Consider the following 70,176-nt stretch of genomic DNA (forward strand, 5'->3'; position numbering starts at 1 on the left):
CCACAGGAAGAGGAACCCCACACATCAGGGCAGACTGGGACCCTGCTGAGTGAGCAGTGCCCAGGAGGAGGAGGGCCTGGGCACCACGAGGGATGCCATACGAGCAGTGGTGCTGCTCCCCAGGAACCAGGCCAGCTTCCTACAGAGCTGCCTTACGAGGAGCATGGCCACCAAGAAGATCTGAGTTATCAGCCTCAGCTCAGATCTGGTGTGACACTGGACAGATAAGAGTCTACAGCCAGCAGGGAAAGAAGTACAGGTCTGGGAGTCCCTAGGACAGCCTGGTGTGGAGAGGAGCAAGGGCTGTGGCAAGGCTGAGAGGCCCAACAGGACCCAGGGCTTTGTGTCCATGGCTCTGGCTGTTGTCTCTGCCACTGAGGCCTAGGAGGAGACAGCTTATCGGTAAAGCACCAGGGCCTCATTGCCTCCTTGCCCCACCCATGAACCAGGCAGGGCTCGTACCATTCTCCTGCACTTGCCCATGCACATCCCCATCTCCTCCTGCCCAATGAAGAGCCCTGAGCAGTGTGAGAAGGGAAAGAATCTCCCTTCCCAGGGGCTGGGGGTCAAGGCCTGGCCCTTGTGCTTGGTGACACACATCCAGTTTTCCTACACATCAGGGTCACCTTCACAGTGCCTTTGTCTCCTTGTCCTCACTGCCTCCAATGCTCTGCTCTAACGAGCTCCAAGGGAGGCTGTGTCAGTGCTGGCCCTCAGGGGGACACTGCAGGAAACTTGCCTCTGACTTGGACTTGTTGAGAGATGTCTTCCATTGTCTCTCAGTGCCTGAGGTTCGTGGGCTCCTCAGCAGAGCCCCCCGAGGGGGGATTCCAATGCCTTGGGCTGGGCGTCTGGTGCTGAGCTGGGCCGGGCTCGTGGGACAGAGAGAGCTCGTGGCAAGAGGGCCCTGGTGCAGAGAGACAGCTGTGCCCAGGAGCAGCTCCTGTGCACAGCGCAGCAGGGCTGGGGGCTCTGACCGCAGCTGGCACGGGGCAGGAGAGAAGGAGAGAGGGCTTGGAGGCAGTTGGCAGTGGGAGGATGCTGAGAGCTGCCTGCAGGAGAAGTCTGCACAGCCCTTGACAAGGTACGTCTCTGACTGCAGGGCCATGCAGGTGGGGTTGCCAGAGGGGTCTTCTACAGCTGGCACATCCGATGCCTGACAGCTTCTGTCGGGATAGTTGTGTCTCTGTTTCTCCAGCAAAGTGTAGAAGATGCTGTAGAGAATGGCATTTACAAGAGGAAATTTCCAGAGGAAGAAAGAGGCTTGGTTTATCTGAAAGGGAAAGGCTTTTTCTTGAATTCTGTGCTTTCAGATTCCTGCAGTGGAGGGGAATCTGAGTGAATCTGAGCACACAGCGGGAGGGATGGGGTCTGTGAGCATGGACAGGGAGGAGACGTGGGGACAGAGAATCAGCCCCCAGCAGGGACACCGGCAGGCAGCAGGGACATGGGCAGGCGGTGAGAGGGAGCTGCTGCCAGAAATGCTGTGCGAGGGAGGGCTCAGGCACCTCCCTGCCAGCCCCTGCAGGGCGGGCGCCTTCCCTGGGACACCCCCTGCTCTCCTCTGCCACCAGCACAGCCTCTGCCCTCCAGCCCCCGCTGTCCCCAGCAGGAGCTGCCTCCTCTGCAGGCAGAGCTGCAGCACAGGAGGGTGTGCTGAGTGTCCGTCTGTCCCTGCCTGGCCTTGCCTCCCCTGGCAGCAGCACGCTGCCATTCCTCCTGGCTTCTCCACCTGGCCGTGCTGCTGCTGCTCTTGTTCCCAGGCTGCCTGGGGATGGGGGTTTCACCTGCCCATGGAGTGAGCCCTCGGGGTGCTTGGGGGAAGGGGAGTATGGGGACAGGATGAGGGGTCTGGAGATGGGCACGTGGAGCCTCGCTTCTTCTTCCCTCAACAGTTTCCAGGTTCTTCTCAGGACAGCCTCTGAAGGCGATTGTCCTGTATCTCAAAGAGATGCCAGCACAGCTCAGACCAGCACTGATGGACAGACTGGCTGTCAGCTCTGTGGGACGCTCTGCACTAAAGGGACAGTCTCTTTGCCTCTGAGGATCCACAAGGTTTTACTTGGAGTGCAGCAGAACGCCGAGGATTTGTGCCTTAGAATCACTCCTCAGGTGTCGTGGGGCAGCTAAAATGAAAAATAGAAAACAAATAATTAAATAACTAAATCTCCACACCTCTGCTCTGCAGTTGGGTGAACTAGGAGCAAAACTGGGGAAATCTCTTTGATATCAGTAGTAAAGTGAATCTGAGACTACCCCATGTTCCTACCTGTTCCTACCATATTCCTACCATGTTACTACCATGCTACTACCTCTGGCTACAGTGCAGGACTGATTCTTGCATTGCCCACAGATGAGTCCCCTGCTCCCAGAGACACTCCCAGGCAGAATCAATGAAAGAGACCTTCAAAATATCTGCCTAGAAATGGGCAATTTGGGGTGATTTTAAATGAGAAAATGGAAAGAGTTTTCCTCTTATATGCTTGTGGTACATTATCACTGCCTCTGTCCTCCTTGTACAGGACCTCATGACCAGAATTAGCAGATGTCCAACAGCAGCTCCATCACTGAGTTCCTCCTGCTGGCATTCGCAGACACGCGGGAGCTGCAGCTCCTGCACTTCGGGCTCTTCCTGGGCATCTACCTGGCTGCCCTCCTGGGCAACGGCCTCATCCTCACCGCCGTAGCCTGCGACCACCACCTCCACACCCCCATGTACTTCTTCCTCCTCAACCTCGCCCTCCTCGACGTGGGCTGCATCTCCACCACTCTCCCCAAAGCCATGGCCAATGCCCTCTGGGACACCAGGGCCATCTCCTATCAAGGGTGTGCTGCACAGGTCTTTCTATTTCTCTTCTTGATTACAGCAGAATTTTATGTTCTCACCATCATGGCCTACGACCGCTACGTTGCCATCTGCAAGCCCCTGCACTACGGGAGCCTCGTGGGCAGCAGAGCTTGTGCCCAGATGGCAGCAGCTGCCTGGGGCAGTGGCTTTCTCAATGCTCTCCTGCACATGGCCACTACATTTTCCCTGCCCCTCTGCCAAGGCAATGGTGTGGACCAGTTCTTCTGTGAAATCCCCCAGATCCTCAAGCTCTCCTGGTCAGATACCTACCTCAGGGAGGTTGGGCTTACTGCAATCGGCTTCTGTGTAGGTATTGGTTGCTTTGTTTTCGTTGTGCTGTCCTATGTGCAGATCTTCAGGGCAGTGTTGAGGATCCCCTCTGAGCAGGGCCTGCACAAAGCTTTTTCCACGTGCCTCCCCCACATGGCCGTGGTCTTCCTGTTTGTCAGCACTGTCCTGTTTGCCTACCTGAAGCCCCCCTCCATCTCCTCCCCATCCAGGGACCTGGTGTTGTCATTTCTGTACTCGGTGTTGCCTCCAGCAGTGAACCCCCTCATCTACAGCATGAGGAACCAGGAGCTCAATCATGCACTGAAGAAACTGTTTCAGTTGTCTTCCAGAAGCAATTAGCTGCTGCTCTGCTGCTGCAATGGGAAAAACTCATGAAAAAAACCACGGTGTGAGACACAGCCTTGCAGTGCCAGGTACCAGGTCCACCAATGCTGGCCCCAAACTGTGAGAAAAATTTAAAAATGTTACGTACAGAAGGAGAGAAGGTGGATCCTGATGATACAGGACTGCAGACACCTCTGGGCAGTACGGACACTGACCTGTGGTCTCAAGGCTCCCTGGGTGGGGAATTGAAGAAAGAGGCCAGTGCCTGTCCTGTGCCACCTCCCCGCCAGCCCTGCCCTCCCACAGGTGGAGTATTTCTCCCTTACTCGCGCACCAGCAGCGCTTTGCCTCCTCCTCCTCCACAGGGAGATGAGCCACAGGTCTGGTGTGTGTGAGGGAGAGCAGACCTGAGCAGAAAAAAAGCCATTTTCATGGCACTGGGGCATCTGAATTGTCCAGCCCCTGTGGCTGGGTCTGTTCTCTGCAGCAAAGGGCTGTCACCAAGCCCCAGGTCTGTGGTTGATGCTCAGGACCTAGGAGGGTCAGCCCGCCCATGGATCGCAGCAGGAGGTTGGTAGGATTCCATAGTACACAAGGACACGGACACCTCGTTGCTCTGTCTTCATGAACGTCTTTATTACAAATTGCTACAAATCCCTACCTGTAAAGCAACTACATGTTGCAAGAAACTTCTAAGTTACCACTAGGAAAGCAAATATGGGCTTGTGATGCTTTCCCTAAATCGGCACCAATAAATACTATTTGAGGTGCTACTGGTACGACACTCATGAATCCACTTGGTGGAGGGCACAAGGCAGGGCACCTTCCCCTTCTTTCTTTGGGGCCAGTCATGATAGCTCGTGAGTACCGTGAACATCATTGGGTAACCCTAACGACATGCCTCCAGACTGTGTTTCTGGCTTGTTCCAAGGGTAAACAACTAAGCAAAAGGGCACCAGAGGGCTGTTGGCATAACTGCCTTGAATAGAGAGAACGTCAAATAGTTGTCTACCTTGCCTGGTCTCGCACAGGACCCTTCTGTTGTGAGGTTGCTGAGAGCCGAAGCAGAGCAGGTGCCGATGGCTGCCTCAACGGTGCACCGGGAGCAATAGCGCACTGACCTCCAAGTCCTCCAAGCTCAAGAGCTGTGTATTCCTGTGAGCAAAAAGTCAGGCAAAGGGGGCAGCAGACCTGCTTGGATGATCAAGGAGATCCTGGGGTGACTGAAATGGAAGAAGGAAGCATACATAATGTGAAAAAGGGGACAAGCCACTTGGGAAGAATATAGGGACATTGTCCGAGGATGCAGGGAAGCGACAGGGAAGTCCAAGGCCCATTTGGAGTTAAATCTTGCAAGGGGTGTCAAGGACAACAAAAAGGGCTGTTTCCAACACATCAGTCACAGAAGGAAGAGGAAGGAAAATGTGGGCCCACTGCTTAATGAGGTGGGTGCCCTGGTGACAAAGGACAAAGGGAAGGCAGAATTACTGAATGCCTCCTTTGCTTCAGCCTTCACTGCTAAGACCAGCCCTCTGGAATCTCTGACCTTAGGGACAAGGGAGGAACTCTGGAGAAACGAGGACTTTCCCTTGGTTGAAGAGGATCAGCTCAGAGATCTCTTAGGCAAACTTGACACCCACAAGTCCATGGACCCCGATGGGACACATCCATGAGTGCTGAGGGAGCTGGCGGATGTTACTGCTGGCCCACTCTCCATCACCTTTGAAAGGTCATGGAGAACAGGAGAGGTGCCTGAAGACTGGAAGAAAGCTCATGTCATGCTGGTCTTCAAAAAGGGCAAGAAGGAGGCCCCAGGCAACTACAGGCCGGTCTGCCTCACCTCCATCCCTGGAAAGGCGATGGAACAGCTCATCCTGGAGGTCATCTCCAGCATGTGGAGGAGAAGAAGGTGATCAGGAGCAGTCAGCATGGGTTCACCAAGGGAAACCGTGCTTCACCAACTTGATAGCCTTCTATGATGGACTGACTAGGTGAGTGGGTGAGGGAGAGCAGTGGATGTTGTGTACCTTGACTTCAGCAAGGCTTTCAGCACTGTCTCCCATAACATCCTCACAGGCCAGCTCAGGAAGTGTGGGATGGATGAGTGGTCAGTGAGGTGGATTGTGAGCTGGCTGGATGGCAGAGTTCAGAGGGTTGTGCTTAGTGGAGCAGAGTCTAGTTGGAGGCCTGTAGCCAGCAGTGTCCCCCAGGGATCTACACTGAGTCCAGTCCTGCTCAACTTATTTGTCAATGACCTTGATGATGGAATAGAGTGAGTGCACCCTCAGCAGGTGTAAAGATGTGCTGTGTTTTGGGTCAAAGTGGTCTCCCTGCGTAGCATCACCGCCATGGCTGCCTGCCTGGAGCCTCCCTCCATCACCTCCCCATCCCTGGACCTGGCGGTTTCATTTCTGTACTCAGCGTTGCCTCCAGCAGTGAAACCCTCATCTACAGCACGAGGAACAAGGAGCTGAAGGAGGCACTGAGGATGTTATTCGAATATACAGCATTTCCCCATCAATGAGGTACCTGCACATCTTCCTCACATATACCCAGGCAAGGCAGAAACACCTTTGTTCATGTAGTTCAAAACTGCCTTTCATTCTTTGCAAAATTATTCCAATTAAAGTATTTTTCTTCATCTCACTTCTATCTCACTTCTTCTACCTTTTATTTATTTATTTTTAACCCAGAGACCTGATGTACAGGTGCTGATAAGCTCTTGGTATTTAACGAAATAAAGGAACCAGCAGGTAGTCATTTTCAGTGACTCTTCCTTCTCATGATTTCTCTTCAGGTACAGCAGAGGTTGTGGGATTGAAGAGCCCAGCTGCAATGTGGAGGAAAAGCAGAGATGTGGCTGAGGGACTCGAAGTTTTCTCTGCAGTAGTCTGTACCAAGAAGTTCTCTTAAGCCTCTGAATTCAGTTAAAAAGATCAAGCATGAGAAGAGCACGTACTGAGAGGAAGGCCATGAAAAGCCACCAGGACAAGGGCCAGTTTCTGCCCCTGCAGGGGACTGAGCCTGGGCAAGGCCCAGCTTGGGAAGCAGCCCTGTCGGACGTTCTTGGTGGGCAGTGAGCTGGGCAGGAGGCAGCTGTGCGCCCTGGTAGCACAGGAGGGAAGGCTGAGGGGCACCTCACCGCAGACTGCCAGGAGCTGCAGGGACGTCAGGAAGAGCCCAGGGCCAGGCTCTGCCCCGTGGTGCACAGGGAGCCCTCCTCCTGCCACGCCGCATGCGGTGGCTGCAGCAGAGGGGACCCCCAGCCAGCCCCTGCATGGGGCTCTGCCACCCGCCTCACCCCGGCCCTCTCCAGCGCCCTCCTCGCTGCTCTCTGATGCACGCCAGCACCTCCCCGTGCGTGCCGGCCAGCACATCTGCTGAGGGCCAGTGCGGCTGCTGCAGGGGCAGGGAGCTCAGCATGGCCCTTGCAGCCCCCTGCCCTGGGCCTGCCCCTCCCCTTGCCCTCGGCCCCGGCCTTGTCTCTGCTGGCAGGAGCGCTCTTGGCATGCGCTTCCTGGCCTCCCCTCGCCTGTGCACAGCTGCTGCCCACTCAGGCTGCTGGCACAAACGTGTCCTCACAAGCAGCACCACCCCTTGGGCTGCTTCTCCTGGCCTCCCGCAGCTCCTGCCTTGGATCCTTGTCTCTGCTGGGCCCCACCTTCCACACCCAAATGCGTCCCTTGGCTGTCAGCTCCCTCTCCCGTGCCCTGTGGGGTGACAGAGCCAGAGTCGGGCTTGTTACCTTTATTTGATATAGTTTTGTGTATTTGCATTGGTGATGGCACAAAAAGACAGCTCCTTCACCAGTGATGTACATCCTTCTTCATGTTAGGACACAACTCAACGTCCTTCACTCTGCTTTATCTCACGGATGAACTGGATTAGGTCTCCTTGATTACTCTGAGGCAAAATGCAGTGCTTTTTGCCTTCTGACACTCCAGCACAATGCCTATTACATTCCCTTACTCTGCGCATTGACCTGACGGGTCATTTCACATTTTTCACTTTCAAAACCTCAGTTGGACGGGAACTATTTCGAAAGTGGGGAAAGCTGATGGGTTCCTTCTCAGCCATTTGAAGCGTGCTATACTTGAGTTTTTCATCCTGAGTTTGCTAAAGGTGACCCGAGAAGGTAAATGCATGTTCAAGTGTCTAGTAGGAATAAGGGAAAGTATCATGGGTTTCCAATGACCATTTCAAATCTAGGTCAGTCCCAGGAACCCACTGAACTAGGGTGTTGTCTTTGAAGGGGTTTCCTGTGCTGGGCTGGGCTGCAGTTACAGGGACAAAGACCACTGCTGGCAGTGGAGGTGCCCTGGGAACTCCACCTGGCTCCACCTGATTTTCCCAAAGGGCTCCGGTCTCCTGCAGGTCTTTTCTGACATCTGCTGGTGCAGGGAAGTGCCACAAACACAACGGGGCCACAGGAGGTTTTCCCTGGTTATGCTTATGGTCACACAGCAAAGCTCTGCCCCAATACCCAGTAATTTTTTTAGTACTTAACTAAAAAAGCAACTACTCATCAGCTCAAATGACTCAATCCCTTCCGTTAAATGTCTCACATGAAGTGTAATTTATATCATGAAGAAATGTGATTTTCTGTTTTCTATATTCATCGCAGGAGAAGAAATTCTGGTGTTCACCTGTACTTGCTTGGTCATCGCTTTGTCTATCATGGTGTGCTCCCTCACCTTCCAGGAAGAAAACCTGACTTGATTACACAGACCCTGCTGAATGCCGCCTTTCCAGCTGCCTGTCGGGACCTATGCACTTCCCATGGTTCTCCTGCTTTGCCCTCCCCTTACTCTTGGATCATTCAGACTGCTCTCACCAACCCAGTTGCTGCTTTTTCTTCTTTTTTAATGCAGAATGGTTTCCTGTTGTTTGTTTTTAAATTGGAAAAACCCTACTCTTCCTACCTCAGCAGGGCTTCAAAGGAGTAACCCTAGACCAATATCTATAGGAAAATGATGCTCTAAACTGAAATGCAACAAAATTCAGCCTTTAAAATGAGGAAGGATTTCTATTAGATGCTCTTTGAAATCTTCCTCCTTAACTACACCATGAAAGCTTTCCAATTAGCTCTACAAGTCTTGAAGACTTGAAGAAAATCATGGGAGAGATATGGCTGTTTACGACATTCTGCATTTTAATGATCTCAATGGTGTATTTTGGTGCTCGGTCTATGAAGCTCAGGTACTGAGAGGAGAATGACGCAACTGCTTGAGAAAGTAAAGTCAGGAGGAAAAGTTGAAGTGACTTGGAGTATTAATGGGCCCCACTGAGGGCTGTTCCTAACAAAGCCTCCCCAGGGACTTGTTAGAGCAGATAACTGGAGGCCATGATTGCAGACAGGCAAAGCGCTGTGCTGAGAAAAGTCTTGGTTGGTTTTGGTGAAGCAGAAGGGCCAAGGCCTGACCCCAGCCCCTGGGAGGGGAGATCCTGCACCCCCCCCGTCTGGCTCAGGGTTCTTCTTGGGGTCTGTATGATGTGGTGGGCAGTGTGATGCCACGACAAGAACTTCATCATGACACCTTCCCACCCCTGCACAGGGTATCAAGGAGGCAAAGAGGCCCCATTGCAATGACTATATCTCGTCTCCTCAGAAGCTCTAGCCAAAGGGACAAAAAGGTCAGGGCTGTTGGGGCCTTCCATTCTTACCAGCACCCTCTGCCTTCTCCTCTGCAGGCTTTCCTATGCTGTTCCACACTTTGCCTTATTTCCTTGAAGGCTGCAGACACCCATCTCTGTCCACCACCTTGCTCTCATCCCAACATTTCCATCATTTCACCTGTGTCTCATCAACCCTCACCAGCTGTTCCTTGAAACACAAAGCTAGAGTCTGATCATAGGTACTCACCAGCATCTTCCAAGGCCTGGGCCTGCTGCTGGCCTTGCAGCTTCTTGGCTAGACACAGCCAAGCCTTGGGCCTCCTGCTGTCCAGTCCTGGCCTCAAGCAGAAGGGACAGGACAAGCCCTCTGCGGGCCTTCTTTCTGTCTGGGTCCCCCTGGGGATGGAGGCAGAGGGGATCCCACAGGCAGCATGCCAAGCAGGGGCCTTCTGCTGGCCTAGCAGGGCCACTGGCAGATGTCGGCCCCAAAGTGCACATCCCAGGGAGAAGCCAAGGCTGACCTGCCACCTCCAGACACAAGGGACCTCACAGTCCCTTTGCGTGACACGTTCCTGCTGCTGCCCTATCAGCTGCAGAGACAGAAGTGACCTCCCAGTCACTGCCCCAGTCCCATTCCTCCTGCTGGGGCAGGACATCCTGAGGCAGAGCTGAGCTCAGCAGAGCATTCCCACCCATCTCCTCCTTGTGGCCCACAAGCTGATCAGATCCATGGCCCCTCACACTCATCTCTGAATGCCATGGGACTACACGGCAACCTCACGGTTCCTGCCCTGCTACAGGAGAGGGCACGGAGGTGAGGGGAGGAGACCCAGGGAGGATAGGGGTTGGAGGTGAAGATGTTAATGCACAGGAGGACAGGGTTTGGATGTTAGTTGTTCATGTATGGCATTAGGGACTACGGAGAACATTTCTGGGTGAGAGCTTAAGCAACTATTGAGTGGGAGGGTTTGGTGTTGGGCTTGGGGTGTCAGATCTGTGGTTAGGGTATGGGCAAGCTCTTTGGTTTAGCATTTTGTTTAGGTCTGCAAGAATACTAGATTTTATTAGAGCATTTAAATGCTAATGTTAAGGGCAGGGATCAGGGTGAGCAAGAGAGTAAAGGTAATGGAAATGGTGTTATGACTAATTTTGGCTTCAAGGGATATTGTGGTCAAAAATTAGAGCAGTGGATTCCTGTCAGGGTGTGGAGTGGCATTTCGATTAGGGTATTAATGTTACAGGTTAAAACAGGGCCTCACATGACTGCTTTAAGTCTGCGTTATTGTGGGATCGACATTACCTGAGCATTTTTACCTCTCCAAAATCATTAGCTTCTGCTGGCCAAGCTCTTCTTCCCTCCCCCAAATCTCACATCTCTCCTGGCCAGGCTTCTCCTGACTTCCCCATATCAGTCATCTTCTTAGGGGCAGCTTTCTGATGGCTTTCATGAACTCAGAGTATCTGTCTCACCTTGGTTGGCTACTCTGCTCCTGAGAAAGAAGCAGCTCCCAAGCCAGCATGGAGAAGGACACAAAGGCTGTAGGAGCACCCTGCACAATGTGCCCAGCAGCTCTGCACCACCACAAAAGCAGCCCTGAAGGATGAGTTCAGGGAAAAGCGGATACCTCTGACATGACAACCCCAATTCAAGACCTCTTCCTCTATGGGGCCTACCAGCTACTTAGGAAGAGAGGATCTCACAAACTGTGTGCAGAGCAGATGCATCTGGTGGCCTATCATGGAGACCAGCAGATGTGAGCCTAAAGGCACAGATCCCAGCCAGGAGTCCAAGGATGACCTGTCAGCTGCTTCAGAAAAAAGTCACCTCACCGGCCACTTAACAGCCATTAGCTTCCTACTGGACTTGGAGCTTCTGAGGCACCACTGCCCTCGTAATACCACACCTACAAAACACCCCCTTTTTGGGCCAGAATCTGCCCAGGTAGAAGTGATCTGGTTGTGATCCTTCCAGCCCATGGCACAGCTCCTGGGCTCCCAGCCTCTCTGACACACAGGAGCCAGTGCCGTGCCAGTTCTGGGAGGTGCTAGGGCAGGAGGGACCTTGCAGTCAAATCACTCGCCAGACTCCTTGGCTGGGGCTGCTGCGTGCCCTGGGGCTGCAGAGCTCTCCTCTGCCTGCTCACAGCAGATTGAGCCCTTGAGCTGTGGTCAGTCCACCTTGGAGGAGATTCCCCCTTAGGAGGGAAGTGCTGCAGCGCAGGCCGGCTGTGCCACTGCCGTGCCCACTGCCTGTCCCTGCCTGCAGTCCCAGCACAGCCCCACAGCAGCACTGGCACCAAGCTACAGGAGCAGCCGGGCCTGACCCCACCAGCAGGGCTCAGCACCAGAGGGGGGCAGTGGCAAGAGAGCAGCTCGGCATGCCCCAAGCGCTGGTGCTCCCTGCCCGTGCTGCTGGGATGGGACTCTTCTCCTCTGCAGCCCTACACGTGGCACTGCCCCTGCAGAGCCAGAGCAGCTCTCAGAGGAAGGACGTCACACAAGGAAGGCAGTGCAGGCTCCTTCACTTTGTTTATGTTCACAGAGAGACAGTTCTCCTCATGTACAGAATCTCTGAGCTATACTCGAAAGGTACACACTGTAAAAGAAATGAGATGAATCATATTAATTTAATGGGCAACTTTATCCTCATTAAAACAAAGTCCTGTAATGAAAACATTCATAAATACAGAAACACACAAAAATTAATTATATATATAATATTAGTTAATAATATTCTTGTAGTCATTGATATTATTAGTCATCTGCAGACGTAGAATGGAAATTTATTGCTTCCGAAACTCATCTAGTCATCAATTTCCAGAGCACATCCTTGAGCTCCTTGTTCCTCATGCTGTAGATGAGGGGGTTCACTGCTGGAGGCACCACCGAGTACAGAACTGCCACCAGCGGGTCCAGGGATGGGGAAGAGATGGAGGGGGGCTTTATGTAGGCAAACATGACGGTGCTGACAAACAGGGAGACCACAGCCAGGTGAGGGAGGCACGTGGAAAAGGCTTTGTGCCGGCCCTGCTCAGAGGGCATCCTCAGCACAGCCCTGAAGATCAGCACATAGGACAGCACAATGAAAACAAAGCAACCGAAAAATAAAGAAACACTACACACAAGTGCCCCAACTTCCCTGAGGTAGGCATCTGAGCAGGAGAGCTTGAGGATCTGGGGGATTTCACAGAAGAACTGGTCCACAGCATTGCCTTGGCAGAGGGGCAGGGAAAATGTAGTGGCCGTGTGCAGGACAGCATTGAGAAAGCCACTGCCCCAGGCAGCTGCTGCCATCTGGGCACAAGCTCTGTTGTCCACGAGGCTCCCGTAGTGCAGGGGCTTGCAGATGGCAACGTAGCGGTCGTAGGACATGATGGTGAGAAGGGAATATTCAGCTGACATCAAAAATACAAACAGAAAGACCTGAGCAGCACATCCCTGATAGGAGATGGCCCTGGTGTCCCAGAGGGCATTGGCCATGGCTTTGGGCAGAGTGGTGGAGATGCAGCCCATGTCAAGGAGGGCGAGGTTGAGGAGGAAGAAGTACATGGGGGTGTGGAGGCGGTGGTCGCAGGCTACGGCAGTGAGGATGAGGCCGTTGCCCAGGAGGGCAGCCAGGTAGATGCCCAGGAAGAGCCCGAAGTGCAGGAGCTGCAGCTCCCGTGTGTCTGCGAATGCCAGCAGGAGGAACTCGCTCACACAGCTGATGTTGGGCATTTGCAGACTTTGGACACTGTTGTCTGTTGAAAAGGAGAAGGCAGAAAAAAGTTAGAACAGACTTCTCTCAGGAAAACCTGTTGCAGTTCTTACAGCACTCTCATCCCAAGCCTCTCCTTTTGCAGGAGAACCTTTCTGCAGCTCTCCTGCTTGAGCTGTAGCTGGTGCTAGCTGAGAGTGGCACTGGGAGCAGGGGCTGCTGTGGGCTCCAGAGGAGTCCTTCCTGCTGTGCAGCAGGCTGGTAGCAGGAACATAGGGGAAACTCAAGTTCAATCCACTTATGAGATCTATAAACTTTGCAGTGTTGTTCCAAAGAACTCATGCAACCAATGTACAGCAAGGCAAATATTCCTGTGCTTAGGACAGTGATCACACTCTTGTGTTTCCCAATAAGTGGAGACTGCTTAAAGCAGAGAAGCCCCATTCCCAGTTCATCTGGACAGAATTCTCACCTTGTCTCTTGGTGCCTGAGCAGGATCTCAGCTCTTCCCTCCTAGACAGGGCTGCAGAGGCCTCACTCCAGCTGCCCACAGACAGTCATCCAGCAGCACGGACATGGCCTTAGCACGGAGGTGTCTCCTCCTCGGGGATCCTGGATAACACAAGGATGGCATGAGAGAGCTGCATCCTGCTGGAGAGCAGCCTCCAGCCCAGAAGAACACCCCACAGACAGATATGAATATCCGCAAGCTGGGGCGTCCCAATATACCATCTGCATCCCCTGCAGTGTCTGAAGGAGGCTTGGCCACCCACTCTTGGCTGACCAGGGGCAGCTGGATTATGACACTCCAAGGGGCTTCGGCCAGACTTCCTCACCTGGCAGTGCCATCCAGCAGGACTCCCAAAGCCTACCGCATTGCCCACTGCCCTCCCAGGAACAAGACCCAGCAGGAGACCCTTCCAGGACGGGCAGCTGCATGGCCCTGCAGCCAGAGACTTCCCTTGTCAAGGGCTGTGCAGATTTCTCCTGCAGGCAGCTCTCAGCATCCTCCCACTGCCAACTGCCTCCAAGCCCTCTCTCCTTCTCTCCTCTCCCCGTGCCAGCTGCGGTCAGAGCCCCCAGCCCTGCTGCGCTGTGCAGAGGAGCTGCTCCTGGGCAGAGCTATCTCTCTGCACCACGGCCCTCTTGCCACGACCTCTCTCTGTCCCACGAGCCCGGCCCAGCTCAGCACCAGACGCCCAGCCCAAGGCATTGGAATCCCCCCTCGGGGGGCTTTGCTGAGGAGCCCACGAACCTCAGGCACTGAGAGACAATTGAAGACATCTCTCAACAAGTCCAAGTCAGAGGCAAGTTTCCTGCAGTGTCCCCCTGAGGGCCAGCACTGACACAGCCTCCCTTGGAGCTCATTAGAGCAGAACATTGGAGGCAGTGAGGACAAGGAGACAAAGGCACTGTGAAGGCGGCACTGGTGTGTAGGAAAACTGGATGTGTGTCACTAAGCACAAGGGCCCAGACAATAATGAATGATTGAAAATTTGAAAAGACGGAAAAAGGAGTTAAAACAGTAATAATAACAATAATAACAATAAAAATAATGACAATAATATGTACAAAGCAAGTGATGCACCATGCAATTCCTGAGAAGCCCCTCACTGATGCTCAACCTGTCCCTGAGCATTGGTCCGCTGCACCCTGGCCAGCCTGCAGCAGGATCTCTTGTGCACGTCCCTTGATCTTCAGTTCTTTTAGTGTGAAATCAGCTTTCAGAGGAATTTGGAGTATTTTCTTCCCTTTCTCAAACACTTCCTCTGCTCTGTCACCCCACACAACAATGCCATCGATGTACTGCAGGTGTTCAGGAGCTTCCTCCTCTTCCAGAGCACTCTGGATCAGTCCATGGCAAATGGTAGGGCTGAGTTTCCTGCCCTGGGGCAGTCGATGCCAGGTTGAAAGCAAGCTGTGGCCTTCAGTCTGCTGGCAAACGCATGGAGAAAAATGCATTAGGGATATCAGCTGTGGCAAAACGCTTGGGTGCCTTTGATCCCAGTGTGCATGGAAGCTCTACCGTGTCCGGCATGGCAGCACTCAGCACTGCATGACTTCCTTCAGGACACGACAATCCTCTGTCAGCGGACTCCCTTGGTGCTCCTCTGACTCAGGTGCACGGCTGTGGCAGTGATTGGCACCAGCTGTCCTTCAGGCCTCATCAACCCCACAACAGAAGGGTCCTGTGAGAGACCAAGGCAAGGCAGACAACAGCATCATGTCCTCCGCATCCAAGGCAGCTGTGCCAAAAGCCCACCCATACCCTTTTGGGTCCTTGAAATATCTCTCCTCTCCTGAAGCAGTCTCTTCCAAGGATGCACAGAGTCCGGGGCCAGTCCCAGTGGGGTGCTTTTGCCACTCCTTCCCACTTAGACTCACTTCAGCCTCCAGTACAGGTCAGTGTTGGCATCCCCCTGTCACTCCAGACATACAAATGGGTTCACCCCTCCACAGCTTGATGGCACTAGGGTACGCTGTGCAGTGGTGTCCACTGGAGCCTGAGACTTCTGGGGGCCTGATGTGCAAGGCCATCGAATCCTCACAGTCCAATACAGCCGATTGTCCCCTTCCTCCCCCTGGCTGGAGGCAGGGCCCCTCTCGTCCTGCTCATAGTATTCATTCCTGTGTCTGCAGGACTGCCCGCTGGAAAGTGGAGCAGCAGTTCTCTAAGAACCCCTTTTTGTGACTGTTTTTCCTTGCCACTCACATACCCGTGCCTCTAGGGTTGAGGCAGATTTTCCATCCCACTTTCTCATGCCCTCTCCATGGTCACACAGGTGAAACCACAGGGTGACACATCGTGTGTACCCACCATCTCTCCTTTCCTGCCCTCTGACTCCAGGGAGGGGCCCCCATTTCTCCCAGAACCAGAGCAGCACAGGGATAGGGATCAAGTGATTACTGATGCCCTTAGGACCTCTTCCTCTTGGTCCTCCTGCTCACATGATGGTCCAGCTTTCCTGAAGCCTGCTTCATCTTCTTTCTCCTCCTTTCTTGTCTGGGTAGGAGTTTCTTTCCTTTCTTAAAAAAAAAAAAAAAAAAAAAAAAAAAGAGACTTCTATATCCATTGTTTTTTCTTCCATATAGGAGCAACTGATACAGACACAGGTTGCTTCTGTGGCCCAGACACAGGGCCCATAAAAGCAGCTGGAGTTTTTGAAGGGCATTTTGCAGATGCTGTAGTGGCTGCGGGGTCTGTCAGAGGGGCTGGAGTGGCTGCAGGGCTTGTCACAGAGGTTGGAGTGGCATTGATTGTGGCTCTGTAAGCATAGGCCGAGACCCAGCACACTGCAGTGGTATGTGTCTCTTTGGAAATGCCAGGGTGATAACACCACTTTTTCAAGCATTTCACAGTTTTTTAGGATTCTGCACTTTCTCAGGGATGAAGTTCCAAAGCACTGGAGGTGCCCCCTGCTCTAGGTGCCTGCCCAGATCCTCCCACACTCCCTGCCACTCCTCACTCTCCTGCCTCTGGACAGATCTCTGGATGGCATGCTTAAGTGGTTGTTTGACATTAAACAAAAGCTGAAACACATTCAGGAGACATAACAATAGGAACATGCTGGTTTGACCACCCCACAGATACTCAAACCTTTGAAAAGCTATTGTAATTAGCCTGGAGGACAAGGGGGAGGTGAAGGAGAAAGGGAGAGTGAACCAGTGGGGAAAAGTGTCCTCCCCTTGTCTCCCCCATGGCTTGGTTTCCTGAGGAGAAAAGGTCAAGAGTGTAATTCTTAATAGTTTCTGAGAGATGGCTCCCAAGGTATGGAGGTAATGGCAATGCTGAGTACAAGTACCAGATTAGTTTCATGACCAGGAATTTTATCATATCATAAGCCAGTGTTACACGATACAACAAAAGAATAAACTTGAAGGAGCCATCAGAAAAGCTAAAGAGCATGATGGGGAGACATACAGGAAGTCATGTGCTATACAACACAGTTCTGAAATTGAGCACAACAGACCTGAGGTTAAAAAAAATAATAATAAATAAACTTTTTTTATCAGCAAATATTAAAATTATCTAATGGTTGTAATAGCTTCCTATTATTTTATTATTATTATTATTATTTATTTAACATGCTGTGGTGAGATCTGTCATTGGCTCAAAGTTTGTGCTCCATGTTGGGCACCAAAAAGAGTGTGGTTTAACCCGGCAGGCAGCTCAGCACCACACAGCCATTCCCTCACACACACACCCTGCTACACCCTGAGCGGATACAGGAGAGAATGAGGAGGGGGAAAAAAATAAATAAGAATAATCATGGGTTGAGATAAAGACAGTTTAATAGGCCATAAAGGGAAGACAAATAATACGAACAATGATGATGATGATCGTGATGGTGATTGCCTGTCGCGCAGCAGTGGTACCCCCTACCCTGGCCAGCCACCCCATATTGATTGTTCAGCATGACGTCTGCGGTATGGAACATCCCTTTGGCCACTTGGGGTCAGCTGTCCTGCTTCTGTCCCCCCCAGCTCCTCAGGCACCCCCAGCCCTCCACTGCTGGGCAACAACTAAGCCATCAGTGGGTGATCATCATTCTTCTCATGCTAAATGCAAAACACAGCATCATACCAGCTACTAGGAGGAAAATTAACTTGAACCTAGCCAACAGCAGGACACCCATAGACTAAGGGCGTGTTATCTCTGTGTGTATATCAAAAGAGAAAAGGTGGTGGTGATTAATTAGAAAGTACTGGAGCTGAGCACGATGCAGATGGTGTGGAATATGGGGTGGATATTGTCCTCATTTTGGCTGGGATAGACTCAATTTTCTTCCTATTAACTGGTATGGTGCAGTGTTTGTATATAGGACACAGTTCCAGACAAAATAACAGCATGCATGACAAGGAAGAACAAAAAGTGTGGAATTTGGCAGCCTTCTATCCTGTACCCTTATATGAGTTTGTGATGCAATTCCATTCAACTAGTTACTGCTGTATTGTCCAAACTGTTCTGCAAACTCCTGCTGCTGTTATCTTGTGAGAGATGGCATAATCAGGGTGAGCCATCTGCCTGCAGATATTAACAGCTGACAAAATGGAGCATCTGTCCAGAAGAATCTTGAGAAACTGCAGGATTTTGCCTACAGAAACATCTTGACCTTTACAAGGAGAAGAGCCCAGTCCTGCAGCAGAGGAAGAGGAACGCCACACATCAGGGCAGACTGGGACCCTGCTGAGTGAGCAGTGCCCAGGAGGAGGAAGGCCTGGGCACCACGACGGATACCATACGAGCAGTGGTGCTGCTCCCCAGGAACCAGGCCAGCTTCCTACAGAGCTGCCTTACGAGGAGCATGGCCACCAAGAAGATCTGAGTTATCAGACTCAGCTCAGATCCGGTGTGACACCACATGGACAAGGGTCTAGAGCCAGCAGGAAAAGAGGTGCAGGTCTGGGAGTCCCTAGGACAGTCTGGTGTGGAGAGAAGCAAGGGCTGTGGCAAGGCTGAGAGTCCCAACAGGACCCAGGGCTTTGTGTCCATGGCTCTCGCTGTTGTCTCTGCCACTGAGGCCTAGGAGGAGACAGCTTATCGGTAAAGCACCAGGGCCTCATTGCCTCCTCGCCCCTACCCATGAACCAGGCAGGGCTCGTACCATTCTCCTGCACTTGGCCATGCACATCCCCACCCCCTCCTGCCCCAGGAAGAGCCCTGAGCAGTGTGGGAAAGGAAAGGATCTGCCTTCGCAGGGTCTGGGGGTCAAAGCCTGGCCCTTGTGCTTGGTCAAAAACATCCAGTTTCCCTACACATCAGGGTCACCTTCACAGTGCCTTTGTCTCCTTGTTCTCACTGCCTCCAACGTTCTGTTCTAACGAGCTCCAAGGGAGGCTGTGTCAGTGCTGGCCCTCAGGGGGACACTGCAGGAAACTTGCCTCTGACTTGGACTTGTTGAGAGATGTCTTCAATTGTCTCTCAGTGCCTGAGGTTCGTGGGCTCCTCACCAAAGCCCCCCGAGGGGGGATTCCAATGCCTTGGGCTGGGCGTGTGGTGCTGAGCTGGGCCGGGCTCCTGGGACAGAGAGAGCTCGTGGCAAGAGGGCCGTGGTGCAGAGAGATAGCTCTGCCCAGGAGCAGCTCCTGTGCACAGCACAGCAGGGCTGGGGGCTCTGACCGCAGGTGGCACGGGGACAGGAGAGAAGGAGAGAGGGCTTGGAGGCAGTTGGCAGTGGGAGGATGCTGAGAGCTGCCTGCAGGAGAAATCTGCACAGCCCTTGACAAGGTACGTCTCTGGCTGCAGGGCCATGCAGCTGCACGTCCTGGAAGGGTCTCCTGCTGGGTCTTGTTGCTGGGAGGGCAGTGGGCAATGCAGTAAGCTTTGGGAGTCCTGCTGGATGGTACTGCGAGGTGAGGAAGTCTGGCAGAAGCCCCTCGGAGTGCCCTAAGCCAGGTGCCCCCGGTCAGACCAGAACACCCTGCCCTGCCTGGCCAGGCCGGGCTCTCTGCCAGCTGCCCCGGAGCTCCTGCAGCCATGGAAAGAAGAGAAGCTCCCAAGCTCCCTCTGGCTTGCTGTGGCCCTTCTTCCTCAGCAGCATTCTCCTGTTCCTTTTTCGGGAAACACCTGAATGGGATGACAGTGCAGCTCAGAGAGGGGTGACACAAGGCAGCTGAGAACAGGACTGGTGGACAGAAGGGCTCTTCTCGGTCTTCATAATGGACACTCCCATTAAATATCAGCAGGAGTGTACAGGAAATGTGAGGGCATTCAACCATCCAATACCTATCCTAAGCATTATGGGGGCTACTGAGATAAAATGAAGCAAAATGAATAGCTCAGGTCTGCGTTCAGATGAGTTGTTTGCAACAACCGACAAGTCGAATGGAGTTGATTTTCCCCCATGTTCCTGCTTCCCTCCTGCTGCACAGCAGGAAGGACTCCTCTGGAGCCCACAGCAGCCCCTGCTCCCAGTGCCACTCTCAGCCAGCACCCGCTGCAGCTCAAGCAGGAGAGTTGCAGAAAGCTTCTCCTGCAGAGATAGAGGCTCAGCCTGGGGAGTACTCCAAAGCTGACAATAGGTTTTCCTCAGGGAAGCCTCTTCTAACATTGTTCTGCCTTCTTTCTCCAACAGAAAGCTGTGTCCGAAGACAGCAAATGCCCAACAGCAGCTCTGTGAGCGAGTTCCTCCTGCTGGCATTCGCAGACACGCGCGAGCTGCAGCTCCTGCACTTCGGGCTCTTCCTGGGCATCTACCTGGCTGCCCTCCTGGGCAACGGCCTCATCCTCACCGCCGTAGCCTGCGACCACCGCCTCCACACCCCCATGTACTTCTTCCTCCTCAACCTCGCCCTCCTCGACCTGGGCTGCATCTCCACCACTCTCCCCAAAGCCATGGCCAATGCCCTCTGGGACACCAGGGCCATCTCCTATCAAGGGTGTGCTGCACAGGTCTTTTTCTTTCTCTTCTTTATATCAGCAGAATTTTAGGTTCTCACCATCATGTCTTACGACCGCTACGCTGCCATCTGCAAGCTCCTGCACTACGGGAGCCTCGTGGGCAGCAGAGCTTGTGCCCAGATGGCAGCAGCTGCCTGGGGCAGTGGCTTTCACAATGCTGTCCTGCACACGGCCACTACCTTTTCCCTGCGCCTCTGCCAAGGCAATGCTGTTGTCCAGTTCTTCTGTGAAATCCCCCAGATCCTCAAGCTCTCCTGCTCAGGTTCAGACTACCTAAAGGAACTTAGACTTCTGGTGGTTAGTGCATGTTTAGCATTTGGCTGTTTTGTTTTCATTGTGGTGTCCTATGTGCAGATCTTCAGGGCCGTGCTGAGGATACCCTCTGAGCAGGGCCGGCACAAAGCCTTTTCCACGTGCCTCCCTCACCTGGCTGTGGTCTCCCTGTTTGTCAGAACTGCCATGTTTGGCTACCTAAAGCCCCCCTCCATCTCCTCCCCATCCTTGGACCTGGTGTTTGCATTTTTGTACTCGGTGGTGCCTCCAGCAGTGAACCCCCTCATCTACAGCATGAGGAACCAGGAGCTGAAAGCCACACTGAAGAAACTGATTCTAGTTGTAGTATTTACTTAGTCAGGAACTGTCTATCTCTCTTTTCTAGTTTAACTGAAGTTAATCTCAGGCAAGTTTTGACCTTTAGGTGTAGCATTTGTCCTGGTTTCAGTTAGGACAGAGTTAATTTTCCTCCTAGTAGCTGGTATAGAATCATAGAATCATAGAATATCCTGAGTTGGAAGGGACCCTTAAGGATCATCAAGTCCAACTCTTGATACCGCACAGGTCTACCCAAAAGTTCAGACCATGTGACTAAGTGCACAGTCCAATCTCTTCTTAAATTCAGACAGGCTCGGTGCAGTGACCACTTCCCTGGGGAGCCTGTTCCAGTGTGCAACCACCCTCTCTGTGAAGAACCCCCTCCTGATGTCGAGCCTAAATTTCCCCTGCCTCAGCTTAACCCCGTTCCCGCGGGTCCTGTCACTGGTGTTAATGGAGAAAAGGTCTCCTGCCTCTCAACACCCCCTTACGAGGAAGTTGTAGACTGTGATGAGGTCTCCCCTCAGCCTCCTCTTCTCCAGGCTGAACAGGCCCAGTGACCTCAGCCGTTCCTCGTACGTCTTCCCCCCAGGCCTTTCACCATCTTCGTAGCCCTCCTCTGTACACTCTCCAACAGTTTCATGTCCTTTTTATACTGTGGTGCCCAGAACTGCACACAGTACTCGAGGTGAGGCCGCACCAGCGCAGAGTAGAGGGGGACAATCACCTCCCTTGACCTACTAGCGATGCCGTGCTTGATGCACCCCAGGACACGGTTGGCCCTCCTGGCCGCCAGGGCACACTGCTGGCTCATATTCAACTTGCTGTCTACCACGACCCCCAGATCCCTCTCCTCTAGGCTGCTCTCCAGCGTCTCATCGCCCAGTCTGTACGTGCAGCCAGGGTTTCCCCGTCCCAGGTGCAGGACCCGGCACTTGCTCTTATTGAACTTCATGCGGTTGGTGATCGCCCAGCTCTCCAACCTATCCAGATCCCTCTGCAAGGCCTTTCCACCCTCATTCGAGCCCACAACTCCTCCAAGTTTGGTGTCATCAGCAAACTTGCTCAAAATACCTTCTATTCCTACATCCAGATCGTTTATAAAAATATTGAAAAGTACCGGCCCTAAAATGGAGCCTTGAGGGACCCCACTGGTGACCGCCCGCCAGCCTGACGCAGCCCCATTTACCATAACCCTTTGGGCCCTGCCCGTTAGCCAATTGCTCACCCATCGTATGATGTTTTTATTTAGCTGTATGGTGGACATTTTGTCCAGTAGGATCCTATGGGAAACCGTGTCAAAAGCCTTGCTGAAGTCCAAAAAAATCACATCAGCTGGTTTCCCTTGGTCCATCATACGGGTGATCTTATCATAAAAGGAAATCAGGTTAGTTAGGCAGGACCTGCCCTTCACAAACCCATGCTGGCTGGGACCAATGACTGCTTTGTCCCCCAGGTGAGCCTCAATAAGTTCGAGAACCATCTTCTCCATGATTTTACCAGGCACTGACGTGAGACTGACAGGCCTGTAATTGCTAGGGTCTTCTTTCTGACCCTTCTTGTAAATCGGCACAACATTTGCCAGCTTCCAGTCTACCGGGACCTCTCCAAATTCCCAGGATCGTTGAAAAATAATTGAGAGAGGTTCCGCGATGACGTCCGCCAGCTCTTTCAGCACCCGGGGATGAATCCCATCCGGACCCATGGACTTGTAGGGATCCAGGTGGAGTAGCAAATCCCGCACCCGTTCAGGGTCGGTTGGGAGTTTGTCATCCCCACCGTCCCGGTCCTCCAGCTCAGGGCACCCTGGGTCCCGAAGCCCATCATCGGCATTGAAGACAGAGGCGAAGAAGGCGTTAAGCGTCTCTGCTTTGCCTATGTCATTGTATGGTGCTGTGTTTGGGATTTAGGATGAAAATAATGTTGATATCACACTGATGTTTTAATTGTTGCAGAGCAGTGCTTACACCAAGCCAAGGACTGTTCAGCTTCTCACTCTGTCCTGCCAGTGGGCAGGCTGGGGGTGCAGCAGGAGCTGGGAGGGGACAGACCCAGGACAGCTGACCCCAACTGGCCACAGTGGTATTCCATACCATCTGGTGTCATGCTGAACAATATATAGGGGTGGCTGGCCGGGGATGGGGGGGCCGGCTGCTCCGGGATAGGCTGGGCGTCGGTCAGCAGGTGGTGAGCAATTGCATTGTCATCACCTGTTTGTACACATTATTACTATTATTATTATTATTATTATTATTATCATCCTTTATTTTCTGTCCTAATAAACCCTTTCTATTTATCTCAACCCACAAGTTTTCATTTCTTTCTAATTCTCTCCCCCCATCGTAGAGACGGAGGGGGAAGGGTGAGCGAACCTCTGCAATGATTTTGTAGAGGTAAGAGGCTTCAGGTAATTTTGATGCTGCTTTAACACTGAATTGAAACATTGATGTAAGGCCGTTACCCAATTTTAAAGAGTAACCTAAATCCCTAAACCTAAATGCTACTCCAACACCCTGACAGGAATCCACTTGTCTAATGCTTGAACTCAAAGTATACCATGAAGCAAAACTCAGCCCATAGCCCATTCCCTTGCCTTTCCTCTTGCGCTCACCCTAATCCCTACCTTCAACACTAGCATTAAAATCCTCTATTAAACCTAGACTTCTAGGCAGACATAGAACAAAAAACTATTCCACAAAGCTTGCCCATTACCTAACCAAAGACGTGATACCCTAAGCCGACCACCACATTTGCTAAATTTCTAACCCAGAAAAGTCAGCCCTAGTCCCAAAGAGACTAGAGAGCTCAGCTCTGCCTCAGGATGTCCTGCCCCAGCAGGAGGAATGTGACTGGGGCAGTGACTGGGAGGTCACTTCTGTCTCTGCAGGCGATAGGGCAGCAGCAGGAACGTGTCACGCAAAGGGACTGTGAGGTCCCTTGTGTCTGGAGGTGGCAGGTCAGCCTTGGCTTCTCCCTGGGATGTGCACTTTGGGGCTGCCATCTGCCAGTGGCCCTGCTAGGCCAGCAGAAGGCCCCTGCTTGGCATGCTGCCTGTGGGATCCCCTCTGCCTCCATCCCCAGGAGGACCCAGACAGAAAGAAGGCCCGCACAGGGGTTGTCCTGCCCGTTCTGCTTGAGGCCAGGACTGGACAGCAGGAGGCACAAGGCTTGGCTGTGTCTAGCCAAGAAGGCCCCAACAGCCCTGACATTTTTGTCCCTTTGCCTAGAGCTTCTTAGGACACGAGACATAGTCATTGCAATGGGGCCTCACTGCTTCCTTGATACCCTGTGCAGGGGTGGGGAGGTGTCCTAATGAAGTTCTTCTAGTGGCATCACACTGCCCACCACATCATACAGACCCCAAGAAGAGCCCTGAGCCAGACGGGGGGGTGCAGGATCTCCCCTCCCAGTGGCTGGGGTCAGGCCTTGGCCCTTCTGCTTCACCAAAACCAACCAAGACTTTTCTCAGCACAGCGCTTTGCCTGTCTGCAATCATGGCCTCCAATTATGTGCCCTAACAGGTCCCTGGGGAGGCTTTGTTAGGAACAGCCCTCAGTGGGGCCCATTAATACTCCAAGTCACTTCAACTTTTCCTCCTGACTTTACCTTCTCAAGCGGTTACATCATTCTCCTCTCAGTACCTGAGCTTCATAGACTGAGCACCAAAATACACCATGGAACTCATTAAAATGCAGAATGTCCTAAGCAGACATATCTCTCCCATAATTTTCTTCAAGTCTTCAAGACTTGTAGAGCTAATTGGAGAGCTTTCATGGTGTAGTTAAGGAGGAAGATTTTGAGAAGCACCTGAAAAAAATCTTTTCTCATCTTAAAGGATGCGTTTAGTTGAATTTCAGTTTGGAGCATTATTCTCTAACTGATATTGATCCAGGGTGTCTCCTTTGGAGACCTGCATAGGGAGGAAAAGCAGACTCTTGAGGTCTGACACTACATGGAGAACCTTGCTCCTCAGCACCCCAGCCCTGACATTTCTCTCTTTGGCGCTTGCATCACTTTTCCTTCCACCAGACTTCGGCCCAGAAGTCTGCAGCTGGATGTTACAGCTCCTTTGCACCAGCTCCCTCCTGCTTGCCTTAGAGACCTGGATGCACACAGGCGCAGAAGGGTTTCTCCTTATTTCAAAACAAACAACAGGAAAACATGCAGCAATCTTCCAAAAGCAAAGCAAGCTCCTCATCCTGTGTGCCTCCTGTGAGGTTTGTGTTCCCAAAAGGATGACTGGACCAGAAGTCTTCTATACTGATAGACCGGAAATTATTAGTTAAGATTAGAACTAATCCATATGATATTAATTCAATGATAGATGATGAGCTTTCTAAGGACACAGTTAGACAGACTGCAGATAGATGGGCAAGCTTCAACTCCCTGAAGCTCAAAGCAGCACCTGGGTTGGTGAGGGCGGTCTGAGTGATCCAGGAGGAAGGGGAGGGCAAGCCAGGAGAACCATGGGAAGTGCATAGGTCCAGACAGGCAGCTGGAAAGGGGACATTCAACACGGACTGTTTAATCAAGCTGGGTGGATGTACCTGGAAGGTGAGGGAGCACACCATGATAGACAAAGCGATGACAATGCAAGTACAGGTGAACACCAGTTTTTCTTTTTCTGTGATGAAAATACATCCTGAAAATGCCTATTTCTTCATGAGAGAAACTACACTGTGCAACAGTTTACGGAAGGGATTGAGTCAATGGAGGGAATGAGTCGTTGCTTTATGACTTAGGTACTGAAGAAAATACTGGGTACTGAGGCAGAGCTTTGCTGTCTGACCATAAGCAACCAGTGCCAAGGTCTTCAGAGTAGTTTACTCACATTTGAAATATTTCCTTGAAATCCCATTTCCTGGTTCTGCTTTCAATGAAATCATTAGGCCTCCAGAGGCTCTGGTGCATTTAGAGTAATTCCCTGGAATGGAAGCAGTCTGAAAGGACCTGCAGGAGGCCAGAGCCTGTTGGTGGATAAGGTGGAGACAGGTGATGTTTCCCGGGCACCTCCACTGCCCGCTGTGGTCATTGTCCCTGTAACTGCAGCCCAGCCCAGCACAGGAAACCCCTTCAAGGCAAATTCCTTCTTCGGCCGTTTCTTGGGATAGACCTAAATTTGAAATGGCTTTTGGGATCCCAAGTCACTCTCCCTCCTTCCTAGGAGACACCTAAACATCCATTTACCATCCTAGGTCATCTGTGGAAAACTGAGGCTGAAAGACTCAAGAGCAGGACACTTCAAATGGCTGAGAAGGAACCCATCAGCTTGCCCCACTTTGGGGAATCATCCCCTTCCAACTAGGGATATGAAAGAGAAAAATGTGAAATGACCCGTCAGATCAATACGCAGTGTAAGGGAAAGTCACACATATTGTGCTGGAGTGTCAGAAGGCAAAAAGCACTGCACTGTGCCTCAGAGTAATCAAGGAGACCTAATCCAGTTCATCTGTGAGATAAAGCAGAGTGAAGGACGTTGTGTCCCAACATGAAGAAGGATGTACATCACTGCTGAAGGAGCTGTCTTTTTGTGCCATCACCAATGCAAATTACAAAAGAACTACATCAAATAAAGGTAAGCTGTCCCACCCTGGCCCTGTCACACCACGGGGCAGCGGAGGGACCTTTTTCACTTTCAGCCTCTTCTTCAGAGAGGCTTTGCCCTCTCCCTGCGCACCACGGGGCAGAGCCTGGCCCTGGATGCTCCGTGAGTGCCGTGCAGGTCGTGGCAGGCTGCGGTGAGGGGGCGAATGCCCTGGGTCCCCTTTCTGCTCTGCCCAGGCCAGCAAGGGCCCCGAGCGGCCTCGTGTCCCCTGCCCCTGCAGCTCTGGGCTCCCTTCCCCAGCCCTGGCTCTGCAGCACCAAGCCCTGCTGGGAGCCCTCCCCTGCATGCTGCCACCGCTCCCTGACGCTGCTGCTGCCCTCTGCCGGGCACTGCCCAGCCCACCCCAGCCCCTGCCCACCTCTCCCCACCTCCCGGACCTCTCCCCAGCCCAGCAGCCCAGCCTGGGCTGGCCCCAGGCCAGTGCCCACCGCAGCCTGCTGCAGGGCTTTGGGCACGGCCAGCACAGCCCCAGCCCCTCGCAAGGCACCGCAGCTGCTGGCACAAAGGCGGCTCTGGGCCTCCCCAGCAGCCCCTGCAGACTGGGGCCAGCCACGGCTCAGGAGATGGAGGGCCGTGAAGCTGCAGGAGCCCTGCTCTCCTGCCTGGGACATCCCCAGCACAGAGTGCCTGTGCCCCGCAGGGCCAGCCCCGCTCCCCAGGCCAGCACAAGAGGCCTGGCCCAGGCACAGAGCAGCTCCAGGTTCCTCTCCAGGATGCCATTGCCGGTCTGCCCCAGCACCACTGGGACAGTACCACGCCAGACAAGGCCAGTTATTGTTTGCTGGGCCATAGGCAAGCAAGAAGGCAGCTCCCAGTCCAGCCCTTGGTCCTTCACTGGTCACGCTGGGGTTCTGATCCATTGTGAGACCCAGAAAAGCAAGAGGTCTGTTCAGGAAGCAGCTCCTTGGGTGTATTCCTGAAACCAGGTTTGCAAGAGGCGTGCAGAGATATTGAAGAGATGCCAAAGTAGAGATAACAGGACTGTCACCAACATACATGAGATCTCAGGGCTTATCCAAATACAAGAAGCACAAAGTGGAAGGAAAAGAGAGCAGCAGTGAAAAGGCCACGTCCTGCTGCTGGCCATGGCCATGGCTCCAGGGAAGCAGCAGCCCCGACCCGAAGGCAGCAGAGAGGCAGAGCCCAGCGGGCAGTGAGGGGCAGCCGCGAGGGCCAGCGGGGCTGCTCCTCCCTGTGGCAGCTGGGCTCTGGGCCCTGAGCCCCTCCTGCGTGCTGGGGCTGCTCCCCCACCTCCAGAAAAGATGGGAAGGGATGGAAGCTGAGACCAATTAATTTCTGCTCGACTCTGTTTTGTCTTTATCTAAACGGGAAGCCCACTTCCATAAGTACATGAGATACTTGGTTCAAAACTAAAATACAATGATAAACACACAGGATACTAAGTAGATCATTTCTGAATGAAAATCACAAGGTTCAGAAAATAGTTTAAAAGTAAAGTAAGACTGTTTTAACACTTATTCAGAAAAAAAGAGAAAAAAAAAAAAAGTATTCTGTTAGGACTTTGCGCCCATTATTAATGATGAAGACGCATGTATCCAAAGAGTGTCCTCAATGCATCCTTGAGCTCCTTGTTTCTCATGCTGTAGATGAGGGAGTTCATGGCAGCAGGAACCACCGAGTACAGAACTGCCACAACCAGGTCCAGGGATGGGGAGGAGATGGAGGGGGGCTTCAGGTAGGCAAACATGCCAGTACTGATAAACAGGGAGACCACGGCCAGGTGAGGGAGGCACGTGGAAAAGGCTTTGTGCCGGCCCTGCTCAGAGGGCATCCTCAGTACAGCCCTGAGGATCTGCACATAGGACACCACAATGAAAACAAAGCAACCAAAGGCTAAGACACTAACTACAAAAAGCCCAACCTCCCTGAGGAATGAGTCTGAGCAGGAGAGCTTGAGGATCTGAGGAAGCTCACAGAAGAACTGATCAAGCTCATTACCTTGGCAGAGGGGCAGAGAAAATGTAGTGGCCGTGTGCAGGACAGCATTGAGAAAGCCACTGCCCCAGGCAGCTGCTGCCATCTGGGCACAAGCTCTGCTGCCCACGAGGCTCCCGTAGTGCAGGGGCTTGCAGATGGCAACGTAGCGGTCGTAGGACATGACAGTAAGTGTATAATATTCTGCTGATATGAAGAAGAGAAAGAAAAAGACCTGTGCGGCACATCCCTGATAGGAGATGGCCCTGGTGTTCCAGAGGACATTGGCCATGGCTTTGGGCAGAGTGGTGGAGATGCAGCCCAGGTCGAGGAGGGCGAGGTTGAGGAGGAAGAAGTCCATGGGGGTGTGGAGGCGGTGGTCGCAGGCTACGGCGGTGAGGATGAGGCCGTTGCCCAGGAGGGCAGCCAGGTAGATGCCCAGGAAGAGCCCGAAGTGCAGGAGCTGCAGCTCGCGCGTGTCTGCGAATGCCAGCAGGAGGAACTCGCTCACAGAGCTGCTGTTGGGCATTTGCTGCCCTTCATCAAGGGCACTGCAAAGAAGAAAAAATACAGACTGTTAGGGTAATTTTCTCTGAGGAATACTCTTTTCTTTTCTCATTAAAGCCTTCACATTGTCTTTCTTTCAGGGTTACCTTTGTGTCTCTCCCTGGTTGTAGCCCTGCTTTGTGCTTGCTGAGTGTCCCGTACTTAGCAGCCACCTCTGCCCATCAGCCCCCAATGCGCCACCCCTGGTCCACTGCAGTGGTAAATGTTGTTGCTGTGGCGGCAAACCTCAGCCAGAGGTCACGTCCAGGAGGGCTGCTCTGTCCATCCCCTGGTGCCCAGCTGCTGGCTGCTTGCAGCACTCAGGTGTGGGATGGCTGCATTCAGAAGTTGTGCTAAAAAATTACATCTCCTTGTCTGCAGGTCCTAAAGAACAGCACAGAAAAACCCTGGTGCAGTCTCTAAGTAGAGAGAAGGGAGGGGATATTCTGAGGTTCGTCACTAACCTGCTTAGGTCTCCGTTCAAGGCAGTGGAAGCTCAGTCACCTGTGCAAATCCAACCTCTCAAAACAGAGCCTGCCCCAGAATCAGAGCAGGTAAAACAGGCACAGACTGCAGAAAGTGCCTTCTTTTTGCAGGCAGCCCCTGCCTTCCCCTTTCTCTGCCCAAGGCTGCCCTGCAGCACTTTCTCCTTCACACTGCAGAAGCCGCGAGAGACATCCTGGCAGCTCCAGGCCAGGCAGAGACATCCCGGACCCAGGAGCCCCTTCCAGGAACCTCCCCTGCACTGTTCTGCAGCCAGAGACTTACCATGGGCAGGGCTCTGAAGGTTTCTCCTGCACTGAGCTCTCCTCTGCCCGCACCCTGCAGGCTGCCTGGAATCCCTTTCTGCCTGGGTGCCTGCGGTCAGAGCCCCCAGCCCTGCTGCGCTGTGCACAGGAGCTGCTCCTGGGCAGAGCTGTCTCTCTGCACCACGGCCCTCTTGCCACGAGCTCTCTCTGTCCCAGGAGCCCGGCCCAGCTCAGCACCACACGCCCAGCCCAAGGCATTGGAATCCCCCCTCGGGGGGCTTTGCTGAGGAGCCCACGAACCTCAGGTACTGAAAGACAATTGAAGACATCTCTCAACAAGTCCAAGTCAGAGGCAAGTTTCCTGCAGTGTCCCCCTGAGGGCCAGCACTGACACAGCCTCCCTTGGAGCTCGTTAGAGCAGAGCATTGGAGGCAGTGAGGACAAGGAGACAAAGGCAGTGTGAAGGTGACCCTGATGTGTAGGAAAACCTGGATGTGTTTCAACAAGCACGAGGGCCAGGCCTTGACCCCAGCCCCTGGGGAGGGAGATCCTTTCCCTTCACACCTTGCTCAGGGCTCTTCGTGGGGCAGGAGGAGATGGGGATGTGCATGGCCAAGTGCAGGAGAATGGTACGAGCCCTGCCTGGTTCATGGGTGGGGGCGAGGAGGCAATGAGGCCCTGGTGCTTTACCGATAAGCTGTCTCCTCCTCGGCCTCAGTGGCAGAGACAACAGCCAGAGCCATGGACACAAAGCCCTGGGTCCTGTTGGGAGTCTCAGCCTTGTCAGAGGCCTCTGTCCTCTCCACACCAGGCTATCTGAGGGACTCCCAGACCTGCACCTCTTTCTCTGGTGGCTACAGACTTTTGTCCGTGTGGTGTCACACCGGATCTGAGCTGAGTCTGATACCTCAGATCTTCTTGGTGGCCATGCTCCTCGTAAGGCAGCTCTGTAGGAAGCTGGCCTGGTTCCTGGGGAGCAGCACCACTGCTCGTATGGCATCCCTCATGGTGCCCAGGCCCTCCTCCTCCTGGGCACTGCTCTCTCAGCTTGTCCCAGTCTGCCCTGATGTGTGGGGTTCCTCTTCCTCTGGTGTAGGCCTGGGCTCTTCTCCTGGTAACTGTCAAGAGGTTTTTGTAGGCAAAATCCTGCAGTTTCTCCAGGTTCCCCTGGACAGTTGCTCCATTCTGTCAGCTGTTAATGTCTGCAGGCAGACGGCTCACCCTGATTGTGATGATCCCGGGAAGTACAGGCCTGTCAGTGTGATCTCTTTGCCAGGTAAACTCATGGAGCAGATTGTCTTGAGTACTGTCACGCAACACTTCCAGGACAACCAGGTGATCAGGCCCAGTCAGCATGAGTTTACCAAAGCACGTCCTGCTTGACAAGTCAGATCTCAATCTATGACAAGGTGATGTGCTCAGTGGACAAGGGAAAGGCTGTGGATGTTGGCTACCTAGGCTTCAATAAGGTTTTTGAAACCACTTCCCAAAGCATTCTCCCAGAGAAACTCAAGGCCTGGATGGTCGTAGACTTCATTGGGTTAAAAACTGTCTGAGTCTCCAAGTCCAAAGCATTGTGGTGAATGGGGCCAAAGGCAACTGGAGGCCAGTCACTAGTGGTGTCCCCCAGGGCCCAGTAGTGGGGCCAGTTCTCTTCAATATCTTTAACAGTGATCTGGATGAGGGGATCGAGTGCACCCTCAGTAAGTTTGCAGGTGACACCAAGTTCAGAAAGAGTGTTGATCTGCTCGAGGGTAGGAGGGCTCTGCAGAGGGATCTGGATAGGCTGCACCCATGGGCTGAGGTCAACTCTCTGAGGTTCAACAAGGCCAAGTGCTGGGTCCTGCTCTTGGGGAACAACAACCCCAACCATACAGGGAGAGGAGAAGCTGGACAGCTGCCTGGTGATAAGGTCCCTGGGGATAGTGGTAGATAGTTGGCCGAGTATGAGCCAGCAGTGTGCTCAGGTAGCCAAGAAGGCCAACAGCATCCTGGCTTGTACCAGAAATACGTTCAGCAGGATGAGGGATATGATTGTCCCTCTGTAACTCAGACCTGGTGTGGCCAAACCCCAAGTTCAGCTCTGGGGCCCCCTGTGTAAGGACACAGATCTATTAGAATGAGTCCAGAGGAGGGCCACGAAGATGATCAATGGGCTGGAGCACCTCTCCTATGAAGACAGGCTGAAGGAGTTGGGGTTGTTCAGCCCGGAGAAGAGAAGGCTCTGGGGAGACCTTACAGCGGCCTTCCAGTACCTAAAGGGGCCTACAGGAAAGCTGGGGAGGGACTCTTCATCAAAGAGAGCAGTGATAGGACTAGGGGTAATGGTTTAAACTGAAAGAGGGTAGATTCAGATTAGACATTAGAAAGAAGTTCTTTACTCAGAGGGTGGTGAGGAACAGGCTGCCCAGAGAAGTTGTGGATGCCCCATCTGTGAAAGTGTTCAAGGCCAGGTTGGATGGGGCCTTCAGCAACCTGGTCTAGTGGAAGGTGTCTCTGCCCATGGCAGGGGAGTTGGAACGATGCGATCTTTAAGGTCCTTTCATACCCAAACTGTTCTGTAATTCTGTAAATATGAAACACAGCACCATACCAGCTACTAGGAAGAAAAATTTACTCTTCTGCAGCAAAACCTAGGACAATATTCACCGCTTATTCCATACCATGTCTGTCATGCTCAGATCTAACACTTTCCAACTGATCACCACCAGCCATCTTTTCTGTCTTTTGATATGCTCACAAAAATACCATTTCCTTAGTCTATTTTTGTCAATAATAATAATAATAAAAAATTAATAATAATATATTATTGATAATAATATATTAAGAATAATAATATATAATAATAACAAATGCTGTTTGTTATTGTGGTCAAACCACAGCAAGTCTTCTTGGTGCCTAGTGTGGAGCACAAAGGTTGAGATGACAGATCTGACCAGAGCGTTTTAAAAGTAAGTTGTTCTAAGCATTAGATCAGTTTAACAGTTGCTGATCACAATGTCGATCTTTTTGATCTGGGGTCTGTTGTGCTTGTTTTCAGAATTGTGTTGTATAGCACATTGCTAACTGTCTGTCTTCCATGTCAGGCTGTTCATCAATTCTGGGGGCTGGTTTAAGGTACTCTTTTGCTGTATTGGACAGCACTGACTTATGATAGGATAAAATTATTGTCCCCTCAATACCTCAGGAATCATCTCTTCATTTCTTAGAAATTATTTAGAATTACACTCTTTTATACTCTTTGCCTTTTCTCCTCAGGGAGTAAATCTATGCAGGGTGGGTGATGATGGTGGGTGGAACTGGTATGGACAGTGGGGGATGCTTTTCACCACTTCTTCCCTCTCCCTTTCTCCTGCACCTCCCCCTTCTCCTCCAGGACAGGCATATAGCCTTTCCAAAGCCACTCCAAACATTGCAACAAGCATTGCAGGCACTCCAGCTCCTGAGGTGCACCCAAAGTTTAATCGACCCCTGTGACAGGCTCTAGAGCCACTCCCGAACCTGCGATAGGCCCTGCAGCCACTCCAACTCCTCTGAAAGGCCCTGCAGCCAGAACAACTCTTGTGATGGGCCCTGCAGCCACTCCAGCCCCTGCAATGGGCTCCATGGCTGGGCCAGAGAACCAGACTGTGCCACTATTGGTTGCCTCTTTATGAAAGAGAAAACAATGGGTGTGGAAGTCAGTTTTTCTTTAGAAAGTGAAGAAACTCCTACCCAGTCAAGAAAGGAGGGAGAAGATAAGGCAGGTTTCTTCAAAGCTGGGCCATCGTGGAAGCAGGAGGACAAAGAAGAAGAGATCATATAAGCATCAGAAACCAACTGGTCCCTATCCCAGTGTTATCTAGGAGAAATGGGAAAAGATTTCAGCCATCATCTTGGTGAGCACATTGTCACCTGGCTGCTCCAGTGCTGGGAGAACAGGGCCAATAGCCTGGAATTAGAGGGCAGGGAAGCCAAACAGCCGGATTTTGATTGACAAAGCCACTGGAAAAGGACACAAGGAACTTAATCCTGTCATGCTTGAACGAAAGGTATTCCTTCAAGAAAGATCTTGTATGACAACCAGGAAAGTGGACCACCATGGAGAGGGGTATCCGGTACCTGAGGGAATTAGCCATGTTGGAAGTGATTGATAGTAACCTAGACAACAAACAGCTGTCCAAAGATCCAGATGAAGTCAAGTGCCCATGACCCATGTGGCAGAAGTTTGTACACAGTGCACCATCATCATATGCCAACTCATTGGCAGTAATGACCTCGAAAGACCAAGAAGAACCCGTGGTGGATGAATCGGCTAGCCAACTCTGGCATTACAATGAAAGTCTCTCTTCTTCCCTATGAGCCTGTGTCTCATCTATGGAGGAACTTTCTCATGAGTTCCAACAGCTACAAGAGGATACATCTTCCTCCCCACCTGCACAAACCAATAGCTCAGCTATCAGGTGTAAGTATCCATCTGCCCAAGAAAGTTGATATAGTGGGTGCATACTACGTGCAACCCTGTGGTTTTAATTGTGTGACCATGGAAAGGCCATGAGAAAATGGGATGCATAAATCTACCTCCATCCTAGAGGCACGGATACATGAAGTGCAAGTGGCCAGGTTCAGGGGGACCCCTGCTTGGGGAAAGGCTGGGCATCGGTCAGTCTGTGATGAGCAATTGCATTCTGCATCAATTGCGTTATACATGGAATAATAATAATAATAAAATGTGTTATTCTTTATTATTATTGTTACTGTTATTCTTATATCTTTATTTTCTGTCTTGTTAAACTGTCTATATTTCAACAAATAAGCTTTTGAGTGGTGGGTGTGATCTAACAGCTCGGTATTGCTTCGGTGCCTGACAGGTTAAAGCACAACGTTTGACAACAACAGTTCAACGGCACAAATCACACTTGTAAAAGTCATCTCTCCTGTGTTCAGAGAAGGGCAGTCGGTGATGACTTCAGTCTGCTTGAAACACCACAGCCCAGCAGAGACCCTGCTGCCTTCGGGAGCTGTCAGCCCTGAGGCCTTGGGGACACCTCGAGGGAGCCCAATGGCACAGAGCAAGCGATGCCATGGTCGGGTGCTGTGCTGCTGAGCTGGGCCGGGCTCCTGGGCCCAAGGGGAGCTCCTGGCAAGCGGGCAGCGCTGCAGAGAGACAGCTCTGCCCAGGAGCAGCTCCTGTGCACAGCGCAGCAGGGCTGGGGGCTCTGACCGCAGGTGGCACGGGGAGAGGAGAGAAGGAGAGAGGGCTTGGAGGCAGTGAGGAGCGCAGCAACAGAGGGCAGCGTGTGGCAGGACAGATCTGCAGGCTCTTGGCACTGTGAGTCTCTGGCAGCAGGGCCATACAGGTGGGGTTGCCAGAGGGGTCTTCTACAGCTGGCACATCCGATGGCTGATAGCGGCTGTTGGGATGTCTGTTTCTCCAGCGAGGAGTAGAAGATGCTTTAGTGAATGGCATTTATAAGGAGGCATTTGAAGGGGAAGACTGAGGCTTGGTTAATCTGAGATTTTTGGATTCTGTGCTTTCAGATTCCTGTTGTGGAGGGGAATCTGAGTGAATCTGAGCACATAGACTGTGGGATGGGGTCTGTGAGCATGGACAGGGAGGAGACGTGGGGACACAGAAGCGGCTCCCAGCAGGGACACGGGCAGGCAGCAGGGACATGGGCAGGCGGTGAAAGGGAGCTGCTGCCAGAAATGCTGTGCGAGGGAGGGCTCAGGCACCTCCCTGGGACAATCGCTGCTCTCCTCTCCCACCAGCACAGGGCAGCTGAGAACAGAACTGATGGACAGACTGGCTGTGCTCTCTGAAGTACACTCTGCACCAGAGGAATAGTATCTGTGACACTGAGGATCCACAAGGTTTCATTTGTAGTGCAGCAGGAATGACAGTATAGAAAAAAGAAATCGCCATAGCCCTTGTCTGCCGTTAGGGGACTTGGGAGTAAAAATTTGTTCACATCAAGAGTTAAAATAATCTGAGAATACTCCATGTTCCTCTTTACTTCTTTTTATAGGTCAGGACTGTTAACTACACTGCCCACAGCAGAGTCCCCTCCTCCCAGGGACAGCCTCAGGCAGCCCCAGTCAGAGCTCGTGAAAGGGACCTGCCGAATGTCTGGTTAATAGGCTGAAATTGAATCACATATTAACAGACAATTCTGTTGTATTTTCTTACTGCCTTTTCCCTCTTTGGTCAGAACCCCATGCCCAGAACCAGCAAATGCCCAACATCAGCCCTGTGAGCGAGTTCCTCCTGCTGGCATTCGCAGACACGCGGGAGCTGCAGCTCCTGCACTTCGGGCTCTTCCTGGGCATCTACCTGGCTGCCCTCCTGGGCAACGGCCTCATCCTCACCGCCGTAGCCTGCGACCACCGCCTCCACACCCCCATGTACTTCTTCCTCCTCAACCTCGCCCTCCTCGACCTGGGCTGCATCTCCACCACTCTGCCCAAAGCCATGGTCAATGCCCTCTGGGACACCAGGGTCATCTCCTATCAAGGGTGTGCTGCACAGGTCTTCTTTTCTGTCTTCTTGGTTGGAGCAGAGTATTCCCTTCTCACCATCATGTCCTACGACCGCTACGTTGCCATCTGCAAGCCCCTGCACTACGGGAGCCTCGTGGGCAGCAGAGCTTGTGCCCAGATGGCAGCAGCTGCCTGGGGCTGTGGCTTTCTGCATGCAGTGCTGCACACGGCCACTACATTTTCCGTGCCCCTCTGCCAAGGCAATGCTGTGGACCAGTTCTTCTGTGAAATCCCCCAGATCCTCAAGCTCTCCTGCTCAGATGCCTACCTCAGGGACGTTGGGGCACTTGTGTTTAGTGTTTCTTTAGTCTTTGGTTGTTTTGTCTTCATTGTGCTGTCCTATGTGCAGATCTTCAGGGCAGTGCTGAGGATGCCCTCTGAGCAGGGCCGGCACAAAGCCTTTTCCACGTGCCTCCCTCACCTGGCCGTGGTCTCCCTCTTTATCAGCACTATCATGTTTGCACACTTGAAGCCCCCCTCCATCTCTTCCCCATCCCTGGACCTGCTGGTGGCAGTTTTATATGTGGTAGTACCTCCAGCAGTGAACCCCCTCATCTACAGCATGAGGAACCAGGACCTGAAAGACACACTGAAGAAAATGCTTCTAGTGGTAATATTTACTTAGCAATGATTTGGTTATCTCACTTTTCTACTTTTTTTTTTTAGTTAATCTGAGCCAAATTTGACCTTTATGTGCAGTATTGTTTGTAATTCTCTTTGCAGTTAAATATTTGCTTTCATTCCTCTTTTCCAGATGACCAACCCTTCGTTTGACTGAGATTTTTTCTGTAAACATGTTTATTCCTAAATGACACCTGGTCTCCATTGTGGCATCTGGGTACTAAAAGTGAAGTTGCTCAGTGCTCAGGGCTCTTCTTCCCAAAGTGGAGTGCAGAAGATGCTCAGGGAATGCCAGGCTCAAGGCCTCACTCATGTGCTTGGGTGCCACCGGGACACAGGGGCACGAGGGCACGGGGTGGGGGGTGAGGGAGTCAGGGCTGGACTGAGACGTCACTGGTGGATTCTCAGTGCCCCTGGAGGCCCTGACTGGTCAAGAAGCATCTTCCTGGGATTGAAACGTGACAGGGCTGGTGGCATCAGGGAGGTATCGGGAGCCACCAGGATACCCTAAGGGTTCTCCTGGGGTGCCGTGTGCCTTGTGTTGGGTGGGCAGCGAGTGGGTCTTCACAGTAAAGCCAAGCCAAAGGATGCACGGGCTGATGGGAGCTCTGCAATGCCAGGACACACAGCGAGGCCACAGCACAAAGGTCTCAGAGACCTTCAGTGAACAAGCGGAAAGGACCTAGACTGGGTGACCAGGCAAGGACCGGGAGGTGGGGAGAGGTGGGCAGGGGCTGGGCTGGGCTGGGCAGTGCCCGGCAGAGGGCAGCAGCAGCGTCAGGGAGCGGTGGCAGCATGCAGGGGAGGGCTCCCAGCAGGGCTTGGTGCTGCAGAGCCAGGGCTGGGGAAGGGAGCCCCGAGCTGCAGGGGCAGGGGACACGAGGCCGCTCGGGGTCCTTGCTGGCCTGGGCAGAGCAGGAAGGGGGTCCAGGGCATTCGTCCCCTCACCGCAGCCTGCCACGACCTGCATGGCGCTCACGGAGCGTCCAGGGCCAGGCTCTGCCCCGTGGTGCACAGGAAGAGGGCAAAGCTTTTCTGAAAAAGAGACTGAAACTGAAAAAGGTCCCTCCGCTGCCCCGTGGTGTGACAGGGCCAGGGTGGGACACGTTACCTTTATTTGATGTAGTTCTTGTGTAATTTGCATTGGTGATGGCACAAAAAGACAGTTCCTTCACCAGTGATGTACATCCTTCTTCATGTTAGGACACAACTCAACGTCCTTCACTCTGCTTTATCTCACAGATGAACTGGATTAGGTCTCCTTGATTACTCTGAGGCACAGTGCAGTGCTTTTTCCCTTCTGCTACTCCAGCACAATATGAGTGACTTTCCCTTACTCTGCGCATTGACCTGACGGGTCATTTCACATTTTTCACTTTCAAAACCTTAGTTGAACGGGTACCATTTCCAAAGTGAGACAAGTTGATGGGTTCTGGCTCAGCCATTTGAAGCGTGCTATACTTGAGTTTTTCAGCATGAGTTTGCTAGAGATGACCCAGGAAGGTAAATGCATGTTCAAGTGTCTCGTAGGAATAAGGGGTATCATGGGTAAAGTAGGAATAAGAATATCATGGGTTTCCAACAGGCATTTCAAATCTAGAGCAGTCCCAGGAACCCACTGAAGAAGGGGTTTGTCTTTGAAGGGGTTTCCTGTGCTGGGATGGGCTGCAGTTTCAAGGAGAAAGACCATTGCTGGCAGTGGAGGTGCCCTGGGAACTCCACCTGGCTCCACCTGATTTTCCCAAAGGGCTCCGGTCTCCTGCAGGTCTTTTCTGACATCTGCTGGTCCAGGAAAGTGCCTAAAACAAAATGGGGCCACAGGAGGTTTTCCCTGGTTATACTTATTTTCACACAGCAAAGTTCTGCCTCAATGCCCAGTAATTTATTTTAGTACTTAACTAATAAAGCAACTACTCATCAGCTCAAATAATTCAACCCCTTCCGTTAAATGTCTCACATGAATGATAATTTCTATTTTGAAGAAATGTGAATTTTCAGGATGTATATCCATCGCAGGAGAAGAAATACTGGTGTTCACCTGTGCTTGCATTGTCGTCGCTTTGTCTATCATGGTGTGCTCCCTCATGTTCCAGGAAGAAAACCTGACTTGATTACACAGACCCTGCCGAATGTCCCTTTCCAGCTGCCTGTCTGGACCTATGCACTTCCCATGGTTCTCCTGCTTTGCCCTCCCCTTACTCTTTGATCATTCTGACCGCTCTCACCAACCCAGTTGCTGCTTTGAGTTTCAGTGAGTTCCAGCTCGCCCATCTCTCAGCAGTCTGTCTAACGGTTTCCTTAGCAAGAAACTCATCATTTCTCATTATATTAGTATGATATGGATTAATATTAACACTACTATTTAAAATTTCCTATTAATCAGTGTAAAATAAATCTTGAACAGTCATCCTTTTTGGAAGGTAAACATGACTGGAGGCCAAAAAATAAGGTACTTTAATTTTTTTTTTTTTTTTAAATTGCAGCATGATTTCCTATTCTTTGTTTTCAAATAGGACAAACCCTGCTCTTTCTACCTAAGTAGGGCTTCAAAGGAGTAACCCTAGACCAATATCTATAGGAAAATGATGCTCCAAACTGAAATGCAACAAAATTCAGCCTTTAAAACGAGGAAAGATTTCTATTAGATGCTCTTTGAAATCTTCCTCCCTAACTACACCATGAAAGCTCTCCAATTAGCTGCACAAGTCTTGAAGACTTGAAGAAAACTGTGGGAGAGATATGGCTTCTTAGGAGATTCTCTGTTTTAATGAGATCCGTGGCGTATTTTGGTGCTGAGTCTATGAAACTTGGGTACTGAGAGGAGAATGATGCAACTGATGCAACTGCTTGTGAAAATAAAGTCAGAAGGAAAAGTTGAAGTGACTTGGAGTATTAATGGGCCCCACTGAGGGCTGTTACTAACAAAGCCTCCCCAGGGACTTGCTAGGGCAGATCATTGGAGGCCATGATTCCAGACAGGCAAAGCGCTGTGCTGAGAAAAGTCTTGGTTGGTTTTGGTGAAGCAGAAGGGCCAAGGCCTGAGCCCAGCCACTGGGAGGGGAGATCCTGCACCCCCACGTCTGGCTCAGGGCTCTTCTTGGGGTCTGTATGATGTGGTGGGCAGTGTGATGCCACAAGAAGAACTTCATTAGGACACCTCGCCACCCCTGCACAGGGTATCAAGGAAGCAGTGAGGCCCCATTGCAATGACTATATCTCGTCTCCTCAGAAGCTCTAGGCAAAGGGACAAAAAGGTCAGGGCTGTTGGGGCCTTCCATTCTTGCCAGCACCCTCTGCCTTCTCCTCTGCAGGCTTTCCTATGTTGTTCCAGACTTTGTCCTATTTCCTTGAAGCCTGCAGACACCCATCTCTGTTCACCATCTTGCTCTCATCCAGGACTTTCCATCATCTCACCCATGTCTCGTCAACCCTCATCAGCTGTTCCTTAAAACACAAAGCCTGTGTCTGATTACAGACACTCTTTGGGTGACCTCTAGCACCACAGCACGACCCTTTGAGGGACATTTCTTTCTCCTTGCGGCCAGTGCCACCCTTCCAAGGTGCACTTTGTGGCAGTTTTTCTCTCCTGCTCTTTCCTACTACCAAAGAAAGCTCCATCAGGGTGGAAACCACTCCTGAAGCAGGCATCCCATCCCATCAGGCTCCTTGCGGCCTGTCAGCCAAGCACACAGAAGTCACCTCAGCAGCATGTCCCAAGGCCTGGGCCTGCTGCTGGCCTTGCAGCTTCTTGGCTAGACACAGCCAAGCCTTGGGCCTCCTGCTGTCCAGTCCTGGCCTCAAGCAGAAAGGACAGGACAACCCCTGTGCGGGCCTTCTTTGTGTCTGGGTCCTCCTGGGGATGGAGGCAGAGGGGATCCCACAGGCAGCATGCCAAGCAGGGGCCTTCTGCTGGCCTAGCAGGGCCACTGGCAGATGTCAGCCCCAAAGTGCACATCCCAGGGAGAAGCCAAGGCTGACCTGCCACCTCCAGACACAAGGGACCTCACAGTCCCTTTGCGTGACACGTTCCTGCTGCTGCCCTATCAGCTGCAGAGACAGAAGTGACCTCCCAGTCACTGCCCCAGTCCCATTCCTCCTGCTGGGGCAGGAGATCCTGAGGCAGAGCTCACCCAGGGGAGTCGTAGCTGACCTACAGAGTCCCCTCGGTACCTGTATTTCACTTTCTGGGTTAGAGATGAAGCAAAGTTTTAGTGGGAGTGTTTGGTGTTCTGCTTGTGGTGTCAGCTCTGTGGTTAAGGTATGGACTAACTCTGTGGTTTAGGGGTGTTTTAGGCCTGCCAAGAAGTCTAGGTTTAGAGAGACCATTTTAATTTTAGTATTAAGGGAAGACATTAGGGTTAGCAAGCGAGAAAATGGATTCCTTTGAGAGTGTTGTAGTAGCATTTAGGTTTAGGGATTAAAATTCCTGGTTCAAGTAAGGTAAGGGCCATACATGACTGTTTTAAGTCAGTGTTACCACAGCATCTACATTACATGAACCCTCTTAGGTCTACCAAATCATAAGTTTCTGCTGGCCAAGCTCTTCTAACCACCCCGAAATCTCACATCTCTCTTGTCCAGGCTGCTCCTGACCTCCCCATATCTAATTGGGATCAGCTTTCTGATGACATTCTTGATCCCAGAGTATCTGTCTCACCTCTGTTGGCAACTCTATTCTTGAGACAGAAGTGGCATTGTTGTCAGGAGGGAAAAGGGCACAAAGGTCTTTAGGAGCATCCTCCAAAATGTGCCCATGAGCTCTGCACCTCCAGCAAATTACGCTTGTTGTGGTTTTACCCGGCCAGTAGCAAAACACCACACAGCCGTTCGCTCACCCTCCCCCCTCCCTCTCTGGGATGGGGGAGAGAAAACGGGAAAGTGAAGCCGGTGAGTTGAGATAAAGACAGTTTATTAAGACAGGAATATAATAATAACAATAATGATAATAGTGATCATGATAATAGTATTAATAATAATAATGTGTAAGAAACAAGTGATGCACAATGCAATTGCTCACCACCCGCTGACCGATGCCCAGCCTATCCCCGAGCAGCCGGCCCCCCACCCCGGCCAGCCACCCCTATATATTGTTTAGCATGATGCCAGATGGTATGGAATACCCCTTTGGCCAGTTGGGGTCAGCTGTCCTGGGTCTGTCCCCTTCCAGCTCCTGCTGCACCCCCAGCCTGCTCGCTGGCAGGACAGAGCGAGAAGCTGAAAAGTCCTTGGCCTGGTGTAAACACTGCTCTGCAGCACTTAAAACATCAGCATGTTATCAGCGCTCTTCTCATCCCAATCCAAAACATAGCACCCTACCAGCTACTAGGAGGAAAATTAACTCTGTCCTAACTGGAACCCGGACAATCCCTAAACCTAAATGCTGCTCCACACGCTGACAGGAATTCACTACTCTAATGCCTGACCTCAAAGAATCCCGTGAAGCCAAAACTCAGCCCCTTACCTTTACACTTGCTCTCTTGCTCACCCTGATCCCTTCCCTTTACACTAGCATTAAAATGCTCTATTTAATCCTAGAGAACTTCTTACCAGTGCTAAAGAAAACCCTAAAGCACAAAGTTTACCATAGCCTAACCACAGACCTGACACCCCAAGCAGAACACCAAACCCTCCCACTAAACAGTTGCTTAATCTCTAACCCAAAGCCCCTGTTCCTGTGCATTAACCTCCTCACCTTAAACCCTCTCCTAAACCTTAACTCTGAGATCATGAAAGCCATCAGAAAGCTGATCGCAATGAGATGACTGATATGGGGAGGTCAGGAGAAACATGGACAGGAGAGATGTGAGATTTGGGGAGGGAATAGGGGCTTGGCCAGCAGAAATTAAGGAATTTGTAGAGGTAAGAGGGTTCAGGTTATGCTGATGTTGCTGTAATGGTGACTTAAGAGAGTCATGTTAGGCCCTTCCCCAGGTTCAATCAGTAACCTTAATTCACAAATCGAACTGCTACCCCACACCCCAACAGGAATCCACTACTCTTCTGCCTGACCTCAAAGTATGCACTGAAGCCAAAACTCAGCCCATAGCCTCTTTCCCTTACCTTTACTCTCTTGCTTACCTTGATCCCTGCTCTTAGCACTAGCTTGTAATTGCTCTATTTAACCCTAGACTTCTAGGGTTAAACAACAAACAAAAACCTAAACAAAACCCTAAACCACAAAGCCTGCCCATCCCCTAACCACAGACATGACACCCCAAGCAGAACATCAAACCTGCCCACAAAATATTTGCTTAAACTCTAACCCAGAAAGGTGAGCCCTGGTCCCTAAACCCAAATGTAAAAAGTAACCAGACAAAGCCCTCGTTCCCGTACATTAACCTCCTCACTTTCAGCCTCTCACCTGACCCTTAACTTTAGGTGCTTGACCCCTTCCGGCAGGGCAGGAACTGTGAGGTTGCTGTGCAGTCGCATGGCATTCAGAGATGAGTGTGAGGGGCCATGGATCTGGTCGGTTTGTGGGCCACAAGGAGGAGATGGGTGGGAATGCTCTGAGGAGCTCAGCTCTGCCACAGGATCTCCTGCCCCAGCAGGAGGAATGGGACTGGGGCAGTGACTGGGAGGTCACTTCTGTCTCTGCAGCTGATAGGGCAGCAGCAGGAACGTGTCACGCAAAGGGACTGTGAGGTGCCTTGTGTCTGCAGGTGGCAGGTCACCCTTGGTTTCTCCCTGGGATCGGCACTTTGGGGCTGACTTCTGCCAGTGGCCCTGCTAGGCCAGCAGAAGGCCCCTGCTTGGCATGCTGCCTGTGGGATCCCCTCTGCCTCCATCCCCAGGAGGACCCAGACACAAAGAAGGCCCGCAGAGGGCTTGTCCTGTCCCTTCTGCTTGAGTCCAGGACTGGGCAGCAGCAGGACCAAGGCTTGGCTGTGTCTAGCCAAGAAGCTTCAAAGCCAGCAGCAGGCACAGGGCTTGGGAGATGCTGGTGAGCATCTGTGATCAGACTCTAGCTTTGTGTTTCAAGGAACAGCTGGTGAGGGTTGATGAGACATGGGTGAATTGATGGAAAGTCCTGGATGAGAGCAAGGTGGTACACAGAGATGGGTGTCTGCATACTTCAAGGAAATAGGACAAAGTATGGGACAGCATAGGAAAGCCTGCAGAGGAGAAGGCAGAGGGTGCTGGCAGGAATGGAAGGCCCCAACAGCCCTGACGTTTTTGTCCCTTTGCCTAGAGCTTCTGAGGAGACGAGATAGAGTCATTGCAATGGGGCCTCACTGCTTCCTTGATACCCTGTGCAGGGGTGGCGAGGTGTCCTAATGAAGTTCTTCTCGTGGCATCACACTGCCCACCACATCATACAGACCCCAAGAAGAGCCCTGAGCCAGACGGAGGGGTGCAGGATCTCCCCTCCCAGTGGCTGGGCTCAGGCCTTGGCCCTTCTGCTTCACCAAAACCAACCAAGACTTTTCTCAGCACAGCGCTTTGCCTGTCTGCAATCATGGCCTCCAATGATCTGCCCTAACAAGTCCCTGGGGAGGCTTTGTTAGTAACAGCCCTCAGTGGGGCCCATTAATACTCCAAGTCACTTCAACTTTTCCTCCTGACTTTACTTTCTCAAGTGGTTACATCATTCTCCTCTCAGTACCTGAGCTTCATAGACCGAGCACCAAAATACACCATGGAACTCATTAAAAGAGAGAAAGTCCTAAGGAGCCATATCTCTTCCACAGTTTTCTTCAGGTGTTCAGGACTTGTGCAGTTAATTGGAGAGCTTTCATGGTGTAGTTAAGGAGGAAGATTTCAAAGAGCATCTGATAGAACTCTTTCCTCATTTTAAAGGCTGAATTTTGTTGCATTTCAGCTTGGAGCATCATTGTCCTATAGGTATTGGTCTAGGGTTTCTCCTTTGGATCCCTGCTTAGTGTAGGAAGAGCAGGGTTTTTCCTATTGAAATGCAAAGAATAGGAAACCATGCTGCAATTTTCAAAAAAAAAAAAAAAACAATGTTCATGTTCCTCATTTTGTTGCCTCCAGTGATGTTTACCTTCCCAAAAGGATGACTGTACATGATATATTTTACAGTGAATAATAGGAAATTTAAAATAATAGTGTTAATATTAATCCATATCATACTAATTCAATGATTAATGTTGAGTTTCTTGCTAAGGAAACCGTTAGACACACTGCTGAGAGATGGGCGAGCTGGAACTCACTGAAACTCAAAGCAGCAACTGGGTTGGTGAGAGCGGTCTGAATGATCAAAGAGTAAGGGGAGTTGCTCTGCTACTTAAATGCTAAAGTAATTACTGGGTATTCAGGCAGAGTTTTGCTGTCAGACAATAAGCGAGCAGGACATGCAAGAGACCAGAGCCCTTTGGAGGATTCGTATGTAGCCAGGTGGAGTTCCCAGGGCACCTCCCCTGCCAGCAGTGGTCTTTGTCCCTGTAACTGCAGCCCAGCCTGTTAGCGTTCATGAAGACACATAATCCACAAAGTGATTATATGAAGGTGCTTTATTAGGTGCCGGAAGTTAGGTGCATGCCTCCCCAAATCTAACTTCGTCCGATTTGTTCTCTTAGTTCTCTTTTATATCCTAAGATATTACATATGCATAAGGTTTCACAACTCATCTATGCATATTCATTTCCTAGCTCCGCCTAGCCTCGCTTCGTATGCTAATTATCTGATCAGTCCTTCTGCGCTTGCGTACTACTCTCTGGTGGTCGTCCGGGTGGTCGTCGGGATGAAGTAAGATGTCTTCATCAGAGCTGTACTTTTTAACCTTTCCTTCTCACGCATGCTCTCTGAGCCCTCGGTCTCAGTCCAAACCGCAAGGTTGGTTTGATCCAGTTCCCAGGGTCCAAGAAGCCCCAGTTACCTAGATGTCTTGCAAATTGAGCATTCTTTTAATCCTCCTTACTCCTCATCATGAATCGGTGCATTCTCTCATGCTACCCTTGCACATATATTTTGTATCTTCCAAGCGCAGCCCCGGAACAGTACATCGCAAATGTAACATATTAAGCAATATTGTATTATTTCATCTTCAATTACTAACAAGCCCAGCACAGGAAACCCCTTCAAAGAAAACACCCTAGTTCAGTGCGTTCCTGGGACTGACCTAAATCTGAAATGGCCATTGGAAACCCATGATACTCTCCCTTATTCCTACGAGACACTTGAACATCCGTTTACCTTCCTGGGTCATCTTTAGCAAATTCCAACTAGAAAAAATCAAGTATAGAACGCTTCAAATGGCTGAGACAGAACCCATCAGCTTGTCCCACTTTCGAAATAGTCCCCGTCCAACTCAGGTTATGAAAGAGAAAAATGTGAAATGACCCGTCAGGTCAATGCGCAGAGTAAGGGAAAGTCACACATATTGTGCTGTAGGCAAAGAAGGCAAAAAGCATTGCATTGTGCCTCAGAATAATCAAGGACACCTAATCCAGTTCATCTGTGAGATAAAGCAGAGTGAAGGATGTTGAATTATGTCCTAACATGAAGAAGGATGTACATCACTGGTGAAGGAACTGTCTTTTTGTGCCAGCACCAATGCAAATTACACAAGAACTACATCAAATAAAGGTAACCTGTCCCACCCTGGCCCTGTCACACCACGGGGCAGCGGAGGGACCTTTTTCAGTTTCAGTCTCTTTTTCAGAGAGGCTTTGCCCTCTCCCTGCGCACCACGGGGCAGAGCCTGGCCCTGGATGCTCCGTGAGCGCCGTGCAGGTCGTGGCAGGCTGCAGTGAGGGGACGAATGCCCTGGGCCCCCTTCCTGCTCTGCCCAGGCCAGCAAGGGCCCCGAGCGGCCTCGTGTCCCCTGCCCCTGCAGCTCGGGGCTCCCTTCCCCAGCCCTGGCTCTGCAGCACCAAGCCCTGCTGGGAGCCCTCCCCTGCATGCTGCCACCGCTCCCTGACGCTGCTGGTGCCCTCTGCCGGGCACTGCCCAGCCCAGCCCAGCCCCTGCCCACCTCTCCCCACCTCCCGGACCTCTCCCCAGCCCAGCAGCCCAGGCTGGGCTGGCCCCAGGCCAGTGCCCACCGCAGGCAGGCTGCTGCAGGGCTCTGGGCACGGCCAGCACAGCCCCAGCCCCTCGCGAGGCACCGCAGCTGCTGGCACAAAGGCAGCTCTGGGCCTCCCCAGCAGCCCCCGCGCTGGGGCCAGCCACGGCTCAGGAGATGGAGGGCCGTGAAGCTGCAGGAGCCCTGCTCTCCTGCCTGGGACATCCCCAGCACAGAGTGCCTGTGCCCCGCAGGGCCAGTCCCGCTCCCCAGGCCAGCACAAGAGGCCTGGCCCAGGCACAGACCACCTCCAGATTCCTCTCCAGGATGCCATTTGCCATCAGACCCAGCACCACTGGGACAGTACCAGGCCTGACAAGGCCAGTTACTGTTTGCTGAGCCATGGACAGCAAAGAAGGCAGCTCCCAGTCCAGCCCTTGGTCCTTCACTGATCACTCTGGGCTTCTGATCCATTGTGAGGCCCAGAAAAGCAAGAGGTCTGTTCAGGAAGCAGCTCCTTGGGTGTATTCCTGAAACCAGGTTTGCAAGAGGCGTGCAGAGATATTGAAGAGATGCCAATGTAGGGATAACAGGACTGTCACCAACATACATGAGATCTCAGGGCTTATCCAAATACAAGAAGCACAATGTGGAAGCCAGAAGAGAGCAGCAGTGGAAAGGCCACGTCCTGCTGCTGGCCATGGCCATGGCTCCAGGGAAGCAGCAGCCCCGACCCGAAGGCAGCAGAGAGGCAGAGCCCAGCGGGCAGTGAGGGGCAGCCGCGAGGGCCAGCGGGGCTGCTCCTCCCTGTGGCAGCTGGGCTCTGGGCCCTGAGCCCCTCCTGTGTGCTGGGGCTGCTCCCCCAGCTGCACAGGAGATGGGAAGAGACGGCAGCTGATAACAATGAATATCTCCTGTTTTTTTTATTGTATTTATCTACACATGAAGCCCAGTTTTGTAAGTACATGAGACTATTCGGCTAAAGTAAGTTAGAAAATATAACGGGCAGAATGTTAAGAATAACATTAATTAAACGAAAACCACAACTTGGATAATATATTCATAAAGACAAATAATAAAAAATATTTTCCTGTTTCTGAAATAAACCTGGAACTCAAGTGAGCATTAATGGTTCATAAAAGCATGTGTGCAAAGAGTTTCTTAACTGCCTCCTTGAGGTCCTGGTTCCTCATGCTGTAGATGAGGGGGTTCACTGCTGGAGGCACCACCGAGTACAGAAATGACACCACCATGTCCAAGGATGGGGAGGAGATGGATGGGGGCCTCAGGTGGGCAAACACGGCAGTGCTGACAAACAGGGAGACCACGGCCAGGTGAGGGAGGCACGTGGAAAAGGCTTTGTGCCGGCCCTGCTCAGAGGGCATCCTCAGCACCACCCTGAAGATCTGCACATAGGACACCACTATGAAAACAAAACAGCCAAATGCTAAACATGCACTAACCACCAGAAGTCTAACTTCCTTTAGGTAGTCTGAACCTGAGCAGGAGAGCTTGAGGATCCGGGGGATTTCACAGAAGAACTGGTCCACAGCATTGCCTTGGCAGAGGGGCACGGAAAATGTAGTGGCCGTGTGCAGGACAGCACTGAGAAAGCCACTGCCCCAGGCAGCTGCTGCCATCTGGGCACAAGCTCTGCTGCCCACGAGGCTCCCGTAGTGCAGGGGCTTGCAGATGGCAGCGTAGCGGTCGTAGGACATGACAGTAAGAGTAAAATATTCTGCTGATATGAAGAAGAGAAAGAAAAAGACCTGTGCGGCACACCCTTGATAGGAGATGGCCCTGGTGTCCCAGAGGGCATTGGCCATGGCTTTGGGGAGAGTGGTGGAGATGCAGCCCAGGTCGAGGAGGGCGAGGTTGAGGAGGAAGAAGTACATGGGGGTGTGGAGGCGGTGGTCGCAGGCTACGGCGGTGAGGATGAGGCCGTTGCCCAGGAGGGCAGCCAGGTAGATGCCCAGGAAGAGCCCGAAGTGCAGGAGCTGCAGCTCGCGCGTGTCTGCGAATGCCAGCAGGAGGAACTCGCTCACAGAGCTGATGTTGGCCATTTCCTGACTTTGGACACTGCTGTCTGTTGAAGAGGAAAAGGCAGAAAAAGGTTAGAACATAATTATCTCAGGAAAACCTATTGCAAGCCCTAGAGCACCCCCAGCCCAAGCCTCTCTCTTTGCAGGAGAACCTTTCTGCATCTCCCCTGCTTGAGCTCTGGCTGGTGGTGGCTGAAAGTGGCACTGGGAGCAGGGGCTGCTGTGGGCTCCAGAGGAGTCCTTCCTGCTGTGCAGCAGGAGGGAGGCAGGAACATGGGGGAAACTCAACTCCATTCGACTAGTCGGTTCCTGCAAACAAGTCATCTGAACGCAGAGCTGAGCTGTAGGGATTTTGTTTGCTGTATTTTACCCCAGTAGGCCCTGTAATGCTTAGGATAGGTATTGGAGGGTTGAATGCCCTCACATTTCCTGGACACTCCTGCTGATATTTTATGGGAGGGTCCATTAGTGAAGACTGAGAAGAACACTTCTGTCCACCTGTCCTGTTCTCAGCTGCCTTGTGTCACCCCTCTCTGAGCTGCGCTATCATAAGATTGAGGTGTTTCCCTGAGAAGAAACAGGAGAATTCTGCTGAGGAAGAAGGGCCACAGCAAGCCAGAGGGAGCTTGGGAGCTTCTCTTCTTTCCATGGCTGCACGAGCTCCGGGGCAGCTGGCAGAGAGCCCGGCCTGGCCAGGCAGGGCAGGGTGTTCTGGTCTGACCGGGGGCACCTGGCTTCGGGCACTCCGAGGGGCTTCTGCCAGACTTCCTCACCTCGCAGTGCCATCCAGCAGGACTCCCAAAGCCTCCTGCATTGCCCACTGCCCTCCCAGAAGCAAGACCCAGCAGGAGACCCTTCCAGGACGTGCAGCTGCATGGCCCTGCAGCCAGAGACGTACCTTGTCAAGGGCTGTGCACATTTCTCCTGCAGGCAGCTCTCAGCATCCTCCCACTGCCAACTGCCTCCAAGCCCTCTCTCCTTCTCTCCTGTCCCCGTGCCACCTGCGGTCAGAGCTCCCAGCCCTGCTGCGCTGTGCACAGGAGCTGCTCCTGGGCACAGCTGTCTCTCTGCACCAGGGCCCTCTTGCCACGAGCTCTCTCTGTCCCACGAGCCCGGCCCAGCTCAGCACCAGACGCCCAGCCCAAGGCATTGGAATCCCCCCTCGGGGGGCTTTGCTGAGGAGCCCACGAACCTCAGGCACTGAGAGACAATTGAAGCCATCTCTCAACAAGTCCAAGTCAGAGGCAAGTTTCCTGCAGTGTCCCCCTGAGGGCCGGCACTGACACAGCCTCCCTTGGAGCTCGTTAGAGCAGAGCATTGGAGGCAGTGAGGACAAGGAGACAAAGGCAGTGTGAAGGTGGCTCTGATGTGTAGGAAAACTGGATGTGTGTCATCAAGCACAAGGGCCAGGCCTTGACCGCCAGCCCCTGCGAAGGGAGATCCTTTCCCTTCACACACTGCTCAGGGTTCTTCCTGGGGCAGGAGGAGATGGGGATGTGCATGGCCAAGTGCAGGAGAATGGTACGAGCCCTGCCTGGTTAATCAGTGGGGATGAGGAGGTCCTGGTTCTTTAGCAATACGTTGTCTCTTCATAGGCCTCAGTGACAGAGACAAAAGCCATAGCCTTGGACACAAAGATCTCGGTTTGTTGGGACTTTCAGCGTTGCCTATTTCCTTGTTCCTCTGATTACCAGAGTATCGTAGAGTCTCCCAGACATGCACCTCTTTCGCCGTTGGCTGTAGACCCTTGTCCATGTGCTGTCATATGGGGTCTTAGCTGAGTAGCTCGTATGAGACCACTCGTGGTGCCCAGGCCCTCCTCCTCCTGGGCACTGCTCACTCAGCAGGGTCCCAGTCTGCCCTGATGTGCGGGGTTCCTCTTCCTCTGCTGCAGGACTGGGCTCTTCTCCTTGTAAAGGTCAAGAGGTTTCTGTAGGCAAAATCCTTCAGTTTCTCAGGGTTCCCCCACTCTGATGCTCCATTCTGTCAGGTGTTCATGTCTGCAGGCAGACAGTTCCACCTTTCTGTGTTTGTGCTATCTCTGACAAGACAGCAGCATCAGGAGCTGCAAGGAAGTTTGGATAATACAGGAGTAACCAGCTGAATGGAATCGCAGCACAGAGTCACAGAAGGGCAGGGGATGGAAGGCTGCCAGGTTCCACCTCTTCTGTGCTTCCTTCTCATGCATGGTTTCATTCTGGCTGGAGCTGTGTCCTAAAAGTTATGGAGCTGTGCAGGGAAGTATACAGATGGGTTAAAGCCCAGGTGGCTGTCAATCCATCTATTACTGTCAAAGACAATAAAAACTCTTTATAGAAACACTCTAATAATGGAGGATTCAGGAGCTTCATCATCTTTTATTGTCTGTGGGAGGAAACCTGGTGACAAGAGATGAGGTGAAGGCTGAGGCACTTAATGCCTTCTTTGCCTCAGGGTCTAGCAGCAAGACCAGTTGTTCCCCTGGACATTTCTTCTTCCTCATGGCCAGTGCCAAGCTTCCAAGGTGCACTTTGTGGCAGTTTTTTCTCTTCTGCTCATCTCTACAACAAAACAAAGCTCCATCAGGGTGGAAACTACTCCTGAAGCAGGCATCTCAACCCATCAGGCTCCTTGCGGCCTGTCAGCCAAGCAGACAGAAGTCACCTCACCAGCATCTTCCAAGGCTTGGGCCTGCTGCTGGCCTTGCAGCTTCTTGGCTAGACACAGCCAAGCCTTGGGCCTGCTGCTGCCCAGTCCTGGACTCAAGCAGAAGGGACAGGACAAGCCCTGTGCGGGCCTTCTTTGTGTCTGGGTCCTCCTGGGGATGGAGGCAGAGGGGATCCCACAGGCAGCATGCCAAGCAGGGGCCTTCTGCTGGCCTAGCAGGGCCACTGGCAGATGTCAGCCCCAAAGTGCCGATCCCAGGGAGAAGCCAAGGCTGACCTGCCACCTCCAGACACAAGGGACCTCACAGTCCCTTTGCGTGACACGTTCCTGCTGCTGCCCTATCAGCTGCAGAGACAGAAGTGACCTCCCAGTCATCCTCCCTTTCGGTCTTCCAAGATGTCTAATGTTGATGCTGCGGTAACACTGGCTTAAAACAGTCATGTAAGCCCCTTACCTTACTTGAACCAGGAATTTTAATCCCTAAACATAAATGCTACTTCAACACTCTGACAGGAATCCACTTTCTCTCTTGCAAACCCTAATGTCTTCCCTTAACACTAACATTAAAATGCTCTATTTAACCCTAGACATCTTGGCAGACCGAAAGGGAGGATGACTGGGAGGTCACTTCTGTCTCTGCAGCTGATAGGGCAGCAGCAGGAACGTGTCACGCAAAGGGACTGTGAGGTCCCTTGTGTCTGGAGGTGGCAGGTCAGCCTTGGCTTCTCCCTGGGATCGGCACTTTGGGGCTGACATCTGCCAGTGGCCCTGCTAGGCCAGCAGAAGGCCCCTGCTTGGCATGCTGCCTGTGGGATCCCCTCTGCCTCCATCCCCAGGAGGACCCAGACACAAAGAAGGCCCGCACAGGGCTTGTCCTGTCCCTTCTGCTTGAGTCCAGGACTGGGCAGCAGCAGGCCCAAGGCTTGGCTGTGTCTAGCCAAGAAGCTGCAAGGCCAGCAGCAGGCCCAAGCCTTGGAAGATGCTGGTGAGGTGACTTCTGTCTGCTTGGCTGACAGGCCGCAAGGAGCCTGATGGGTTGAGATGCCTGCTTCAGGAGTAGTTTCCACCCTGATGGAGCTTTGTTTTGTTGTAGAGATGAGCAGAAGAGAAAAAACTGCCACAAAGTGCACCTTGGAAGCTTGGCACTGGCCATGAGGAAGAAGAAATGTCCAGGGGAACAACTGGTCTTGCTGCTAGACCCTGAGGCAAAGAAGGCATTAAGTGCCTCAGCCTTCACCTCATCTCTTGTCACCAGGTTTCCTCCCACAGACAATAAAAGATGATGAAGCTCCTGAATCCTCCATTATTAGAGTGTTTCTATAAAGAGTTTTTATTGTCTTTGACAGTAATAGATGGATTGACAGCCACCTGGGCTTTAACCCATCTGTATACTTCCCTGCACAGCTCCATAACTTTTAGGACACAGCTCCAGCCAGAATGAAACCATGCATGAGAAGGAAGCACAGAGGGGGTGGAACCTGGCAGCCTTCCATCCCCTGCCCTTCTGTGACTCTGTGCTGCGATTCCATTCAGCTGGTTACTCCTGTATTATCCAAACTTCCTTGCAGCTCCTGATGCTGCTGTCTTGTCAGAGATAACACAAACACAGAAAGGTGGAACTGTCTGCCTGCAGACATGAACACCTGACAGAATGGAGCATCAGAGTGGGGGAACCCTGAGAAACTGAAGGATTTTGCCTACAGAAACCTCTTGACCTTTACAAGGAGAAGAGCCCAGTCCTGCAGCAGAGGAAGAGGAACCCCGCACATCAGGGCAGACTGGGACCCTGCTGAGTGAGCAGTGCCCAGGAGGAGGAGGGCCTGGGCACCACGAGTGGTCTCATACGAGCTACTCAGCTAAGACCCCATATGACAGCACATGGACAAGGGTCTACAGCCAACGGCGAAAGAGGTGCATGTCTGGGAGACGCTACGATACTCTGGTAATCAGAGGAACAAGGAAATAGGCAACGCTGAAAGTCCCAACAAACCGAGATCTTTGTGTCCAAGGCTATGGCTTTTGTCTCTGTCACTGAGGCCTATGAAGAGACAACGTATTGCTAAAGAACCAGGACCACCTCATCCCCACTGATTAACCAGGCAGGGCTCGTACCATTCTCCTGCACTTGGCCATGCACATCCCCATCTCCTCCTGCCCCAGGAAGAACCCTGAGCAGTGTGTGAAGGGAAAGGATCTCCCTTCGCAGGGGCTGGCGGTCAAGGCCTGGCCCTTGTGCTTGATGACACACATCCAGTTTTCCTACACATCAGAGCCACCTTCACACTGCCTTTGTCTCCTTGTCCTCACTGCCTCCAATGCTCTGCTCTAACGAGCTCCAAGGGAGGCTGTGTCAGTGCCGGCCCTCAGGGGGACACTGCAGGAAACTTGCCTCTGACTTGGACTTGTTGAGAGATGGCTTCAATTGTCTCTCAGTGCCTGAGGTTCGTGGGCTCCTCAGCAAAGCCCCCCGAGGGGGGATTCCAATGCCTTGGGCTGGGCGTCTGGTGCTGAGCTGGGCCGGGCTCGTGGGACAGAGAGAGCTCGTGGCAAGAGGGCCCTGGTGCAGAGAGACAGCTGTGCCCAGGAGCAGCTCCTGTGCACAGCGCAGCAGGGCTGGGAGCTCTGACCGCAGGTGGCACGGGGACAGGAGAGAAGGAGAGAGGGCTTGGAGGCAGTTGGCAGTGGGAGGATGCTGAGAGCTGCCTGCAGGAGAAATGTGCACAGCCCTTGACAAGGTACGTCTCTGGCTGCAGGGCCATGCAGCTGCACGTCCTGGAAGGGTCTCCTGCTGGGTCTTGCTTCTGGGAGGGCAGTGGGCAATGCAGGAGGCTTTGGGAGTCCTGCTGGATGGCACTGCGAGGTGAGGAAGTCTGGCAGAAGCCCCTCGGAGTGCCCGAAGCCAGGTGCCCCCGGTCAGACCAGAACACCCTGCCCTGCCTGGCCAGGCCGGGCTCTCTGCCAGCTGCCCCGGAGCTCGTGCAACCATGGAAAGAAGAGAAGCTCCCAAGCTCCCTCTGGCTTGCTGTGGCCCTTCTTCCTCAGCAGAATTCTCCTGTTTCTTCTCAGGGAAACACCTCAATCTTATGATAGCGCAGCTCAGAGAGGGGTGACACAAGGCAGCTGAGAACAGGACAGGTGGACAGAAGTGTTCTTCTCAGTCTTCACTAATGGACCCTCCCATAAAATATCAGCAGGAGTGTCCAGGAAATGTGAGGGCATTCAACCCTCCAATACCTATCCTAAGCATTACAGGGCCTACTGGGGTAAAATACAGCAAACAAAATCCCTACAGCTCAGCTCTGCGTTCAGATGACTTGTTTGCAGGAACCGACTAGTCGAATGGAGTTGAGTTTCCCCCATGTTCCTGCCTCCCTCCTGCTGCACAGCAGGAAGGACTCCTCTGGAGCCCACAGCAGCCCCTGCTCCCAGTGCCACTTTCAGCCACCACCAGCCAGAGCTCAAGCAGGGGAGATGCAGAAAGGTTCTCCTGCAAAGAGAGAGGCTTGGGCTGGGGGTGCTCTAGGGCTTGCAATAGGTTTTCCTGAGATAATTATGTTCTAACCTTTTTCTGCCTTTTCCTCTTCAACAGACAGCAGTGTCCAAAGTCAGGAAATGGCCAACATCAGCTCTGTGAGCGAGTTCCTCCTGCTGGCATTCGCAGACACGCGCGAGCTGCAGCTCCTGCACTTCGGGCTCTTCCTGGGCATCTACCTGGCTGCCCTCCTGGGCAACGGCCTCATCCTCACCGCCGTAGCCTGCGACCACCGCCTCCACACCCCCATGTACTTCTTCCTCCTCAACCTCGCCCTCCTCGACCTGGGCTGCATCTCCACCACTCTCCCCAAAGCCATGGCCAATGCCCTCTGGGACACCAGGGCCATCTCCTATCAAGGGTGTGCCGCACAGGTCTTTTTCTTTCTCTTCTTCATATCAGCAGAATATTTTACTCTTACTGTCATGTCCTACGACCGCTACGCTGCCATCTGCAAGCCCCTGCACTACGGGAGCCTCGTGGGCAGCAGAGCTTGTGCCCAGATGGCAGCAGCTGCCTGGGGCAGTGGCTTTCTCAGTGCTGTCCTGCACACGGCCACTACATTTTCCGTGCCCCTCTGCCAAGGCAATGCTGTGGACCAGTTCTTCTGTGAAATCCCCCGGATCCTCAAGCTCTCCTGCTCAGGTTCAGACTACCTAAAGGAAGTTAGACTTCTGGTGGTTAGTGCATGTTTAGCATTTGGCTGTTTTGTTTTCATAGTGGTGTCCTATGTGCAGATCTTCAGGGTGGTGCTGAGGATGCCCTCTGAGCAGGGCCGGCACAAAGCCTTTTCCACGTGCCTCCCTCACCTGGCCGTGGTCTCCCTGTTTGTCAGCACTGCCGTGTTTGCCCACCTGAGGCCCCCATCCATCTCCTCCCCATCCTTGGACATGGTGGTGTCATTTCTGTACTCGGTGGTGCCTCCAGCAGTGAACCCCCTCATCTACAGCATGAGGAACCAGGACCTCAAGGAGGCAGTTAAGAAACTCTTTGCACACATGCTTTTATGAACCATTAATGCTCACTTGAGTTCCAGGTTTATTTCAGAAACAGGAAAATATTTTTTATTATTTGTCTTTATGAATATATTATCCAAGTTGTGGTTTTCGTTTAATTAATGTTATTCTTAACATTCTGCCCGTTATATTTTCTAACTTACTTTAGCCGAATAGTCTCATGTACTTACAAAACTGGGCTTCATGTGTAGATAAATACAATAAAAAAAACAGGAGATATTCATTGTTATCAGCTGCCGTCTCTTCCCATCTCCTGTGCAGCTGGGGGAGCAGCCCCAGCACACAGGAGGGGCTCAGGGCCCAGAGCCCAGCTGCCACAGGGAGGAGCAGCCCCGCTGGCCCTCGCGGCTGCCCCTCACTGCCCGCTGGGCTCTGCCTCTCTGCTGCCTTCGGGTCGGGGCTGCTGCTTCCCTGGAGCCATGGCCATGGCCAGCAGCAGGACGTGGCCTTTCCACTGCTGCTCTCTTCTGGCTTCCACATTGTGCTTCTTGTATTTGGATAAGCCCTGAGATCTCATGTATGTTGGTGACAGTCCTGTTATCCCTACATTGGCATCTCTTCAATATCTCTGCACGCCTCTTGCAAACCTGGTTTCAGGAATACACCCAAGGAGCTGCTTCCTGAACAGACCTCTTGCTTTTCTGGGCCTCACAATGGATCAGAAGCCCAGAGTGATCAGTGAAGGACCAAGGGCTGGACTGGGAGCTGCCTTCTTTGCTGTCCATGGCTCAGCAAACAGTAACTGGCCTTGTCAGGCCTGGTACTGTCCCAGTGGTGCTGGGTCTGATGGCAAATGGCATCCTGGAGAGGAATCTGGAGGTGGTCTGTGCCTGGGCCAGGCCTCTTGTGCTGGCCTGGGGAGCGGGACTGGCCCTGCGGGGCACAGGCACTCTGTGCTGGGGATGTCCCAGGCAGGAGAGCAGGGCTCCTGCAGCTTCACGGCCCTCCATCTCCTGAGCCGTGGCTGGCCCCAGCGCGGGGGCTGCTGGGGAGGCCCAGAGCTGCCTTTGTGCCAGCAGCTGCGGTGCCTCGCGAGGGGCTGGGGCTGTGCTGGCCGTGCCCAGAGCCCTGCAGCAGCCTGCCTGCGGTGGGCACTGGCCTGGGGCCAGCCCAGCCTGGGCTGCTGGGCTGGGGAGAGGTCCGGGAGGTGGGGAGAGGTGGGCAGGGGCTGGGCTGGGCTGGGCAGTGCCCGGCAGAGGGCACCAGCAGCGTCAGGGAGCGGTGGCAGCATGCAGGGGAGGGCTCCCAGCAGGGCTTGGTGCTGCAGAGCCAGGGCTGGGGAAGGGAGCCCCGAGCTGCAGGGGCAGGGGACACGAGGCCGCTCGGGGCCCTTGCTGGCCTGGGCAGAGCAGGAAGGGGGCCCAGGGCATTCGTCCCCTCACTGCAGCCTGCCACGACCTGCACGGCGCTCACGGAGCATCCAGGGCCAGGCTCTGCCCCGTGGTGCGCAGGGAGAGGGCAAAGCCTCTCTGAAAAAGAGACTGAAACTGAAAAAGGTCCCTCCGCTGCCCCGTGGTGTGACAGGGCCAGGGTGGGACAGGTTACCTTTATTTGATGTAGTTCTTGTGTAATTTGCATTGGTGCTGGCACAAAAAGACAGTTCCTTCACCAGTGATGTACATCCTTCTTCATGTTAGGACATAATTCAACATCCTTCACTCTGCTTTATCTCACAGATGAACTGGATTAGGTGTCCTTGATTATTCTGAGGCACAATGCAATGCTTTTTGCCTTCTTTGCCTACAGCACAATATGTGTGACTTTCCCTTACTCTGCGCATTGACCTGACGGGTCATTTCACATTTTTCTCTTTCATAACCTGAGTTGGACGGGGACTATTTCGAAAGTGGGACAAGCTGATGGGTTCTGTCTCAGCCATTTGAAGCGTTCTATACTTGATTTTTTCTAGTTGGAATTTGCTAAAGATGACCCAGGAAGGTAAACGGATGTTCAAGTGTCTCGTAGGAATAAGGGAGAGTATCATGGGTTTCCAATGGCCATTTCAGATTTAGGTCAGTCCCAGGAACGCACTGAACTAGGGTGTTTTCTTTGAAGGGGTTTCCTGTGCTGGGCTTGTTAGTAATTGAAGATGAAATAATACAATATTGCTTAATATGTTACATTTGCGATGTACTGTTCCGGGGCTGCGCTTGGAAGATACAAAATATATGTGCAAGGGTAGCATGAGAGAATGCACCGATTCATGATGAGGAGTAAGGAGGATTAAAAGAATGCTCAATTTGCAAGACATCTAGGTAACTGGGGCTTCTTGGACCCTGGGAACTGGATCAAACCAACCTTGCGGTTTGGACTGAGACCGAGGGCTCAGAGAGCATGCGTGAGAAGGAAAGGTTAAAAAGTACAGCTCTGATGAAGACATCTTACTTCATCCCGACGACCACCCGGACGACCACCAGAGAGTAGTACGCAAGCGCAGAAGGACTGATCAGATAATTAGCATACGAAGCGAGGCTAGGCGGAGCTAGGAAATGAATATGCATAGATGAGTTGTGAAACCTTATGCATATGTAATATCTTAGGATATAAAAGAGAACTAAGAGAACAAATCGGACGAAGTTAGATTTGGGGAGGCATGCACCTAACTTCCGGCACCTAATAAAGCACCTTCATATAATCACTTTGTGGATTATGTGTCTTCATGAACGCTAACAGGCTGGGCTGCAGTTACAGGGACAAAGACCACTGCTGGCAGGGGAGGTGCCCTGGGAACTCCACCTGGCTACATACGAATCCTCCAAAGGGCTCTGGTCTCTTGCATGTCCTGCTCGCTTATTGTCTGACAGCAAAACTCTGCCTGAATACCCAGTAATTACTTTAGCATTTAAGTAGCAGAGCAACTCCCCTTACTCTTTGATCATTCAGACCGCTCTCACCAACCCAGTTGCTGCTTTGAGTTTCAGTGAGTTCCAGCTCGCCCATCTCTCAGCAGTGTGTCTAACGGTTTCCTTAGCAAGAAACTCAACATTAATCATTGAATTAGTATGATATGGATTAATATTAACACTATTATTTTAAATTTCCTATTATTCACTGTAAAATATATCATGTACAGTCATCCTTTTGGGAAGGTAAACATCACTGGAGGCAACAAAATGAGGAACATGAACATTGTTTTTTTTTTTTTTTTGAAAATTGCAGCATGGTTTCCTATTCTTTGCATTTCAATAGGAAAAACCCTGCTCTTCCTACACTAAGCAGGGATCCAAAGGAGAAACCCTAGACCAATACCTATAGGACAATGATGCTCCAAGCTGAAATGCAACAAAATTCAGCCTTTAAAATGAGGAAAGAGTTCTATCAGATGCTCTTTGAAATCTTCCTCCTTAACTACACCATGAAAGCTCTCCAATTAACTGCACAAGTCCTGAACACCTGAAGAAAACTGTGGAAGAGATATGGCTCCTTAGGACTTTCTCTCTTTTAATGAGTTCCATGGTGTATTTTGGTGCTCGGTCTATGAAGCTCAGGTACTGAGAGGAGAATGATGTAACCACTTGAGAAAGTAAAGTCAGGAGGAAAAGTTGAAGTGACTTGGAGTATTAATGGGCCCCACTGAGGGCTGTTACTAACAAAGCCTCCCCAGGGACTTGTTAGGGCAGATCATTGGAGGCCATGATTGCAGACAGGCAAAGCGCTGTGCTGAGAAAAGTCTTGGTTGGTTTTGGTGAAGCAGAAGGGCCAAGGCCTGAGCCCAGCCACTGGGAGGGGAGATCCTGCACCCCTCCGTCTGGCTCAGGGCTCTTCTTGGGGTCTGTATGATGTGGTGGGCAGTGTGATGCCACGAGAAGAACTTCATTAGGACACCTCGCCACCCCTGCACAGGGTATCAAGGAAGCAGTGAGGCCCCATTGCAATGACTCTATCTCGTCTCCTCAGAAGCTCTAGGCAAAGGGACAAAAACGTCAGGGCTGTTGGGGCCTTCCATTCCTGCCAGCACCCTCTGCCTTCTCCTCTGCAGGCTTTCCTATGCTGTCCCATACTTTGTCCTATTTCCTTGAAGTATGCAGACACCCATCTCTGTGTACCACCTTGCTCTCATCCAGGACTTTCCATCAATTCACCCATGTCTCATCAACCCTCACCAGCTGTTCCTTGAAACACAAAGCTAGAGTCTGATCACAGATGCTCACCAGCATCTCCCAAGCCCTGTGCCTGCTGCTGGCTTTGAAGCTTCTTGGCTAGACACAGCCAAGCCTTGGTCCTGCTGCTGCCCAGTCCTGGACTCAAGCAGAAGGGACAGGACAAGCCCTCTGCGGGCCTTCTTTGTGTCTGGGTCCTCCTGGGGATGGAGGCAGAGGGGATCCCACAGGCAGCATGCCAAGCAGGGGCCTTCTGCTGGCCTAGCAGGGCCACTGGCAGAAGTCAGCCCCAAAGTGCCGATCCCAGGGAGAAACCAAGGGTGACCTGCCACCTGCAGACACAAGGCACCTCACAGTCCCTTTGCGTGACACGTTCCTGCTGCTGCCCTATCAGCTGCAGAGACAGAAGTGACCTCCCAGTCACTGCCCCAGTCCCATTCCTCCTGCTGGGGCAGGAGATCCTGTGGCAGAGCTGAGCTCCTCAGAGCATTCCCACCCATCTCCTCCTTGTGGCCCACAAACCGACCAGATCCATGGCCCCTCACACTCATCTCTGAATGCCATGCGACTGCACAGCAACCTCACAGTTCCTGCCCTGCCGGAAGGGGTCAAGCACCTAAAGTTAAGGGTCAGGTGAGAGGCTGAAAGTGAGGAGGTTAATGTACGGGAACGAGGGCTTTGTCTGGTTACTTTTTACATTTGGGTTTAGGGACCAGGGCTCACCTTTCTGGGTTAGAGTTTAAGCAAATATTTTGTGGGCAGGTTTGATGTTCTGCTTGGGGTGTCATGTCTGTGGTTAGGGGATGGGCAGGCTTTGTGGTTTAGGGTTTTGTTTAGGTTTTTGTTTGTTGTTTAACCCTAGAAGTCTAGGGTTAAATAGAGCAATTACAAGCTAGTGCTAAGAGCAGGGATCAAGGTAAGCAAGAGAGTAAAGGTAAGGGAAAGAGGCTATGGGCTGAGTTTTGGCTTCAGTGCATACTTTGAGGTCAGGCAGAAGAGTAGTGGATTCCTGTTGGGGTGTGGGGTAGCAGTTCGATTTGTGAATTAAGGTTACTGATTGAACCTGGGGAAGGGCCTAACATGACTCTCTTAAGTCACCATTACAGCAACATCAGCATAACCTGAACCCTCTTACCTCTACAAATTCCTTAATTTCTGCTGGCCAAGCCCCTATTCCCTCCCCAAATCTCACATCTCTCCTGTCCATGTTTCTCCTGACCTCCCCATATCAGTCATCTCATTGCGATCAGCTTTCTGATGGCTTTCATGATCTCAGAGTTAAGGTTTAGGAGAGGGTTTAAGGTGAGGAGGTTAATGCACAGGAACAGGGGCTTTGGGTTAGAGATTAAGCAACTGTTTAGTGGGAGGGTTTGGTGTTCTGCTTGGGGTGTCAGGTCTGTGGTTAGGCTATGGTAAACTTTGTGCTTTAGGGTTTTCTTTAGCACTGGTAAGAAGTTCTCTAGGATTAAATAGAGCATTTTAATGCTAGTGTAAAGGGAAGGGATCAGGGTGAGCAAGAGAGCAAGTGTAAAGGTAAGGGGCTGAGTTTTGGCTTCACGGGATTCTTTGAGGTCAGGCATTAGAGTAGTGAATTCCTGTCAGCGTGTGGAGCAGCATTTAGGTTTAGGGATTGTCCGGGTTCCAGTTAGGACAGAGTTAATTTTCCTCCTAGTAGCTGGTAGGGTGCTATGTTTTGGATTGGGATGAGAAGAGCGCTGATAACATGCTGATGTTTTAAGTGCTGCAGAGCAGTGTTTACACCAGGCCAAGGACTTTTCAGCTTCTCGCTCTGTCCTGCCAGCGAGCAGGCTGGGGGTGCAGCAGGAGCTGGAAGGGGACAGACCCAGGACAGCTGACCCCAACTGGCCAAAGGGGTATTCCATACCATCTGGCATCATGCTAAACAATATATAGGGGTGGCTGGCCGGGGTGGGGGGCCGGCTGCTCGGGGATAGGCTGGGCATCGGTCAGCGGGTGGTGAGCAATTGCATTGTGCATCACTTGTTTCTTACACATTATTATTATTAATACTATTATCATGATCACTATTATCATTATTGTTATTATTATATTCCTGTCTTAATAAACTGTCTTTATCTCAACTCACCGGCTTCACTTTCCCGTTTTCTCTCCCCCATCCCAGAGAGGGAGGGGGGAGGGTGAGCGAACGGCTGTGTGGTGTTTTGCTACTGGCCGGGTAAAACCACAACAAGCGTAATTTGCTGGAGGTGCAGAGCTCATGGGCACATTTTGGAGGATGCTCCTAAAGACCTTTGTGCCCTTTTCCCTCCTGACAACAATGCCACTTCTGTCTCAAGAATAGAGTTGCCAACAGAGGTGAGACAGATACTCTGGGATCAAGAATGTCATCAGAAAGCTGATCCCAATTAGATATGGGGAGGTCAGGAGCAGCCTGGACAAGAGAGATGTGAGATTTCGGGGTGGTTAGAAGAGCTTGGCCAGCAGAAACTTATGATTTGGTAGACCTAAGAGGGTTCATGTAATGTAGATGCTGTGGTAACACTGACTTAAAACAGTCATGTATGGCCCTTACCTTACTTGAACCAGGAATTTTAATCCCTAAACCTAAATGCTACTACAACACTCTCAAAGGAATCCATTTTCTCGCTTGCTAACCCTAATGTCTTCCCTTAATACTAAAATTAAAATGGTCTCTCTAAACCTAGACTTCTTGGCAGGCCTAAAACACCCCTAAACCACAGAGTTAGTCCATACCTTAACCACAGAGCTGACACCACAAGCAGAACACCAAACACTCCCACTAAAACTTTGCTTCATCTCTAACCCAGAAAGTGAAATACAGGTACCGAGGGGACTCTGTAGGTCAGCTACGACTCCCCTGGGTGAGCTCTGCCTCAGGATCTCCTGCCCCAGCAGGAGGAATGGGACTGGGGCAGTGACTGGGAGGTCACTTCTGTCTCTGCAGCTGATAGGGCAGCAGCAGGAACGTGTCACGCAAAGGGACTGTGAGGTCCCTTGTGTCTGGAGGTGGCAGGTCAGCCTTGGCTTCTCCCTGGGATGTGCACTTTGGGGCTGACATCTGCCAGTGGCCCTGCTAGGCCAGCAGAAGGCCCCTGCTTGGCATGCTGCCTGTGGGATCCCCTCTGCCTCCATCCCCAGGAGGACCCAGACACAAAGAAGGCCCGCACAGGGGTTGTCCTGTCCTTTCTGCTTGAGGCCAGGACTGGACAGCAGGAGGCCCAAGGCTTGGCTGTGTCTAGCCAAGAAGCTGCAAGGCCAGCAGCAGGCCCAGGCCTTGGGACATGCTGCTGAGGTGACTTCTGTGTGCTTGGCTGACAGGCCGCAAGGAGCCTGATGGGATGGGATGCCTGCTTCAGGAGTGGTTTCCACCCTGATGGAGCTTTCTTTGGTAGTAGGAAAGAGCAGGAGAGAAAAACTGCCACAAAGTGCACCTTGGAAGGGTGGCACTGGCCGCAAGGAGAAAGAAATGTCCCTCAAAGGGTCGTGCTGTGGTGCTAGAGGTCACCCAAAGAGTGTCTGTAATCAGACACAGGCTTTGTGTTTTAAGGAACAGCTGATGAGGGTTGACGAGACATGGGTGAGATGATGGAAAGTCCTGGATGAGAGCAAGATGGTGAACAGAGATGGGTGTCTGCAGGCTTCAAGGAAATAGGACAAAGTCTGGAACAACATAGGAAAGCCTGCAGAGGAGAAGGCAGAGGGTGCTGGCAAGAATGGAAGGCCCCAACAGCCCTGACCTTTTTGTCCCTTTGCCTAGAGCTTCTGAGGAGACGAGATATAGTCATTGCAATGGGGCCTCACTGCTTCCTTGATACCCTGTGCAGGGGTGGCGAGGTGTCCTAATGAAGTTCTTCTTGTGGCATCACACTGCCCACCACATCATACAGACCCCAAGAAGAGCCCTGAGCCAGACGTGGGGGTGCAGGATCTCCCCTCCCAGTGGCTGGGCTCAGGCCTTGGCCCTTCTGCTTCACCAAAACCAACCAAGACTTTTCTCAGCACAGCGCTTTGCCTGTCTGGAATCATGGCCTCCAATGATCTGCCCTAACAAGTCCCTGGGGAGGCTTTGTTAGTAACAGCCCTCAGTGGGGCCCATTAATACTCCAAGTCACTTCAACTTTTCCTTCTGACTTTATTTTCACAAGCAGTTGCATCAGTTGCATCATTCTCCTCTCAGTACCCAAGTTTCATAGACTCAGCACCAAAATACGCCACGGATCTCATTAAAACAGAGAATCTCCTAAGAAGCCATATCTCTCCCACAGTTTTCTTCAAGTCTTCAAGACTTGTGCAGCTAATTGGAGAGCTTTCATGGTGTAGTTAGGGAGGAAGATTTCAAAGAGCATCTAATAGAAATCTTTCCTCGTTTTAAAGGCTGAATTTTGTTGCATTTCAGTTTGGAGCATCATTTTCCTATAGATATTGGTCTAGGGTTACTCCTTTGAAGCCCTACTTAGGTAGAAAGAGCAGGGTTTGTCCTATTTGAAAACAAAGAATAGGAAATCATGCTGCAATTTAAAAAAAAAAAAAATTAAAGTACCTTATTTTTTGGCCTCCAGTGATGTTTACCTTCCAAAAAGGATGACTGTTCAAGATTTATTTTACACTGATTAATAGGAAATTTTAAATAGTAGTGTTAATATTAATCCATATCATACTAATATAATGAGAAATGATGAGTTTCTTGCTAAGGAAACCGTTAGACAGACTGCTGAGAGATGGGCGAGCTGGAACTCACTGAAACTCAAAGCAGCAACTGGGTTGGTGAGAGCGGTCAGAATGATCAAAGAGTAAGGGGAGGGCAAAGCAGGAGAACCATGGGAAGTGCATAGGTCCAGACAGGCAGCTGGAAAGGGACATTCGGCAGGGTCTGTGTAATCAAGTCAGGTTTTCTTCCTGGAACATGAGGGAGCACACCATGATAGACAAAGCGACGACAATGCAAGCACAGGTGAACACCAGTATTTCTTCTCCTGCGATGGATATACATCCTGAAAATTCACATTTCTTCAAAATAGAAATTATCATTCATGTGAGACATTTAACGGAAGGGGTTGAATTATTTGAGCTGATGAGTAGTTGCTTTATTAGTTAAGTACTAAAATAAATTACTGGGCATTGAGGCAGAACTTTGCTGTGTGAAAATAAGTATAACCAGGGAAAACCTCCTGTGGCCCCATTTTGTTTTAGGCACTTTCCTGGACCAGCAGATGTCAGAAAAGACCTGCAGGAGACCGGAGCCCTTTGGGAAAATCAGGTGGAGCCAGGTGGAGTTCCCAGGGCACCTCCACTGCCAGCAATGGTCTTTCTCCTTGAAACTGCAGCCCATCCCAGCACAGGAAACCCCTTCAAAGACAAACCCCTTCTTCAGTGGGTTCCTGGGACTGCTCTAGATTTGAAATGCCTGTTGGAAACCCATGATATTCTTATTCCTACTTTACCCATGATACCCCTTATTCCTACGAGACACTTGAACATGCATTTACCTTCCTGGGTCATCTCTAGCAAACTCATGCTGAAAAACTCAAGTATAGCACGCTTCAAATGGCTGAGCCAGAACCCATCAACTTGTCTCACTTTGGAAATGGTACCCGTTCAACTAAGGTTTTGAAAGTGAAAAATGTGAAATGACCCGTCAGGTCAATGCGCAGAGTAAGGGAAAGTCACTCATATTGTGCTGGAGTAGCAGAAGGGAAAAAGCACTGCACTGTGCCTCAGAGTAATCAAGGAGACCTAATCCAGTTCATCTGTGAGATAAAGCAGAGTGAAGGACGTTGAGTTGTGTCCTAACATGAAGAAGGATGTACATCACTGGTGAAGGAACTGTCTTTTTGTGCCAGCACCAATGCAAATTACACAAGAACTACATCAAATAAAGGTAACGTGTCCCACCCTGGCCCTGTCACACCACGGGGCAGCGGAGGGACCTTTTTCACTTTCAGCCTCTTTTTCAGAGAGGCTTTGCCCTCTCCCTGCGCACCACGGCACAGAGCCTGGCCCTGGATGCTCCGTGAGCGCCGTGCAGGTCGTGGCAGGCTGCGGTGAGGGGACGAATGCCCTGGGCCCCCTTCCTGCTCTGCCCAGGCCAGCAAGAGCCCCGAGCGGCCTCGTGTCCCCTGCCCCTGCAGCTCTGGGCTCCCTTCCCCAGCCCTGGCTCTGCAGCACCAAGCCCTGCTGGGAGCCCTCCCCTGCATGCTGCCACCGCTCCCTGATGCTGCTGCTGCCCTCTGCCGGGCACTGCCCAGCCCAGCCCAGCCCCTGCCCACCTCTCCCCACCTCCCGGTCCTTGCCTGGTCACCCAGTCTAGGTCCTTTCCGCTTGTTCACTGAAGGTCTCTGAGACCTTTGTGCTGTGGCCTCGCTGTGTGTCCTGGCATTGCAGAGCTCCCATCAGCCCGTGCATCCTTTGGCTTGGCTTTACTGTGAAGACCCACTCGCTGCCCACCCAACACAAGGCACACGGCACCCCAGGAGAACCCTTAGGGTATCCTGGTGGCTCCCGATACCTCCCTGATGCCACCAGCCCTGTCACGTTTCAATCCCAGGAAGATGCTTCTTGACCAGTCAGGGCCTCCAGGGGCACTGAGAATCCACCAGTGACGACTCAGTCCAGCCCTGACTCCCTCACCCCCCACCCCGTGCCCTCGTGCCCCTGTGTCCCGGTGGCACCCAAGCACATGAGTGAGGCCTTGAGCCTGGCATTCCCTGAGCATCTTCTGCACTCCACTTTGGGAAGAAGAGCCCTGAGCACTGAGCAACTTCACTTTTAGTACCCAGATGCCACAATGGAGGCCAGGTGTCATTTAGGAATAAACATGTTTACAGAAAAAATCTCAGTCAAACGAAGGGTTGGTCATCTGGAAAAGAGGAATGAAAGCAAATATTTAACTGCAAAGAGAATTACAAACAATACTGCACATAAAGGTCAAATTTGGCTCAGATTAACTAAAAAAAAAACTAGAAAAGTGAGATAACCAAATCATTGCTAAGTAAATATTACCACTATAAGCATTTTCTTCAGTGTGTCTTTCAGGTCCTGGTTCCTCATGCTGTAGATGAGGGGGTTCACTGCTGGAGGTACTACCACATATAAAACTGCCACCAGCAGGTCCAGGGATGGGGAAGAGATGGAGGGGGGCTTCAAGTGTGCAAACATGATAGTGCTGATAAAGAGGGAGACCACGGCCAGGTGAGGGAGGCACGTGGAAAAGGCTTTGTGCCGGCCCTGCTCAGAGGGCATCCTCAGCACTGCCCTGAAGATCTGCACATAGGACAGCACAATGAAGAGCAAGAGAGCAAGTGTAAAGGTAAGGGGCTGAGTTTTGGCTTCACGGGATTCTCTGAGGTCAGGCATTAGAGTAGTGAATTCCTGTCAGCGTGTGGAGCAGCATTTAGGTTTAGGGATTGTCCGGGTTCCAGTTAGGACAGAGTTAATTTTCCTCCTAGTAGCTGGTAGGGTGCTATGTTTTGGATTAGGATGAGAAGAGCGCTGATAACATGCTGATGTTTTAAGTGCTGCAGAGCAGTGTTTACACCAGGCCAAGGACTTTTCAGCTTCTCGCTCTGTCCTGCCAGCGAGCAGGCTGGGGGTGCAGCAGGAGCTGGAAGGGGACAGACCCAGGACAGCTGACCCCAACTGGCCAAAGGGGTATTCCATACCATCTGGCATCATGCTAAACAATATATAGGGGTGGCTGGCCGGGGTGGGGGGCCGGCTGCTCGGGGATAGGCTGGGCATCGGTCAGCGGGTGGTGAGCAATTGCATTGTGCATCACTTGTTTCTTACACATTATTATTATTAATACTATTATCATGATCACTATTATCATTATTGTTATTATTATATTCCTGTCTTAATAAACTGTCTTTATCTCAACTCACCGGCTTCACTTTCCCGTTTTCTCTCCCCCATCCCAGAGAGGGAGGGGGGAGGGTGAGCGAACGGCTGTGTGGTGTTTAGCTGCCAGCCGGGTTAAACCACAACAGTCCTTTTGGCACCCAACGTGGGGCTCGAAGGGTTGAGATATAGACAGATTTGACTTGAGTGTATTAAACTAAAATTGGTATAAGTATTGGACCTGCTTAATAGTTGCTAGTCACGATGGTGATTGCCTTACTCTCCAGTCTGCTGTGCCTGTTTTCCAAATTGAGTTTTATGGTGCGTTACTTTCTGTATGTGCTCCCTGTTGCACTGTTTATCCTTTCCGGGCCCTGGTTTAAGATTGTTATGGTACTGTGCGGTGTAACAATGGCTTATGAAATGATGAAATTTCTGGTCACGACTCTAACCTGGGATTTGTACTTAGCACTGACGTCGACTCTATACTTTGGAAACCATATCTTGGAAACTATTATCAATTACACCTATTGCCTGTTTTCGTTAGGGAGCCAATCTGTGAAGGGGACAGGGGAAGACATGTTTCCCTACTTGTTCACTCTCCCTTTCTCCTTCACCACCCTCTTATCCCCCGAGCTAGTTACGGTGGTTCTCCGAGATGTTGAATATCCTTGGGATACTCAGACCAGCCTGCTCTTGTTGTTATGTCTCCTGAATGCGCTTCAGGTTTTGTGGAGGGTTAAACAACTACTTAGGAATCTCATCCGGAGATCTGTCTTGAGGCGGGATAGTTGCGAGTGGCAGGGAGTGTGGGAGGATATGGGCAGGTTTCTAGAGCAGTGGTCACCTCCAGTGTTTTGGACATTCACCCCTGAACAACTGCAAAATCCTAAAAAGCTGGCAGAATGCTTGAAAAAAAGGTGTCATGACTCTGGCAGTTCCAAAGTGACACAAATCACTGTAGCGTGCTGGGGTCTGGCTTGTGCCTATTGAGCTGCAATTGATGCTACTAGCAACCTAGCTCCAGCTCCTGCAGCTGCTCCAGCTCCTGCAGCCACTCCAGCTCCTGCAGTCACTCCAGCTGCAGCTCCTGCAGCCGCTCTAGTTCCAGCTCCTGCAGCCGCTCCAGCTCCAGCAGCCGCTCCAGCTCCAGCTCCTGCAGCCGCTCCAGCTCCTGCAGCCGCTCCAGCTCCAGCTCCTGCAGCCGCTCCAGCTCCTGCAGCCGCTCCAGCTCCAGCTCCTGCAGCCGTTCTAGTTCCAGCTCCTGCAGCCGCTCCAGCTCCTGCAGCAGCTCCAGCTCCTGCAGCTGCTCCCACTGCTGTGTCTGGGTCAGAGAAACGAGCTGTAGCAGTGCAAGTTGACCCCGCAGAGGGTATTCCAACCCCTGTGGCAGACCCTGTGGCTGGGTCAGAGAAACGAGCTGTAGCAGTGCAAGTTGACCCCGCAGAGGGTATTCCAACCCCTGTGGCAGACCCTGTGGCTGGGTCAGAGAAACGAGCTGTAGCAGTGCAAGTTGCCCCTGTAGACAAGGTGAAAAAATGGTATAGAGACTCAGGTCGTTTAGAACGCAGACAGTCTTCTGCTAAGTCTGGGCATAGTGAAGACGAGGCTGGGCCATCAAAGGTGCAGGAGGATGAAGATGAGGATGGGGATGTCGAAAAATCAACAGTAACTACCCGGACTCTATACCAGCGTGAGCTACGAGATGTGCGAAAAGATTTTGGTCACTGTATAGGTGAGCAGCTTGTCACCTGGCTGCTCCGGTGCTGGGACACTGGAGCCAATTGTGTGGAATTAGAGGGCAAGGAAGCCAAGCGGCTGGGATCCCTTGCTAGGGACGCATGTATTGACAAAGCAATTGGAGATGGAGCACGATCTCGCAGCCTCTGGAGGCGTCTCCTGTCAGCTGTGCAGGAAAGGTATCCCTTCAAGGAAGAACTTGTATGTCTACCAGGCAAATGGACCACCATGGAGAAGGGAATTCAGTACCTGAGGGAATTGGCCGTACGGGAAGTAATTTATAAGGACCTAGACAATGCACGAACATCCACAGATCCAGATGAAGTCCGGTGTACACGACCCATGTGGCGGAAGTTTGTACAGAGTGTACCATCATCATATGCCAGCTCATTGGCAATACTAACCTGGAAAGAGGAGGAGAATCCCCCAGTGAATGAAGTGACTAAAATACTCCGGCAGCACAAAGGAAATCTCTCCTCTTCCCTACAGGCCTGTGTCTCGGCTGTGGAGAAACTCTCTGAAGAGGTCCACCAGCTAAAAGAGAATACTT

General features: G+C 51.9%; 4 protein-coding genes across 4 annotated transcripts; 2 read left to right on the top strand and 2 right to left on the bottom strand.

Moving 5' to 3' along the window:
* Nucleotides 1-27,908: 27,908 nt before the first annotated feature.
* Nucleotides 27,909-28,457, bottom strand: LOC136787663 (olfactory receptor 14C36-like; the record flags this gene model as incomplete). The annotated part of the gene is made up of 1 exon (XM_066984976.1): nt 27,909-28,457. A coding segment is annotated over one exon (549 nt), but the record flags the coding sequence as incomplete, so codon positions are not given.
* A 5,227-nt stretch (nt 28,458-33,684) lies between these two features.
* On the top strand, nt 33,685-36,748 carry LOC136787664 (olfactory receptor 14C36-like). The gene is made up of 2 exons (XM_066984977.1): nt 33,685-33,739; nt 35,796-36,748. The coding sequence occupies exons 1-2, from the start codon at nt 33,685-33,687 to the stop codon at nt 36,746-36,748; spliced, it is 1,008 nt and encodes a 335-aa protein (XP_066841078.1).
* Nucleotides 36,749-47,844: 11,096 nt separating this feature from the next.
* On the bottom strand, nt 47,845-48,774 carry LOC136787665 (olfactory receptor 14J1-like). Its single transcript, XM_066984978.1, has one exon. It carries the CDS (start codon nt 48,772-48,774, stop codon nt 47,845-47,847), a length of 930 nt encoding a protein of 309 aa, XP_066841079.1.
* Nucleotides 48,775-55,011: 6,237 nt separating this feature from the next.
* On the top strand, nt 55,012-55,941 carry LOC136787666 (olfactory receptor 14J1-like). Its single transcript, XM_066984979.1, has one exon. The coding sequence runs from the start codon at nt 55,012-55,014 to the stop codon at nt 55,939-55,941; it is 930 nt and encodes a 309-aa protein (XP_066841080.1).
* The last annotated feature ends 14,235 nt before the right edge of the window (nt 55,942-70,176 follow it).

The sequence above is a fragment of the Anser cygnoides genome, chromosome 30 (assembly GCF_040182565.1).
Source record: "Anser cygnoides isolate HZ-2024a breed goose chromosome 30, Taihu_goose_T2T_genome, whole genome shotgun sequence".
NCBI classification, from domain to species: Eukaryota; Metazoa; Chordata; class Aves; order Anseriformes; family Anatidae; genus Anser; species Anser cygnoides.

Coding starts and splice junctions, on each gene's coding strand:
- LOC136787666 (XM_066984979.1), top strand. CDS start 55,012: ATGGCCAACATCAGCTCTGTGAGCGAGTTCCTCCTGCTGGCATTCGCA.
- LOC136787664 (XM_066984977.1), top strand. CDS start 33,685: ATGGAGAGGGGTATCCGGTACCTGAGGGAATTAGCCATGTTGGAAGTG. Junction 33,740..35,795: donor CATGTTGGAAGTGATTGATA/GTAACCTAGACA, acceptor CTCTTTGGTCAG/AACCCCATGCCCAGAACCAG.
- LOC136787665 (XM_066984978.1), bottom strand. CDS start 48,774: ATGGCCAACATCAGCTCTGTGAGCGAGTTCCTCCTGCTGGCATTCGCA.